A 52,996-nucleotide genomic window follows, 5' to 3' on the forward strand; every position below is an offset into this window, starting at 1 on the left:
ATGCAGTCCTGTCTAATTTTCCAGGTAGGAAGACACCATCCAAGCCCTCCCAACAGACAGCCACCTAGATTTCACTTCATATGCTCCAGAAGGGACTCCACTGGACTCCAAAGCAATCTATATCTCACTACAGTTGAAGGGGTCCCCAAAGGCTATCCAGTCCAACCCTCTTCTGCCACTCAGGAAGACACCATCCAACCCCTCCCAACAGATGGCCATCCAGCCTCTGTTTAAAGACCTCCAAGGAATGAAACACTACCAGGATTTCAAGAGGCTACAGCTCACTAGTTGGAAGGGATTCCCAAAAGGCCATTCAGCCCAACCTTTTTTGACACCATTGAAGCCCTCTCGATAGATGGCCATCCAACTTCTGTTTCAAAATCTCCAGAGAAGGAGACCCTACCAGGATCCCAGTGAGGCTATATTTAGCTAGATAGGGAAATGACTACAAGGACTGTCCAGGCCAGCTCTCTTCTGCCATGCAAGATTACACAATCAAAGTCCTCCTGACAGATGGCCATCCAGCCTCTGTTTAAAGAGAAGGAGACACCACCCAACTCCAAGGCAGCAGCAGATTCCACTGTTGAAGGGGTCCTACATTTGTTTAGGAAATTCTTCCTAATGTTTACGTGGAACCTTTTTCCAGCCATTTGAACCCATGGCTCCATTGTGTCCTTGTCTCAGCCTCCATGGAAAGGAATTTAACCTAGATTCCCTTCTGTTCCTTTCTATAATTGTTTCCTCTGATCTCAGAAGTCAGTCATTCAGGAAGGTATTGCACCGACTGCATGTCTTTGTGCAAATCTTGGAGAGGCTTGAGAGCCATTTGATCCATGTCATTGCATTCTTTGCTTGTTTAAAATTTCTTCTGGTAAACAAGGCATCTGAAGAGGCCTTGAATGAATCCTGGTTTTGGAGGAGGCTGGAGAGCCCTTAACCATCACCTGGACAAAACAAGCACCCCACGGAGAGGCCCAAAGAACAAAGAGCGGATAAGGCTCTTGAAGGAACTTAAAACAATCTTAACCTCTCTTCGGGATCCCTTGGTCTCCTCCACAAGGATGAGATAGATAAAGACTTTGCACCACGGACATGGGAAAGTGCCTGAATTTTAAAAATTGTAAACAGTTGGAGCCGTTTTGAGAGCGGGTTTTGATTATTTCCCTTTTATTAGCTGCGAGGAGGTCTGGCAGAAACTCTGCAAGGGCCCATAAATACATATCTGCCGACATTAGGTTTTCCATCCGCCAAATCAGTTCCTTTGCTTCATTTGTTTCCCAAATGTCTTGTCACAGGGTTTTATTGTCTGCATGTTTATGGGTGGGCAGGTTTGGGAAACTGGGGATTGCATTAACCCCTTTAGAGACTTTGGACTCTCACCCTAAACAAGCCGTGCGTTGTCTCCCATTTAGGGCTGTTGAGAATTGTTTTCACCACCTTTTAAGGCCAAGAAAGAGGCTTCATTTGAAAAGACATTCCCAAGTTGCTCCCGGTTTATCTATTGTTTCAAAAATACCTTTCATAGAGCTAAAATGGCCCATGTAAGGGGCAAATGCAGGCCCAAAATGTGGCAAATGCTGGCCAAATTTTGCCCTCTGCTGCTATAGACTTCCAAGGCAACTCAGCATGAAATAAATATCAACTATCTCTTTAAACTATCTGTATTCAATTGTGATGCAAAACACAATGGGGCTCCAATGTGTAAACCGTGTGCCATGCAAACAGCTTCTTCCAGTGATTGCTTTTGGCTCAATGAGGTGGTAAATTTGCATTGGGTTTTGCACTGAGCTGGGCTTTAGCACAGCAGGTTAAACCGTCAGCTGCAGTAAATCCCAATGCCCAGTGGCACAATGGGTTAAACCCTTATTCCGGCAAGACTGAAGGCTGACAAGTCGGAGTTTCGAATCCGGGGACAACGGATTGAGCTCCCTCTGTCAGCTTCAGCTTCCCCAAGCAGGGACATGAGAAAAGCCTCCCACAAGGATGGTAAAAACATCAAAACATCAGGGCATCCTCTGGGCAACATTCTTGCAGATGGCCAATTCTCTCACACCAGAAGTGACTTGCAGTTTCTCAAGTCACTCCAGAAAAAGAAGAAAAACCTGTTGACTTATAGGGACATGACACATTTTCATTGGGTGTTCTTAGTCAAGGAAGACTTAGAGGTGGTTTTGGCAGTTCCTTCTTCTGAAATGTAACTTACAGTCCCCTGACAGTCATTGCTGGTCTCCCATCCAAATACTAATGGCCAATTCTCTCACACCAGAAGCGACTTGCAGTTTCTCAAGTTGCTCCTGACATGAAAAAAGAAGTAAATCTTGTCAGTCGAAAAGCTGCCAGTTTGAAGCCTGGGTCAGGTTGAGCTCCTGGCTTTTAGCTCAGCTTCTGCTTACCTAGTGATTTGAAAGCAAATGTGAGTAGATAAATAGGTACTGCTTAAAAGCGGGAAGGTATTCTGAGGCACCCAGAAGTAATGCCGGTGATTTGATCAAAAGGAGGAAGTTATGAACAAAGCTCTTCAACACAGAGATGGAGTAACAGCACCCCTTTGTGGTCAGTACCACAAAACCTCCAAGATGCCGAAGATGGGAAAATCGATATACCTCTATCTATGTATAATTATCTGTCTTGTTTGTGTATAAAACACAAGATTGGAATATAAATACTGTAAATATTGGAATATAAATACTGTAAATAAATAAATTAATAGCCCAAACTTTAAAGAAGGTATTGCAGAAGTTGAGCCTGAACTTCCCCACTGAGTTCAGCACCTTGGATGGCACTTTTGAGGCTATGCCCTGGAGTGGATTTTCAACTCACTTGCTTTATTAATCACTTATTAATTATTATCAATGGTCAACTTCTGTTGGACGTTGATTATAAAGTCATGCTGGCGGACCTAAAGATTCCTATGTATTTGTAGGTCTTCCTGTGTGATTTTGTGGTCAAGTTTGGCAAAAGTTGACCATATGGGCTTCCTGGAAAGATATGTTCTCATGCTTTTTGGGGAGAATATAGCATTTTTTCCATTTTTGTGTCTCTGAAAGTTGAAGCATTATGTATTCAGTTTTGTTGACTTTACCCAGTGAATTCTTCCCTTTGGGTTCAGTTTAAGTGAAGCTTACCTTCTTTCTTAGTCTCGTGACTGTCAGGTCTCAGACAATGGGAATATGGAGAGCTTGGGAAAAATATTTTTTTGGACTACAATTCCCCAAACCATGCAGAACCCTGGAGCCATCAGGACCCAATGCTTTGTTGGCTGGGCAATTTTAGGACTTAACAATCCAAAAAAAAAAAAAAAAAAAAAGGCAATTTCCCCAAACTCTCAGTATCTGCAAAAGAACCCACTGAATTGCATCCATCAATGCCTCCTCCGCCTTTTACATTCAAACACATACGCAAACACATTGGATACTCAATATTTGCCAGGTTTATTTGTATCTGGGCTCCCCCTAGTTGGTTTGCACCCACTTTTGTGTTTTTTAAAAAAGGACAACTTAAATATTTTCCCTTTCTCCTCCGCAAAGAGTACATTTCTCCCCTCCTGGCCAGAGATATAAATTAGAAGGAAGAGGAGGGGGTTCATTCTAGACCCAGGAGCCATTTTCCTTGGACTGTGGGCCCTCCAGCACATGATGGATTTTGGGGCGCCGGGTCTGGTTTGGGGCCTGCACAATGGGGCACTCGGCCCACTTCCCCTCAAAGCCTTTCCAATGTGCAAAGAGTCATAGAATTCCTTTATGAACTTCTCCAGCCAACAGCAAGAGGGGATGGAGCCCCAAAGTGCCTTGTCTCCATGAACTGCACAGAAAACTAGAGGGGTAGCTGCCTTTCATTGAATTGTAGAGCTGGAACCCCTTTCTTGCCAGGCAGGAGGACACAATTCAAGACCTCCCCACAGATGGCCATCTAGCCTCTGCTTGGAAACTCCAAGGGCCATCCAATCCAACCTCCTTCTGGCCAGGCAGGAAGGCACAATCTAAGCCAACCTGAGAGTTGGCCATTCAGTCTGTGCTTGGAAACCATAAGGGCCACCCTTTTTTGCCAGAAGGGAAGACACAATCCAAGCCCTCCCTACAGATGGCCACCCAGCCTCTGATTGGATACCTCCAGAGAAGGGGTCCTTCAATCCCACCCAAAATCCTGCCCTGTCATTTGATAGAACTTCAGGTTGAAAGGTCTATAGAAGTCCTGGAGGCGCTGGACGACTTGGGGGTCAATCTTGGGGTGTGGCCGCCCCTTGGATTTCCCTAGGCACCGGGGCCTGCCGCTGCCGCCTTCAGGCTTCTTCAAGCAGGGGAAGCCCTTGGTCTGGTTGAAGTAGAAGTGCTTGTCTGTCACCAGGCGCCGGAGGCCAAGGAAGTCTTGGACGCGCCCCACTTCCCCAGCCGGGTCACTGACTAGCCGCTCACCGCTGACGAAGAGGAAGCTGGAGACAGGAAAGTAGCGCAACCAGTGCTCCAGGTGCTTGGCATAGATCCCAATGCGTAGGGCACTCCAGGAGGTATCAATGAGGCCCGTGCTAAGGTTCTTGAAGGCCAGCGCCTGGAAGCTGGGCAGGCCCGGGCTCTTGGACAGCGTCTGCGTGTAGTCCGAGATGGCCCGTGTGACAGGGTTGCGCACCACCACAATCAGCTTGGTGTCCCTGGACATGCTGTAGATGCGCCGAGGGGCCTCCTTGGTCACAAAGTAGCTGGGGGTCTTCTCCATGGTGATCTGGCCCTCCGAGGTTCTGGGCATCAGGTTTCTGCAAAGGGGCAGAAAGGGCACCGGTGAGACGCTTACCCCACATTGAAAAATAATAGTAGTAATAATAATGATAATAGTAGTCGTAGTAATAATAATAATAGCAATAACAACAGTAATAATAATACCAATAATAGTGATAATAGTAATAGTAATAATAATAATAGCACAAATAATAATGACAACAACAACAACAACAACAACAACAACAACACTATGTAACATGGTTTTTGTTCCTGGGTTACAAATATCATTTCCTAATTGGTTCTATCATGAAAACATGGAAAAGGTTTATTAAACTGCAAAAACTTTGTTGTTGTCTGCATACTGAAAGGTTAAAAACTCAAATCAAGGGAAAGTTTCATGAGAACCACCACTCCTCTTAATGTTCCTCCAGCAACAGCAGGAGTATCCCTCTGGGCAGCTAAACCAGCAAATCCCAACGGAATGCCCCCCACGAGGGTCTTCCTCCAGGGGCAAACCAAGAATGGACAACTTGGAAGTCCCCAAACAGACTCAGGAGTGGATCAAAGGCAACCTGGCAAAATGGCACTACCTAGAAGAATCCTCGGCATTGTGCAACAGTGGAGCAGAACAAACAACTCAGCATCTGTATGCCTGCCCACCATGCCCTGCCCCATGCACAGAGGAAGATTAAAGCTACAGACAATGCAGTCGCTGTTGCCTGTTTTGGGTCTAAAACTATTTAGCTGCTCTTGATCTCTTTATTTTATCAGTTTTAAATGTATTTATTATGCAATGCTTTTGTTACGGAATAAATAGCCATACCATGCAATACGTATACAATTATCTGTCGAATAGTTGTACTATAGCTGATAAATAGTTGTAAAACAGTTGAGCAATAGCTATAAAATAGATGTACAGTGCCATCCAATATCTGTACCATACCATTCAATAGCTTAGCAATACAACATCTGTCTAATAGTTGTGAAACCGCATTGAGTCGCCTAATCGGGCTGAAAAATGCAGTATAGAAATAAAGCAAATAATAAATAATAAAATAAAATAGCTGCCTTCGATCTTTGCAAAGTTATATAACAGCTGTCAAATAGCATTTCAATAGCCAATGGTGAAATAGCTATACAACACAATTACAATACCACGCAATAACTTTGTGAGAGTCATGAAGTACCATAAAAAGACTTATCCCAGGATGTGAAATAACATTTCAATTGCCATTTTGAGAGGGATTTTAGTGGAAAATGGGCTTGCTATGAAGAGGAAGTCATCCATGGAAAGATTTTTCAGATGAAGTCAGGGGTCGCTGTGGGGTTTAGTTTGAATATGTATATAGTGTATGTATTGATTTTAACTTTTTTTAAATGCCCATGATATTTAATTCTAATGTTTATATATTTGTAGATTTTAAATTGTACCAAAATGTTTTTAATATAAATGGCTTTGAGTCTCCTTGTAGAGAGAAAAAGCGGGGCATAAATAAACATAACAACAACAACAGCAATGGAGAGGAATTTGGGTCCCTGATCAAAGTGAAATAGCTTCTCAATACCTAACAGTCAAACAGCTATACAACAGATGTGCAATACCAAGAAATAGCTTTATGATAGTTGTGCAGTACCATGAAATAGCTCATCCCATGATATGAAATAACATTTCCATAGCCATTTTGAGAGGGACCCTAGAGGAAGATGGGTTGGCTGTAGGGAACTGAGATAGGAAACAACCTCATTTCTCTTCTCAATCGGCGAGTCATATTTGGGAGAGGTTGGCGACCCTGGGTTTCATTATGAGTCAGGATCGATTGCGCATCAGGGGCCTTCATTAGGGCCAACGTGGCGCACAGTTCTGCCTATAATAACCTCTAATGGCTCTTTCTAGGAGCAGGTGCCACGGAAGGAGAGCAACAGACCTCCGCCGCCCTTCTCTCTCGCTCCCTTCTTCCCGAGGCGCCCACTGAGATCAAATGGTGTCTTCGACCAGCCACCCCTCGAGGGGACAATTGATCCACAACAGCAAAACGATGGTGGAATTGAGGAAAGACTGGACATTTCAATCCAAACGGAATAATGTCAATGGATTCATCTGGTCCTGGATGTTTTCCTGGGGAAGACGGCACCTGCTTTATACATAGGAAGTGAATTGTCTTGGCAGCCGAATTAATGCCATCACTGGGTGCATCTATACTGCAGTTTGACCACATTTGAACAGCCGCATCTAGTATTTTGGTGGGGTCTCTTCTAGTTGGGAATGATTCAATGACTCATTGGGTTTGCAAGGCCTTTCGGAATTTTTGCCAAAGGTCTTGCAAAACCACAACTGTGTTCACTTTCTTTTGCAGCAGCATCACACACACACACACAGACACACACAGTGTGCCCATAACACTGACGAAAACAATATAGAGGTTATAACAGTACAGCTTAGTAACATAACCATTACTTCTATGTACAAGACCCTATATAAAGAGTTTTGTTTCTCCTCTTCTGAGAACTTGGACAGGCACCAAAGGATGGCAATAATTGGTGCCTTTAACAGCCATAGCAATGTATGGGGTGATGCTCAGGAGGATAAAAATTGAGAGTCTGTCCTCTCCAGGGCTGAATTGCACAAACTATTGCTTATTCATGATAGTAAGCTCCCCCCATCCTATGTATTGATTTTAACGTGGGAAGAGACCTCATGGGCCATCCAGTCCAACCCCCTGCCAAGAAGCAGGAAAGTCGCATTCAAAGCATCCCCGACAGATGGCCATCCAGCCTCTGTTTAAAAGCTTCCAAAGAAGGAGCCTCCACCACACTCTGGGGCAGAGTGTTCCACTGCTGAACAGCTCTCACAGTTAGGAAGTTCTTCCTAATGTTCAGATTGAAGTTTGAAGTCACTGTTCCACATCCTAGTCTCCAGGGCAGCAGAAAACAAGCTTGCTCCCTCCTCCCTGTGGCTTCCTCTCACATATTTATACATGGCTATCATGTCTCCTCTCAGCCTTCTCTTCTTCAGGCTAAACATGCCCAGCTCTTTAAGCCACTCCTCATAGGGTTTGCTCTCCAGACCCTTGACCATTTTAGTCTCCCTCCTCTGGACACATCCCAGCTTGTCAACATCTCCCTTCAATTGTGGTGCCCAGAATTGGACACAATATTCCAGATGGGTTCTTGTGGGTTTTTTCGGGCTATAGAGCCATGTTCTAGAGGCATTTCTCCTGACGTTTCGCCTGCATCTATGGCAAGCATCCTCAGAGGTTGTGAGGTCAATATTCCAGATGTTTTCTATCCAAGACAGAATAGAGTGGTAGAATGAACTTCCCTGAATCTAGACGCTATACTCCTATTGATGCAGGCCAAAATCCCGTTGGCTTTTTTTGCTGCCGCATCACATTGTTGGCTCACATTAACTTGTTGTCCACAAGGACTCCAAGATCTTTTTCACCTCGACCTCCTATTTGTGAGTGACAGCATTGTGCAACAATGGTCTAAACTGGTGGGATGACCAATACCAAACGCACAGCATCGGCTGATAGTATGCCAATTCTTTCCAACTTTAAGACCTCAGGAAGTTCAATTTACACAAATTCAACTTCTGAAAGGCAGATTAGACTAAATTCTCAGATATGTTAGAAGACAAGATCATATTGGTTGCCCCAGTCCCTGAGGAACAAGAGTGCTTTATCGACATAGTAAAAACCTGCTCAGGGGCTTCTATCCCGAGAGTCTTCAGAACACACTACTACCACTATTCACTTTTCTACATAATCACCAGACAATTGGATACATTTCTGCCAACGATTAACAAGTTTTCTGAAACCGTCACGGAAGAAGTTGACACTCTGTTTTCACAACCAGCATCTCACAGTTCTCTCAACATCTTCATCAGAAGCATAATGATGTCCCCGCAGATCTTCTTTCACATCAACACAATCAGCATAAACAGCTTGCATTCTCTGATGAATCTCCTTTGGGGTGACACCTTCTGCTGTCAAGAATTCAATGACTGCATGTTGCTTAAGTCACATTGACCGACCGTCTGCACAGGGTTCCATACTTTGCACAACCGTTCAATCCTAAGGCTTCCTGACAAAATGGAACTGTAGAGGAGACTGAATAAGCCAGTACCTGCCGCATACCAGTACTGCCATCTGTTGAGGAGTTACGAAGGTGGAAGCATTACTTTTCATTCAACCCTTGTATTTAAAAAGCAAACTCTTCAGGCAGCGCAAAGCATTCTGTCCTCCATCTCTAAAGCCAACAAAGAGCAGTGGATAAGCTGCAGGGAGAGGTGAGTAATACATTCATTATTATTATTATTATTATTATTATTATTATTATTACATTAATAATAATAATAATAATAATTGCATTTGATTTTTGTGGCCTCGACTCTTGCTTATGAATCTCATTTTATTTGTCGCAAATTTTCTAACCTCAGTCTCCTTTTTTTAAAAAAAAACAACAACACCAACGCAGATTAACTTCTGCCTCTCCATCCCTCAATTCACACGGTCAGCCTCCATAAAGGCATTTTCAATGAGGTCCGGAGGCGGCTGCTCCCTTTTTCAAAAGGCGGAGGCGTGACAGGCAAAACTCCCCCCGAAAGGCAGATTAAAGGGGACAGACCCTTTCTTGTCCAAAAATGTAAAACAGGCTGGAAAATATTATCAAGGGATCCAGGGCGGAGAGATGGCCGTAGATTTATCCCCTGGTCCCTGGAAAGGCCAAAGCTGGCGGATCTGCATTTCCATTGTTCTCTATCTGCATTTGTCAAATAAAAGGAACAAGGCACCTTTTGTGGGAAAGGGAAGGGAGCCCTCTCCAAAGGATGAGAGGGGAGCTCAAATGTTCTTTTCCAGGCAGCGGTTTGGTTGCAATAAAAACACCGGTACCTCTTTTTCTTTCAATGGGTTCGGTGTTCAGTCTGAACTTTAAAAGGAGCTCTCCTAGAGGTTGGGCTCTGTCCTCCTAATGAAGATGTCCTTAGTGTGGATATACACACACTAATGTCATATGATGCAATTTGGAACTGCAATACAGAGATCCATCCATAGTCCAAGGCAGAGCTTTCCAAACATTTCACGGTGGTGACACACCATTTTCAGGTGTGCATCATCTTGGATGCTAAGCAGGGTCAGCCTAGGTTAGAATTTGGATGGGAATGCTGCCATATACAGTGTTCCCTTGCTACTTCGTGGTTTGCTTTTAGCGAACTCGCTGTTTTGCGGGTTTTTGAAAATATTAATATAAAATATTACATCCAATGGAGGACAGGGACCCCAGAAGTGTGGCGGCCTGCTTCACAGCGGGGAAGGCCTGCTTCCCTGGCCTCCACAGACCCTGGAAGTGCGGTGGCCTGTGGTGCGGTGGAGAAGGCCTGCTTCCTTGGCCTGCTGCTGCCTGGCCTGTCTGCGGAGGCCAAGGAGGCAGGCAGGTGCCCTTGGGATGGTCCGGGAGGCAGGTAAGGAAGCGTGGGTAAGAAAATAATACATAAAATAATGCATAAATATTAAAATTAATATGGCATCCCTACTTCGCAGATTTTCACTTATTGCAGATGGTCCTGGAATGGAACCCCCGTAATAAGTGAGGGAACACTGTAATGCAATTTAGAATTCATTACACAAATCCAGCCATGGTCTAACACAGCAATTTCCAAGTCAATGACACCGCATTTTCCGACGTGTATCATCTTGGATGCTAAGCAGGGTCATCCCGGGTTAGAATTTGGACGGGAACGCTGCCACATAATGCAATTTGGAATTCATTACATAAATCCAGCCATGGTCGAATGCAGCAATTTCCAAGTCAATGATATTGCATTTTCAGATGTGTATCATCTTGGATGCTAAGCAGGGCCAGCCCTGGTTAGGACCTGGATGGGAGACTGCCAATAGATCCCAGTGTTTCGGAGGAAGGAGCTGTTGGAAATCACAACCTTCCAAGCCTCCACTATCTTGTAAATGTGTATAATAGTTATCCTATGACGCAGTGGGTTAAATTGCTGAGCTGCTGAACTTGCTGATCGAAAGGTCGTGGGTTGAATCTGGGGAGCAGGGTGAGCTCCCGCTGTTAGCTCCAGGTTCTGCCATTCTAGCAGTTTGAAAACATGCAAATGCGAGTAGATCAATAAGGAAGGTAATGATGCTTCACGCAGTCATGCCAGCCATATGACTGGAGGTGTCTACGGACAACACCGGCTCTTCAGCTTAGAAATGGAGATGAGCACCAACCCCCAGAGTCAGACACGACTGGACTTAATGTCAGGGGAAACATTTTTAACTTTTATTGTATGTACATTTTGGTTTGCCAGTTTGACTGTATCTCTTTGGTGTAGGAGAGGCTTCATTTTTGTTATATAGTATGTTTTTAGACCTCAATGGAGGTGGATTGCGATTTGCCTCCTTTCAGACTTCAGTGAGTACAGCTATACAGTATGCTTAAAGACATTGGACTAATGGACTGGTATGCTGAATATATACAAGAAGTTTTGTTAGTAAAACTGAGATGTTATTTTTAAAGAAGACTACTTTGTTTTGTCTCTTGAGTGCATGTTTTAAACAAGAGGGCTTCAAGGGAGAGTAGATGGGTAACTTCAACTTCAAAGAAACAACCATCCTCTGCTAATCCAATATATTTTTTATCCGTGGCAGTTTAAAGACATGGCTCTTCAGTTTAACAGTTGAGCTACCTGTGTGCCAGTACATGAATGCTTATGAATATCACTTGTTCAAAGGGTTGACTTCTAACAAGGTCAAGCTTTTCTTGACTTGCAGTTTTCAAAAGGTGGTCTCCACATGTTCATGGAGATTAGCATTTGCCAAATGGATGCGACATCATTTTTACCTGTTCAATAAGGTTATGGTGAACTTATTTCCAATAGGTTATAGAATTTCCAATAGAAACTGGCAAAACCCCCTCTGAGGGCCCTTCCAGACAGGCCCTATATCTTGGGATCTGATTCCAGGTTTTCTGCTTTAAACTGGATTATATGAGTCCGCACTACCAGATAATCTGGGATAAACAGAAAACCTGGGACTGGATCCTGGGATATAGGGCCTGTCTGGAAGGATCCTTAGTCTTCCTTGCTTAAGAGAATCCCAGCAAAATTCACGGGGTCTCCATTTATTGACTTCACAGCACACGTAATTGGGAACAGGGCGGAATATTTCCCTTTATCTGCTGAAATCTGAATTTAATTAGCAGGAAATAACCCCCAAAACAGAAACAGAAGGAAAGCCATTACGTGGGGGCTAAGTGCGAGCAGCATTCTTCTGCTATCCTCTCCAGCCTTATCCTTCGCTAATAGTTAATTAAGGGGTTTTTTTAATGAGTGGAAAATACTCAAAGGACCTTTGTGGCTGCTAGATAACGGGAATTCGGAACAAAACCCATTTGCTTCGGGGGAAAAACAAAGAAAGGAGACAGAGATTTCTAGTTCTTCTACTTCCACATTTGTAAAGTATTTTATATTTATTCCCCTTCCCACCAAAGCACAATCCTTTACATCTCCAGCTCAGATTCAATTTGGATTAAAGTCGTTGCCTGCGGAACTCCCCGACACATGAGTGCAGCTACACTATAGAATTAATACAGTCAGAAGCCCCTTTAAGTGCCATGGCTCAATGTTGTGGAATGATGGGAGTTGCAGTTTCATGAGGTCTTTAGACTTCTTTGCCAAAGAGAGCTGGTGCCTCACTAAAATACATCTCCAGAAGGGACAGAGAGTTTCATTTATGCTGACGATCATGCCATCACTGCTCATGCAAGGAGCTTTGAAATGGTTGAACAGAAGCTCTCCAAAGTTTTAGGTGCTCTTACTACCTATTACAGGGGAAACCAGCTGATTCCTAATCCACCTAAAATGCAGATGTGTGCTTTTCATCTTAAGAGCAGACAATCTTCTCGAGCTCTGAGGATTACCTGGGAAGGAATCCCACTGGAGCATTGCAGCACACCCAAATACCTGGGAGTCACTCTGGACTGTGCTCTCACTTACAAGAAGCAGCTTGAATGTCAAGCAAAAATTGGATGCTAGAAATAATATCATATTAAAGCTGACTAGCACAACCTGAGGATCACAACAAGGCACAGTAAAGACATTTGCCCTTGCGCTTTGCTATTCTGCTGCTGAATAGGCATGCCCAGTGTAGAATACATTTCACCATGCTAAAACAGTGGCTCTTAATGAGATATACCACATTATCACAGGATTTCTACACCCCACATCACCAGAGAAATTTTACCGTTTAGCCAATATTGCACCACATGACGTTAGCCGGGAAGACAGTAATGAAAGGACCAAGGCAGTGACATCTCCGGCCCATCCTCTGTTTGGATCTCAGCCAGCTTGCCAATGCCTTAAATCAAGAAACAGCCTCCTAAAATCAACAGCGATACTTGCAGAAACACCTCAGCAAGCGAGAGTCCAAAAGTGGCATGTGAAAACCCAGTCAGTGGCTGAGTCAGCCACCTCAATCAGTGGCTGAGACCGGATGAGAAATCCCTCCTGGGCACACAGGAGACTGGGTGACTTGGAAGGTGATGAATAGACTGTGCTCTGGCACCACGAGATGCAGAGCCAACCTTAAGAAATGGGGCTACCAAGTGGCGAGTGTGGAGAAGAGCAAACCACAGACCACGTACATTATAACTGTACCCTCAATTTGCTTTGGACAGGATAAATAAATCTCCCAGGATTCCATAATTTTGAGCCATGATGGTTAAAGTGAGACCAAACTACATTCAATCTCCTATGTAGATGCATCCAATGCTTAGTAGGAGCCTGGATGAAGCAGTGATTTTTGTGAGAGAGGGGGAAATTTTTGGAAAAGCAAAGTCATCCGGAGCGGCAATTAAGAAAAGAAATCTATATTAATGCCATGCCTTCATTAGGCAAACTCAAAGGTCAGGAGGAAAGGGGGAGAAGCCTTCAAAACCTGTGCATTTTATGACCTTTGAGGTTCCCCCCAATTAAGGTTTTGCCTTAATCACAAATTCAGAACAGTGCATTTTAAGGAGAAATTCACTCCAAGAAGCATTTGCATGCAGAAAATCCCCACTTCTCAACGCATTTTGTGCAACCTTCCTCCCTATGAGCACCAATACATATAGAAGTAAAATACTACGTATAATCCTACCTTCGTTCTAAAAATGACTAGGTGCAAAACATCAGTTGTGAAGTAGCTATATAATATCTTCATCTGTGAAATAACTTCCTAATAGTTATTCAATAGCTTTGCAACAGCTGTCTAATAGCTGTGAAAAAGCTGTTCGGTATCTATCTAACATAAGAGCGGTAGAATAGCTTTTCAACAGCAGTGTAATAGGTGTGAAATAGCTGTACAGTAGCTGACTAATAGTTGTCCAATAGTTTTGCAATAGCTGCCAAACATCTGTACAATAGATGACTAATAGTTGTACAACAGCTGTACTATAGCTTTCTAACAGCTGTACAATAGCTTTGCAATAGTGGTCAGATAGCTGTGAAATAGATGTATAGTTGCTTTATAGCTGTGAAATAGCTATTTGCAATAGCTGCCTAAGAGCTTTGCAAAAATGTAAAACAGCTTTGAAATAGAATTTCCATAATTAATAGTTGGCCACTGTGAAATAGCTATAAAGTAGATAAAAGGCCGCTAAACAATACCATGTATTAGCCATACAATAGCTAATAGTCTCACAAAAGCTGCCTTAGATCTTTGTAAAACTGTATTACAGCAATGCAATAGCATTTCTATAGCTAACAATTGCCTAATAGTGGTACAATAGATGCTAAATAGCTCTAGAATACATCTACAATACTATCCAATGGCTTTATGATAACTGTACAATGCCGTACAATAGCTGTAAAACAGCTTATCCCAGGAAGTGCAATAGTATTCCATTAGCGAATAGTTGTACAATAGTAATACAATAGTGTCACAATAGCTATAGAATAAAAGTACAAAACCATCAAATAGCTTTATGATAACTGTAAAATACCACGAAAAAGCAATACAATAGCTGTGAAATAGCTCCTCCCAGAATGTGAATAGCATTTCAATAACTAATAGTTGTCCAATAGCAGAGTGATATAATTGATGTGAAGTAGTGATACAATGGATGAACAGTATCATCCAGTAGCTTTATTATAGCTGTACAATGCTATAATAGCTATACAATTTCTGTGAAATGGCTTAGTCCAGGATGTGCAATAGCAGGTGGTTGTTAACAGGCTCCATGTTCCAAAGGGAGCTTGTTTAGTGCTGAAGGAGCCTCCAGACTTTCTGGATTTCTTCTATAGTAAAGCAACATGCACCCATGTGTGCCTATGGGCGGTGCATTTGTGTGTGGGGCTCTCAAAGGAGCTGCGTCTATCCTCAACTCCTTTTGCCGCTAATTGAAGCGAACAGAGTTCAAACAGTTGGAACAGTTGGCGTTCTTGAGTCAACTATTGCTGCGCCAGAGGTCACAACCTGGAAGCCGCTAATCACAACTGTGAACACTCAAGCAACAGGGGAAAAGTAGCCGGCTTATGAGGGTAGCGAGCTGAAATTTATTTTCCTCTTCCGGCTATTTGCTTTAAAGATCTGGAAGGATTTGGAGGGGAAGGAATGCTCCTGCCCTTGACCCAAAGCCAACATGATTTCCAGCTGGAGTTATTTGCATTTGGGCTAAACCATTCAACGACTTGTTATTAATAGGGGATAATAGTGAACCCTATTGTAAGGAAGGGCGCCTGTCCCAAGAGCAACATGGAATAGCACTGAAGGACCTAGAAAATGCTTAGAGAGGACAAATTTTGTCAGACATGGAGGAAGGAAACCATGGATAAGAGCAAATCCTAGGAATTGAAGGGTAATTCGTGGGATGCCTTCTAGAGAAGTTGGTATCCCATGAAACAGATGTTGCACTCCAGGCCTGGAACACACCTATGACCACCGCACCACACAAGTCCAGGAATATACGCAGTTTATTGTAAAACATAAAAGCATATTAAAACATGAATAAGAAAAGGAAGATATATAATCCAAAAAGGTTTTGAAACAGGTGATAACCAAACAACAATCCAAATGTTTCATAAAGTTCCAGAGATGACAAAGTCCAGGAACAGCCAGAAATCACAGACACAGGATCAGTTCACAAGTAAGGTGTAACTAGTAAAATTTGGAGTATATGAACAGGAACATAGAAAACTTCCAGGATATTAAAATCCAAAACAAAAGCTTGATTTGAACCAGGAACAATAGAACTCAGGGTAAGCTTCTCACTCTAGCACAGTGTTGCCTGAACTACCCTTAAAGCAAACAACTTATTGTTTAATAGGCAGGCATCCATGAAAGCATTACGTCTCCCATGACTCTTCTCCATAACTTTCCCACGTAATCTCTCAGACTGACATGATCTATTATTGGCTCTGATTTGTAAACAAAGACTTTTGTTGACCTCTGTAGCTACAGGTGCTTTCTCCTCCTGGAAACCCTCCTTATCACTCAGCTCTTTACTCGATTCCTTGTTGCTCCTTCTGGCTCCTCTGACTGGCCTTGAGGCCCTACACCTTCCAAGCCAGTTTTCTCACAGAGAGAACCATCATTTCCCAGACCTGAATCTCCCAGACTTGAGGCCCCATCACTTTGTGCCACAGGAAAGCCCACAATCCTCTGTAAATCATGTCAAACCATCGGCCTCTGGTTGAGCTACAACAACAGCAGTCTTGAGACTTCTCTGCCCAAGACTGCACTCCCAAACTACAAATCCCAGGATCTCATAGTAATGAGCCAAGTGGAAGGACCCCTGGACTATCGAAAGAAGGGCATAAATCAATGGAATGACAATTTGAGAGAGATAACAATATGTTCTCTTTTAGCCTGCAAACATGGTCATAGAAGGAGAAGAAACAAGATGACTCCAGGGCTCTAGGGAGGTCGGGGGTTCCCCATTAGTGGAAGGAGTTAAAAATGGAGCATCTGTTCACTTACAAAAAGGACAGCTCACAAAAGCGTGGCAACAGGAGGCATCCGGATTGAGCCCTTTCGCAGCAGGAGCCGTAGGACATCAGCTGTCGGTCAAGGGATGATTAATTTTGATTATTCAAGGGGGGGATTTCTTGCAAGAAATCTCTCGCTCGCGGCTTGTCTGCAAACACTCCGAATGAATATGGGATGAAGAAAGCCTGGGATGAATGGCAGCCCGGTCTTCAAATTTGCAGAAATTTCGAGAGAGAGGATTCCCAAAAAAAGTGGGGAAAGACATGAATTTAAAAATAGAAGTACAAACCCATCTGTTTCCTTTAATCCGAGAGAATACTTTTCTATAACTTTTTAGGGTCCCAACTATATTATTACTGTATATGGTGAGCGTCGACACATATCATGCAGTTCAACTCCAGTACCAACCAGTGGCCAACTTCTGGAGGAAACTGACCCTTTTGGACAGCTATTCTGCCTAGTTTAAAAGATCCATTTTGAGATCCATGTTTGTAGACCCAATCCTACAAATGCATTCTCTTGCTAAGGTATTTGGCGCTTTCCAAAGGATGGAGTGTGATGCTTCATAAATGGCACTCCTCCCAAACAATTCATTTAATTAGTCATGCGCTGGGAAGGGAGGGATTGCAAGGGAGTTTTTCCCAGGGCTGGCAGCGGCGGAAGTCGCCCATATCAACAATGGCATTTGCATGCAACAAATTATCCCGGCCGTTCAATTAATGATCCCAGTTGGACCCCAGCCACCAAAAGAGTTTCGTCTGCATTGTCTTGGCTCAAATGCCATGAGAAAGCGAGCAGAAAAATGGATTCCTAAGCGGAGAAGGCTGCTTTCTGGATCAGCACAACACAATGTTGATCTGGGAGTTGGAAGTTAGTGGTTTTCAGCTGCAGACATTTGGCTCCCTACCAAACAAGTCTTATCTATCGAAAAATATGTATGTATGTTTGTTCCACAATGGCTCCTCCGTGGCTTGATGTATCTAGACCACATTTGGCACACAAACCCTTCAAGATCCAACTTAAAATACTGGTGGAGTCTCAACTAAAACATCCTCCCCATTTCAGGGCTAGGACCCCCAAAACAAATAAATATGACAGTATGCAGTGCTGAGATGCAACCACAAGAGGGCAATATATAGATAGAAGGGCTATGTCAGAGGGCAAAATGACAAATGGGAAACAAAGTCAGCAGAGAGACTCTAGGAGGGTAGAGTATTGCCATAGAAACGTTCTATGGATTGCCTTCTCAGAGGTCCAAGCAAGAATGGAATTGAGCTGGAGAAAGGAGTCCGTAAGATGACAAAACTCGGGTCATAATTCAGTTTTTCACAGAATCCTATATTTAGAAAATGCAACGGGCAACTCCAGTTAGCTATAGCTCTTTAATCACTTAGCAATATTACCTAACTATTACTACAAATGAATATTATTAGCAAACTATTTTAGTATATAACATTGGAAAGGTCTAGCAATATAAACACAGCATAATTCCAACCATGACAGGTCCTAAATATAGGATCCTGATACTGCACAATTGCTTTACTCAATGTTTTAGGGGAGCTCAGGAGTATCCTGAGACTTCTACTAACAGAGGCCCCCATCTATACTGATGCAGTGTGAAGCTAGTTTCAGACTGCGGCGGAAAGACAACAAATTCCCACCAAAACATGCCAAAAAAAGCCCTTAATACGCATCAGTGTTCTGTGGTTTGAGTAGTCACTATCCAACAGGTTCCAAAAGGATGAACTATGGAATCATCTGTGCCGGGAGAGCACTTTCTTCAATACCTGTATGGAACCACACTACAGGAAGTCCCCGAGTTACAAACATCTGACTTACGAATGGCAACAGGTAGTGAGAAAAATCTACCCCTTGGAAGGGAAATTAATTCCTGAAAGAGTTATTATCATGGAGAGAAGGTATCTCAACCAAAGCTTTATTAACAATCTCTGTTTCCACAACACACCCAATTTTTGAAAATCCAATAATCACAGGGAAAGTGAGGTGAAATCTCCTGAACAGGGGCTCAGACAGCAAAAGAAACTCCACAAGGGTGTTAACTGTTCCCTGTACTATCCAAAGACAGACAGAGAGACTGGCAGACAGACAGACAGACAGACGATATATGGCTGAGTTACACTTTAAAAAGTACCTGTTAGATATAAATTCAACTTAGAATCATACTCATAGAGTTGGAAGAGACCTCATGGGCCATCCAGTCCAACCCCCTGCCAAGAAGCATCCACCCTCTGTTTAAAAGGCTCCAAAGAAGGAGCCTCCACCACACTCTGGGGCAAAGAGTTCCACTGCTGAGCAGCTCTCTCTCACAGTCAGGAAGTTCTTCCTAAAGTTCAGGTAGAATATCCTTTCCTGTCATTTGAAGCCAGTGTTCCGTGTCTTAGTCTTCAGGGTAGCAGAAAACAAACTTGCTCCCTCCTCCCTATGATTTCCCCTCATATTTTCATACATGACCCTCATCATGTCTCCTCTCAGCCTTCTCTTCTGCAGGCTAAACATGCCCAGCTCTTTAAGCCGGTCTGCATAATGCCTATTCTCCAGACTCTTGATCATTATAGTCACCCTCCTCTGGACACATTTCAGCTTGTCAACATCTCCCTTCAATTGTGGTGTTCAAAATTGGACACAGTGTGATTCCAGGTGTGGTCTGACCAAGGCAGAATAGAGGGATAGCATGACTTCCCTGGATCTAGACACTAGACTCTTATTTATGCAGGCCAAAATCCCATTGGCTTTTGTAGCCGCTGCATGACATTGTTGGCTCATGTTTCACTTGTTGTCCAAGATCTTTTTCACAAACTTAAGAACAAACCTACAGAACCTATCTGGTTCATAACTTGGGGACTGCCTGTAAATGGTTGGTGCAGATGGGGCCACAGTTCACAGTGAGTTGTGCAACTGCTTTGCCAATCAAGATGCATCTTCGGATGCCGATCCAGCAGACAGTCCATTTTTGCAAGCAATTTTGCAAAACAGGATGAGCTTGGCGGCTATTGTTCCCTTTCTGCAGACCCATCCGCTGCGGCGGAAAGCAACCCCGTCTTATTAATTGTGTGCAGCGGAGGCTGACCGTGTCTTCAAAAGGGAAAGAGGGGCCTTTCATTTGAGAAGACACCCTCTCCCCTCTGCTGCTCCCTCCCCATCCACAAGCTGTTTGGGGGCCTGGCCATTAAGGGACAGGGTCATGGGACGATCACAGCCCACGATTGACCGGGTCGCGAGCGTGACACCTGTCACCAGGACAGGACCCCCTCTTCTGTCCCCTTTCCCTCTCCTCCGCTGCACACTCCGCTCAAATCAAAGGGACTCCAGGGAGGAGATATCAATAAAAGGGGGCTTCTAATTGATGCTTTCGCCGACACATTTCATGCTGCGGGGCGGATGGCTTCGAGGCGCACTATTGCTTTCCCAAATTCCCCATGAACATCAGCCACCTTTTCATGGGAAACCTTTTGCAAGGGGGTCATTATCAAAAGGCAAGGACACTGAGATGACCCCTTGCTTTGAGAGCAATGCCGCTCGAGTTGAATAGAAGCCTCAAAAATTGCAGTGTTCCAACTGCCATAAATCCTAGCTTCTCATTCCTCCCGTGTGCATGAAAAATCTACATCTTTGCTTATTGTTTTTAATTTGCATAAATTATTCCAAAAGTTTTCTCTTCTCCAAGGAAGTGACTGATCCTGATAATTTCGTGAGGTGTAATTTTTTAATGAAAATTTTTGCACACACAAAAAATCCCACCTTACTTTGCTGGAAAATGATATTTTTAGGCAGAAATGTGTGTCTTGACACATTATTATTATTATTATTATTATTATTATTATTATTATTATTGGAGTCCCCGGTAGTGCAGTGGGTTAAACCCCTGTGCCGGCAGGACTGAACACCAACAGGTCACAGGTTCGAATGCGGGGAGAGTGAGGGTGAGCTCCCTCTGTCAGCTCCAACTCCCTGTGCGGGGACATGAGAGAAGCCTCCCACAAGGATGGTAACACATCAAAACAACCGGGCATCCTCTGGGCAACGTCCCTGCAGACAGCCAATTCTCTCACACCAGAACTGACTTGCAGTTTCTCAAAGCCGCTCCTGACACGACCAAAAAAAAATCATTATTATTATTGACACAAAAACATAGCCACAGCAAACAAGTTATACAGTATATGCTGGATTTCATATCACAAAATCACAAGTTGAACACTTCCCAAGCATCTAGGATTATGTGATTTATTATTATTATTATTATTATTATTATTATTATTATTTATTAGATACACAACAAGTGTAGTACACAGCAAACAAGATCACTATCCTGGCTTTTGTATTTGATCACGCGTCAGATACTTCTCAAGTGTCTATCATCATCATCATCATCATCATCATCATCATCATCATCATCATTATCACCACCACCACCACCACCATCCCTCACTGGGCACTACAGTAGCCTTGGTTCGGGCAGAGGCTGGTCTACACTCCATAAGTTCCCGCATTCACTTTTCCCTATACAACTACTGGAGAATCATAATAACAACAATAATAAAACAACTTTATTTATACCCCACCACCATCTCCCCAAGGGGACTCGGGGTGGCTTACATGAGGATCCCTCAGCTAGGGTTTTTCCAAAGCTATGCTTTGAACATCTATCAGAATACAAAATCTGGAGCCCAAATATCAGAAATGGCTGGAAGTATACCCTGCCCTGTCTTATAAGCCTTTGATCTTGAACTCAAGAGAGAAGCTGCATGAATACATTTATAATCAATGCATTCAAATAGACAGACAGGCTATAAACAGCTCCAAATTTTCAACATGGATCAAGTTATACAAATCTGAACATGAAAGGGCTACGAACCTAACCAACATTACATTCCCCAAACTCAGACGAGCTTTTACAGCCCTATGATGCCAAAGTATGCCCTCAGTAGTGTTGAATGGTAGATACTCGGGCACTCCTTTGGCTTATCGGTTATGCATTTGCGGGGCCCTAGAAATTGAAGATATGCCCCACTACTAGTTCACCTGCTCCCTATACTCACAATCAAACATGGTTGCAGAAAAATATCTTCTACTTTTCATCCAATTCCAACTCTGCAATCGCTTATCAGGTTTCTCTCTTTACAGGGCAAGACTGATTGTGGATATCGCAGTTGACTGTGCCGGGAATGCTTTTATCTAGCCCGAGTAGTGTTGACTACCCTTAAGGGGTTCTTTCTTTAGTTTTTAACATGACTGATTTTTTAATACTGGCTTCTTACCGGTGAATGTGCAGTTTGTAGTGCAAGTCGCACTTGCGTCACTGCACTTCATGATATATATATATTGCATGTTCTGTTTTATCCTGCTTGCATCCTGCTTTTAACTGCTGGATTTTACAGTGTTTTGTCTAGATGCTTGTTAGATGTTGTTTCTGTCAGTGTAAATGCATATGACCATTGGTCTGACTATTAATAAATTGATTGACTGGATATTATTATTATTACTAGCTGTACCCACCACGCGTTGCTGTGGCCTCCTTCTTTCTCTTCCTCCCTCCCTCCTTCCCTTTTTTCTTTCCTTCTCTCCTTCCTTCCTTCTTTCACTACCTCTTTTCTTCCTTCCCCTCCCTTTTTCTTTCTCTCCTTTCTTCTTTCTCTACCTATTCTTGGACTGCAACTCCCAGCAGTCCTCCTGATTGATCTATCTACCTGCTGTCTATCTCTATCTAATGTATATATCTTATCTATCTGGAGGATTGCTGGGAGTTGAAGTCCAGGAGTAGGACTTCAATAGGAAATATGTATGGATTGGGATGCTCTCAAAGAAATCCAAGAAGAAGCAAGCTTGCAGCTTGGAAGCAGTACATGTGCGGTATCATAATTTAGACTTTTTGGGGTTTTTAAGTCCTTTCCACTGTTTTTTGGGAGGGGGTTATGAGTGATGGTCACTTGTTGGTCTGTTAGGGGTGTAGTGTCCAAATTTTGTATCATCAACCAGTAGTTTTTGAGTTATGTTAATGCCACAAATGAACATTACATTTTTATTTATATGGATTATTATTTATTTATTTATTTATTTATTTATTTTTACCTGCTTCCTCATAGCTCGAGGCAGGTTACAGCACACTCAAAACACACAAAAATTCTATAAACACACAAATTAAAATGTAGTTCTATAAAAGATACATATTAAAATGTATCTCTTTAAAATACATATTAAATGCACATGACAAGAGATGAAAACACAGGACACGAGATTAAAATGCATGATCCTTTTCTGTGCACAAACACTCGGTTAAATTATAATAAGCATGTTCCAACAGGAGCAAAGTTTTTGCCCAAAAGGCCCCAATTGCAGAAAGTCTTGCAAGAGCTTGGTCGTTTTCCTTCAGTAGGTGCATCTCCACTATGGAATGAATGCAGTTTGATACCACTTTAAACTGCAATTGCTCAATGTCATACCATCATGGGAGCTTCATGTATTCCAAATGGACTAGAAGGTACTTAGTCCTAAACTTTTTATAATAGTTTTAAACCACTTCATGGGATGTGTTGCAACAGCAGATTCCCAGATTAGTTTAGTGTTTACACCTTATTTTATTTTTCTGGTTATTTAATATTTAATGTTTATTTTATTAAAGTGACATTTGTCTTTACTGTTCTAATGTAGCACAAAATCTATGTAAAATCATACTATGCCTTTTTGACATTAAAATTGAAATCTGAAATATATACAGAAAATAGGTTTGAAAGGTTTGAAGCCTTCTTTTTGCCCAAGAGTGCTGGGGCCTTAGCAGACTACAATTCCCAGAATTCTATAGCATCGAACTATAGATGTTAAAGAGGTGTCAGGCTGCATTCATTTTACAATGGAGATGCACCCTAAGAAACTGTAGCTTTGCACTACAACTAAACATGGAAAGAAATGTTCATTTGGACCAAAATGCATTTAATTTCATTTGTAGGAGTATTTATGGATTCCACTTTTGGTGAATTTATAGTCAAATGACGACACATTTTAAATCCCGGAAGCCAGGGTTAGTGGCTCCTGCTCCCTGGGTGACTTGATCCCATCCGACATTGATCGGCAGTGAAAACGTTTCCATCTGTTTGGATGGCTGGTCGGGAAAAAAGCACATAGAACGAGCAAATTACAGCTGGTGATTCAGGGATGATGTTTTTGTGGCTTCGACCCAGTTTTTGGGATGGGCTCAATATGAAACATGTCTTCAGACGGACCGCGGAGCCAAAGGGAAGAGCCAAGGAAAAGTCCATTCCGCAGATGGTGCATTTTCGGTACAGCCAAAGTAAAGGACTCCCCCATTAGAGCAGACTTTCCAAAAATAAAGCGAGCAAATCCTTAATTTCTGCAAATCCATCCCTGCCCAGTGATCCGAAATGCCAGTCTGGCAGGACGAGAAGAAAGCATGGCCACGCAGAGATTTGTTTCCCAACATGTGGCAATCTTCTGGGACATTTCCTGTATAGTTACACCCTCCAACGAATGCAGTTTGATACCACTTCAACTGTCAATGGAATAATGGGATTTGTAGTTTTGCAAGGTCTTTAGCCTTCTCTGCCCAAGGTTCGCTACTGCAAATCCCAGGATCCCACAGTGTGCATTCATTTTCCAGTGTAGATGCAGCCAGGAAAAACACACCATAGGATTGACAGGAATGGCCCTAAAGATACCCATCAACACTCACCCTTAAGTGGAAACTGTTTTAAAAATAATTCCAGTCCAATATGCTTTTGCTGTTTAGGAAGATGCAAATAAGGTGGCTTTATATCCAAATGCAAAGTATAAGTCCCTCCTGCATTCTTAGGACCCATCTACATTGACCATTTAATGAAGATGAAACTGAATTATGTGATCAGTATAGACATATATATAACTAGCTGTACCCGCCACGCGTTGCTGTTGGCAACCTTCCCTCCCTCTTTCTCTCCTTCCTTCGCTCCCTCTTTCCTTCCTTCCCTTTTTTTTCTTTCCTTCTCTCTTTCCTTCCTTCTCTACCTCTTTCCTTCCCTTTTCTTTTCCTTCTCCTTTCTTCCTTCTCTACCTCTTCCTCCCTTCGCTTTTTTGCTACCATCCTTCCTCCTCTCTTTTCTTCTTTTCTTCCCTCCTTCTTTCTCCCCTTCTTTCTCTCCTTCCTTCGCTCCCTCATTCTTTCCTTCCCTTTTTTTCTTTCCTTCTCTCCTTCCTTCTCTACCTCTTCCCTTCCTTCCCCCTTTTTCTTTTCCTTCTCTCTTTCTCTTTCTTCCTGCTCTACATCCTTCCTTCCTTCCTTCCTTCCTTCCTTCCTTCCTTCCTTCACTTTTTGCTTCCATCCTTGCTTCTATTTCTCCCCTCCCTCCCTCTCTCCCCCTTTCTTTCTTTCTTTCTTTCTTTCTTTCTTTCTCCTCTTCCTTCCTTTTTTCTGTATCGTCATGTAGATTTTCGTGATTTAGCTTTTTTGGCTTTTTAAGTCCTTTCTGCTGGTTTTTTTTGGGGGGGAGGGTATGAGTGATGGTCACTCATTGGTCTGTCAGGGATATAGTGTCCAAATTTCATGTCAATTCATCCAGTGGTTTTTGAGTTATGTTAACCCCACAAACGAACATTACATTTTTATGTATATAAGATGCAGCTCAGTGCAGTTAAATTGCATTATATGTTCCTATACTGACCAGTTTGATCTGCATTAAAGGGTGAGTGTAGATCCTTAGAGATGAATCATAGCAACATTGAATAATAGAGTTAGATGAGACTACAAGGGCCTTAACTGCGTTGAACTGGCTTATATGAGTTTATACTGACGGTATAATGCAGTTTCTAACTATATCATATGGCAGTGTACATGGAGTCACAGTCACAATGCAACATGTTTACCCTCAACGGCTATGATTTTGGATGGAATTTCCAATTGGGAAATATATAGCCTATGCTTGTGGGTTTTGTTTGCATTGGAATGAAAATCAGTGAGAAATTGTATTTAGATCATAATGCTTAATGACATGAACAGTTGCTCATAGTTGGTCCTGCACAAAATCTGGACCCAGATCAATCCTAAACTAGAAACCCTATCCTTTCCCAATGCCATTTGCCTCCGGTTTTGAGGCTCCAGAGCCCTGAGTTCGAAATCACAGCACTTCCCTTTGGCTTTGCCCATCGGCACGACCGGAGGAAACAAGCTCAAGGAGGCTCGAACCATTTCATAGCGGGGGAAAGAAAATAAGTAAAAAGAAACCCACTGTTCATTGTTAGGCTCTGGAAACAGCTTGCCGATGCAGCCCGGTTCCAGAGGAAAAAAAATACTATTAATAGAAAGCACTTTAAACCCACTTGAGCAATCCCAGAGACACCCAAACAGTGAAAGGTTGCCAAGGATTTCCGAGAAAAGCTTCCTTGGCGTTGAACACCACGATTCGTTCATCGCAGGGACAGAGGCACACATGCCACTAGAAGGGAAACTGAACCCAAATCGAGGACTTGGCTGCTACAGAACGATGGGTTTTCTTCTTAGAATCAAAGAACTGGAAAGGACCCCCAAAGGACATCTAGTCTGATCCCCTCCTGCCAGGCAGGAAGAAACAAAGCCCTCCTGACAGATAGTCATCCAGTATGCTTCCAGACAGCACCAAATCACGGGTTTAATAGGTAGGACAAAAAAAACCAGGACCCGAGAGCAGGTCCACACACAGACCCGTCATTACCGGGATTTGTGCCTGCAACGTCTGGACTTGCTGCTTTGTTCCAGGATTTAGAAGCCCACAAGATGGCCGCCTCAGGACATCCACCAGAAATTCTGGCGGTATTTTTTTTTAATTAATGTGCTGATGTGAATATGTGCATTGCTCATACAAGTTTGTCAAAGTTTGTGGCACACAAACTAAGTTTTTTGCTGTGTAATCAACTTTCCCCATGCAATCCTTCTGCAGTGCCAGAAATACAGCTTAATGGTGTAACATTAGAAAATGTTGACCATTTCTGCTTCCTTGGCAGTCACCTCTCCACCAAAGTCAACATTGACACTGAAATACAACACCGCCTGAGCTCTGCGAGTGCAGCATTTTTCCGAATGAAGCAGAGAGTGTTTGAGGACCGGGACATCTGTAGGGATACTAAGGTGCTTGTTTATAAAGCCATTGTCCTCCCAACCCTGCTATATTGTGCCAAATTTGGTCCAGTAAATTCAAACATATCCTGCATTATCAGATGTTTACATTACAATTCATAACAGTAGCAAAATTACAGTTATGAAGTAACAACGAAAATGTTATTATGGCTGGGGATCACCACAACATGAGGAACTGTATTAAGGGGTTACGGCATTAAAAAGGTTGAGAACCACTGGGTTAAACCTTTTTGCCGACAGGACTGAAGACAGACAGACCACAGGTTTGAATCCAGGGAGAGCGCAGATGAGCTCCTTCTGTCAGCTCCAGCTCCCCTTTCAGGGACATGAGAAAAGCCTCCCACAAGGATAGTAAAACGTCAAAACATCCGGGTGTCCCCTGGGCAGTGGTCAATTCTCCCCACCAGAAGCGACTTGCAGTTTCTCAAGTTGCTCCTGATCCAAGAAATACAAAACTCAATGAGGGCTGCAGACTTGTGCAGTCAGGGATGAAACCCAACAAAATCCTTTAAAAAGCGAATGAAAACTTATTCAAAGCTAAAGCCACAGCACCACTTGACTTTAAAAAAACCTTCTTTAAAACCCTGTCTGAATAGCATTGCATTGAGGTATGGCATCCTGGGAGTTGTAGTTTGGCAAGTAATTCCAAGTAACTAGTTACTTGAACATAGTAGTTCCAAGCTCTGACAGATAGAGAACTCCCAAATTAACACACTTGCAAAGCATTTCAGTAGCTCCAAATAACTCACCCCCAAAGGGTGAGTTATTTGCCCATCTTCCTATCTTCCTTCCCTTCCAGCTTTCTGGTTTTATAGCTAGTCATCAAGGGAAAAAATCCAGCTCTGGCCACAATATTCCTTTTTCTGTCAAGCTTAACAACTTCATCAGGAAGCCACTTGGAGCGTTTCCTTGCATTCCTTCCCAGCAAATGGATATATTCTGGGGTCAGCGGGACCTAGTAGGAGCTCCAGCATTTTTACTCTCTTTTTCTTTCAAAAGAGGAGATTATTATTTGATCCCCACTGTAAACCCAGAAACCCTATCTGGGCGCAAGGGAGGAGGAGAAGGAAAGAAACCCAACCCAAGGACGGGAAGGGATGGGCGGAAACCGTGAGGAGCAAAAGGAATTAATCAGAAACAGCTCCCAGAAAGGTCTAAGTGGCCAAGGTTTGCATTTGTTACCTGCACAAGGCCTCTATCCTCAATTCCCTAGAAACTCATCTTCTTGAATGAAGACATGATGGGGGAAAAGCGGGTCAAATAGCAATCAAATGGACGTAAAAGGATGCAACTGCTGAAAGCATTTGCAAGGAAAGGAGAAAGGTTAAAGGTGCGTCTACACAAGAAATGAGCAAACTTAGGCCCTCTAGGTGTTTTGGATTTCAACTCCCACAATTCCTAACAGCTGATAGGGAGTTTAAGTCCAAAACATCTGGAAGGCCAAAGTTTTCCCATGCCTGGTCTACACTGTAGAATTACTGCAGTTCGATGCCACTTTAACTGCCATGGCTCATTACTATGGAATTGTGTGAATTTGGGAGCAGTTCAATGAAAGGGGATCCTAGTGAGTTTCCAAACTTGGGGTGGCATCATTCATATTGACTTAGGGCCCATCTACATTGTACAGTTAACCCAGTTCAGCGCCACTTTAAGTGCCATGGCTCTATGCCATGAAGTCCTTTAGGGTTGTAGCTTATCAAACTCAAAGAGTGTAAACTACAAACTCCCAAGATTCCAACGAATTGAGTCAGGGAAGTTAAAATGGTGTCCAACTGCATTAATTCCACAGTGCAGATGCAAACCTTTTGCTGAGCAGCAATTTGAACCTTGGTCTTCCTGTTCGCCATCTCAAATTGAAGCATGAGATGTCTATTTAATACTTTAAACAATTTTCTAAGAGTTTGGATTAAGGGAAGGACCAGAAGAAAAAAAAACCCCACAAATTATTTCTAATGGAAACCAAAGGAACAGGGGAAAGTTTGGACCTGAAAATCCCAAACTTGCCATGAGACACTATGGAATTGTATTTCCATGCAGAATGCAAAGCCGAAATGCTTTTTTTCTGGAGACCTACAGCCGCTCAACTAGAAGGGATGCGGTTAGATTTCACAGGCCAAGCGGGAGACACACTACTCGTAACCGGTCCAGGCAAAACTGGCTTCTCTCCAGTGAACATTCACTTGTGCTTAAGAGTCGCAAGAGATTTACTCCTCCAAAAACAAACTTTTCCCATTGACATCCCATGGAGCCATGCCAGGATCCAAGGAATCAAAATGCTTCCCAGCAGAGGTTAGAAGGGAGATACCTCAATAATTTCCACAGTATGTTCTCCAGGTAAATCTCTGCCATGAGAGTTGTGCAGGAAGACTTCTCTAGACATTTGTAGGTCCTTTATAGTCAACTTCCCTGGAGCTGAGCTGGATAACCTAGAATGCATCTACATTGCAGAATTAATGCGGTTTGACACCACTTTCAATGCCATGGCTCAATGTGATTGGGATCCTGGGAGTTCTAGCTTGACACTTTCTTTAGACTTTTCTGCCAGAGTGCCAAACCCTCACCAAACTGCAACTCCTAGGGTGTCAACATATCGAGACACAACAGTTCAAGTGGCTGGTTTTTTTTGTTTTGTTTTTGGGTTTTTGTGTGTGTGTCAGCAGCAACTTGAGAAACTGCAAGTCGCTTCTGGTGTGAGAGAATTGGCTGTCTGCAAGGATGTTGCCCAGGGGATGCCCGGATGTTTTGATGTTTTACCATCCTTGTGGGAGCTTTCTCTCATGTCCCCGCATGAGGAGCTGGAGCTGATAGAGGGAGCTCATCTGCACTCTCCCCAGATTCGAACCTGCAACTTGTCGGTCTTCAGTCCTCACGGCACAGGGGTTTAACCCACTGCACCACCTGGGGCTCTACTTCAAGTGGTGTCAAATTGCATTGATTCTGCAGTGTAGATGCATCCCAGCTTAAGCATTTTAGACCCATATTTTCATATGGGGCCCAATGGGGAATCTTACACAACTGCTTCCCGTCGGTTCATGCCCAAGGTTTTCCCAAGCAGAGACCAGCTGCTCTTTCTCTCTCTTTGGAGCTTAGATCGAGTCACATGCCCTCCAGGGACCGGCTTACATAAGGCCGGCACGCAATAAAGAAAAACCCCAACTTGCCTTTGATCGGCCCATTGACTTGTCCCCATGCCAAAATGCATCCTCTCTCTTTGCCGGTGTGAAACCAGTCACTGCACGACTACCTCAATGCCAAGTCACCCAAATGCCTGAGATGCCCATCCAACATGTGCCTTCTTGGACATAATAATATAGTATTGTGAACTGCTTTGAGTCTCCGTATGAAGAGATACAGTGGGATATAAATAAATAAATAAATAAATAAATAAATAAGATGCCCATCCAACTTCAGTTTCAAGACATCTAGAGAAGGAGAGCTGTCAAACAGCTCTCCCAGTCAAGATGTTCTTCCTAATGCCCATTGAAACACATTATCTCATTCCAAAGATGAGGAAGGGTCTCACCTTTTCCATATGTGCAAGGAAAGTTATTTTCCAGAATCTCCCAGCAGGAAAATCTTTTGACCTTGAGATCTCCTAGCTATAGAGAAAGAGAGTGCGGGGAGAGCATATTAAGACCTTCCGGATCAGCAATTCCAATGGGGTGATTTATGGCACGCTTCAAAGGTCATGCAAAAGAGAGTCTGAACATCTGTGGCTTTCATTTGCAAAACAGACCCAACTTTTAAAGACATTCTTCTTAATGTTTATAGGAATTATTTTTCATTTCAAACCACTGGGTTGCATTCTGTAATCTGGAGCAAAGGGATCCAAGGGTTGCACCACTGTTTGAGGAGCCCTCGGTGGTGCAATGGATTAAACCCTTGTGCCAGCAGGACTAAAGACCAACAGGTTGCAGGTTCAAATCCGGGGAGAGCGCGGATGAGCTCCCTCTGTCAGCTCCAGCTCCCCTTGAGGGGACATGAGAGAAGCCTCCCACAAGGATGGTAAAACATCAAAACATCCGAGCATCCCTGGGCAACATCCTTGCAGACGGTCAATTCTCTCACACTAAAAGCGACTTGAAGTTTCTCAAGTCACTCCTGACATGAAAAAAAACCCCACTGTTTGGACCCCGAGCCCTCCAAGCCTTGCTTGGCTATTGACAATCTCTCAAAGTGTCCTATAGAGTGAGCCATGGCTTTATTGGCATGGGACTGTATTGGCTGCCAATGCCTGCATCTGCGCCAAGCTTCTATTGACAAGGTTCAGTAATGAGGAGGCTGGCACACACTGACACGCCGAGGCATATGCCTCGTCCATGTTCGGATCAATGCTATTTATTGAGCTTTCGCCATATTCTCCTGACGACCCTGTTTCTTAAGAGACAGTAATTGGGGAAATGGGGGCGATTCATGTCATACCCAGTGCTATCGATGTTTCCTCCGTAAAGACATTGCCCAAGACAAGGTGTCGCTCTGAATTATGGGGACAATTAAATGCACAAGGCAAAGTGGGGACCAACTTCAAGCACCAATGTTGCCCACATTTCGCCTTTGGACCCAAAGGACAAAATAGTTTCCTTTTCTCAATTTGGTTGAGTTTGTCCGCACCTCACCGTTATACCCCTTTGGTAACACTGTAGCTCCCTGGGATTTGTAGTTTTTTGGAGGGTACTTAGGCAGGAACTAGACCACTCAATAAGGCAACACAAGCCTTTCCAAATGCCATTAGTAGATTCCAAGTGAATTAAGGGGTTTAATTGCCATCAAGTTGACTCTGACTTATGAATGCAGTTTGAGGCAGCTTGAATTGCTGCTGCTCAATGCTATGGAATCATGGGAGTTGTAGTTTGATGCCTTGCCAAACTACAAATCCCAAGATTCCATAGCACTGGCACACAGCAAATCAAGCCGTGTCAAACTAAAGTAGTCTGCAGTGTGGGTAAAATCACAGAATAATAATTAGAACGAACCACATGGACCATCTAGTCCAACCCTCTGCCATGTAGGAAAAGTACAAGCAAAGCACCCCTGACAGATGGCTATCCAGCCTTTTAAAAACCCTCCACGGAAAGCACTTCTATACTGCCATACAATCCAGATTATCAAAGCAGATACTCCACATTATCTGCTTTGAACTGGATTGTAAGAGTCTACACGGCCATATAATCCAGTTCAAAGCAAATCATCTGGATTTTATATGGCACTGTAGAAGGAGCCTTAGGTGCACTCTTGGAAGTCTCTCATTCGTAGGGTTGCCACAAGGCAAAGTTGGCCTGATGCCAATGGGCAGCACCGAAGAGGTTTATTGGTGTCCAAGTAATATAAACAATAGGTACGTCAATAGATAAAGGTGCTGTCCAAACCACCTTGGCATCATGATACATCCATCTGGTTCGACTCCAGAGCCCTCTTCTGCACAAAGCCATGGGGGTGTTTTGCTAAACCAAAAGCCCTCCATCTTTCCATATACTGGCAAAGGGCCTGAGCTACAGTTGCAAAAAAAAACAAAACTAATTGCTTTGCAAGAGAGCGAGAATGATTGAGAGAGCTGGGAGGCAAAATACTTTGCTTTGATCAAATAAATCCAACCCTTGGGCAGCCGGGTTTGCCCTGCACATGTTCATTTCCAAAAAGCCCCCATGAGAGAAGGTCTTGCGGGGACCGAAGAAAAGAGCAGAAGAGAGTGAATGAGAAAGAGTGAATTAGTGTGTGAGAGAGATGAACTCAAGATTTATCACCACTATTTATTTTGTCAAGTCCAAAAAGACAAACCTGTCCTTAAAGAGCAAAGGAATAACCCCATAAATATGGAGAATGTATTGATTTGTATTTTTTTGCTGGAAAAAATGGGATTCCTAACATAGAGAGCTTATTTTTCACTGAAGATGCTTTTACAATGTACAATTAATGCAGTTTGATATCACTTTAACTGCTATGGAGCACTATTATGGAGTCCTGGGAGATGTAGTCTTACCAAAGTTACAACTCCCACGATCCCATATCAATGAGCGATTGCAAGGTTGTTTAGAGCGGGTCTGTCCTTGCCTTCCTTTGAGGCTGAGAGAGTGTGACTTGCCCAAGATCACTTAAAGGGTTTCAAGGCTGAGCGTGGATTTGAACCTGTTTTGCAGAGTTGTAGTCCAGTGCTCAAACCAATGTGCCACGTGAGTATAAGACACACCATCCTGAATTTGGGTTTCTATATACAAAACTATTGATTTTGCAATTTTTTTTCACAGAAAGGTCCCCAACTGTGGACGATGGCATGGTCGCTGAGCCTTTTTTTTTTTTTTTTTTGTAAGATCTAGATCTGCTGAGACTTCCCTGCTTTACAATGACATCCAAGTCAGCCTTGGCCTAATGCCTTCAGGCCAAACCAAACTCATCACTCATTTGGGACCCTGTCATACTAAGGCAGTGTTTCTCAACCTTCCAAATGCCTTGACCCCTTAATACAGTTCCTCATGTTGTGGTGACCCCCAACCTAGAAATATTTTCATTGCTACTTTATAACTGTAATTCTTCTACTGTTATGAACTGTAATGTAAATATCTGATATTCAGGATCATTTTCATTCACTGGACCAAATTTGGCACAAATATCTGATATGCCCAAATTTGAATACTGGTGGGGTTGGTGGAGAAGATTGATTTTGTAATTTGAGAGTTGTAATTGCTGGGATTTATAGTTCACCTACAAAGAGCAACAATGGGATTGAACCAAACTTGGCACATAGAACTCCCATGACCAACAGAAAATACTGGAAGGGTTTGGTGGGCATTGACCTTGAGTTTTGGAGTTGTAGTTCACCTACATCTAGAGAGCACTGTGGACTCAAACAATGAAAGATCTGTACCAAACTTTGCACAAATACTCAACATGCCCAAATGTGAACACTGCTGGAGTTTGATGAAAACAGACCTTGACATTTTGTAGTTGTCGTTGCTGGGATTTATAGTTCACCTACAATCAAAGAGCATACTGAACCCCGCTAACAATAGAACTGGGCCCACACAGAACCCCCATGTCAGGGACTCGCTGGTGCAAACTTCCCTCCAATCCCGTACGCTCTCCCTTGCCCGCATATGTGCACCACACTGCCACGAGTCAAGCACGCCTGCTCTCCCCTTCCCACTTGGGAGTCTCAGAAACAGCCCTTCCCTTGGCTGAGAGGCTGGCCAATCACAGCAGAAGAGGGCTTTTGGTGGGAGGATTCGCCATCTGTTTCCAAAAAGGAAAGACAAGCGGAGAGATCATCATCCTCTGCCAAAGGGGTTCCTAAGACCATCAGAAATATATGGTCATTGGCGACCTCTCTGAAACCCGCTCACGACCCCGCAGGGGTCCCAACCCCCAGGTTGAGAAATACTGTACTAAGGGATCACCAAAGAAAACATCTATTGCGAATCAAGCACCCAGCAGGACAAGTTAAGCCCCGGTATTTCTTCTTCCTCCAGATGCTAGGGCTGCGTGTACTACGGAGAGGGCATTTATGGGCCTCTTGATAGTAAATCAATCCCGACCGGGTCAGACTTCCCCCATCTGCAAGCATACTTAACAAGGTCAGCTCTGTATGCTTTGCAGATGAATGAGAGGTGATTACAAATATGACCCAAGCGACAAGCCGAGTCTATTAACGTAATTCTCTTCGGCTTGTAATCAATTTGCTCTCGTAAAAAAAAAAAAGAACACTGTATCTATTGGAGAGGCAAGGGGTCAATGTTGTCAGTGCTATGACCATATAATTTTCACACCAAACACTGCTGTGTCCTTCCGAACCATCTCCTTTAGTGCAGTGTTTCTCAACCTTCCTAAAGCAGTTCCTCATGTGATGACCCTCAACCAAAAAAATATTTTCATTGCTACTTCATAACTGTAATTTTGCTACTGTTATGAATCGTAATGTAAATATCTGGTATGCAGGATGTATTTTCATTCACTGGATCAAATTTGGCACAAATACCTGATACGCCCACATTTGAATACTGGTGGGGTTGGGGGTGGTTGATTTTGTAATTTGGGAGTTGTAGTTGCTGGGATATATAGTTCACCTACAATCAAAGAGCATTCTGAACTCCACCAATGATGGAATTGAACAAAACTTGTCGCACAGAACTCCCATGACCAACAGAAAGTATGGGAAGGGTTTTGTGAGCATTGACCTTGAGTTTTGGAGTTGTAGTTCACCTACATCCTGATGGATTTGGACTAGTGTTTCTCAACCTTTCTAATGCTGTGACCCCTTAATACAGTTCCTTATGTTGTTGTGACCCCCAACCATAAAATTATGTTTGTTGCTACTTCACAACTGTCATTTTGCTACTGTTATGAATCATAATGCAAATATTTGATATGCAGGATGTATTCTCATTCACTGGGCCAAATTTGGCTCAAATACCAGATACGCCCAAATTTAAATACTGGTGGGCTTGGTGGTTTGATTTTGTCATTTGGGAGTTGTAGTTGCTGGGATTTATAGTTCACCTACAATCAAGGAGCATTCTGAACTCCAGCAATGATGGAATTGAACCAAACTTGGCACACAGAACTCCCATGAACAACAGAAAATACTGGAAGGGTTTGATGAGCATTGAACTTGAGTTTTGGAGTTGTAGTTCACCTACATCCCTAGAGCACTGTGAACTCAAACAATGATGGATCAGGACCAAACTTGGCATGAATACTAAGTATGCCCAAATGTGAACACTGGTGGAGTTTGGGGGAAATAGAATTTGACATTTGGGAGTTGTATTTGCTGGGATTTATAGTTCACCTACAATCAAAGAGCATTCTGAACCCTACCAATGATAGAATTGGGCCACACAGAACCCCCATGACCTACAGAAAATACTGTGTTTTCTGATGGTCTTTGGCGACCCCCTGACACCCCCTCATGACCCCCCCAGGGGTCCCCACTCCCAGGTTGAGAGACACTGATCTGGACCAAACTTTGCCCAAATACTCAATATGGCCAAATGTGAACACTTTGGAGTTAGGGCAAAATAGACCTTGAGACTTGAAAAGCATTCTGAACTCCACCAATGACAGAATTGGGCCAAATTTCCCACACAGAACCCCCATGACGAACAGAAAATATGGTGTTTTCTGATGGTCTTTGGTGACCCCTCTGATACCCCCTCATGACTCCCGGAGGTCTCGACTCCCAGGTTGAGAAACACTGCCTTAGTACCTTATATACCTCATGTATGAATCTAGAACTGTTTGTTGAAAAATCAACCTATAAAAACTAAATCAACTTATCCACAAGTCAATGTGAGTACTGTACCTTATCTCTTACCAAAAAGCGAGCTTAGTCCATCCAAGAAGAACCCAAAATAAGTGCTAATCCCAAATACTATTTCAACCATTGACTGCTTCCAGTCTTTATGAATGCCCCGAGAGTCGTGCATTCACCCGTCTATACACTAACCCTCAATTTATCCATGGGTCATATCAAATTCTGTAATTTTGGGCCTCGACTTATCCATGAGGTCAACTTATACATAAGTATATACAGCAAGTCGATCCCATTGATTCAGTAGGCCTACTCCGATGGAGATTGGTTCATGTCACTCAATCAATGGCCAATTCGTTAATTTAAGGTAAAGATTTTCCCTTGACATTAACTTTAGTTGAGTCCAACTCTAGGTAGTGGTGCTCATCTCCGTTTCTAAGCAAAAGAGCAGGCATCATCCATAGACACCTCCAAGGTCATGTGGCCAGCATGACTACAAGGAGCACCATTACCTTCCCACCGGAGCAGTACCTATTAATCTACTCACATTTACATTTTTTTGAACTGTTGGTTGGCAGAAGCTGGGGCTAATGACGGGAGCTCACCCCACTCTGTGGATTCGAACCACTGACCTTTTGGTCAGCAAGTTCCACAGCTCAGCAATTTAACCCACTGCACCACTGCTGCCCCAATTGGTAAATCAGTAATTTTGCACAGACGCATGCACAAGTCTAGACTTATACAAGTGTCACATTGTAATCCATAATTGTGACCCCAAGACCTGCCCTCAACATATATGATGTCAACTTGTGTAGATTCAGGGAAGTCACACTACTCCTCTATTCTACCTTAGTTAGACCACACCTAGAATACTGTATCTAATTCTGGGCACCACAGTTGAAGAGAGATATTGACAAGCTGGAATGTATCCAGAGGAGGGCGACTAAAATGATCAAGGGTCTGGAGAACAAGCCCTATGAGGAGCGGCATGTTTACCTGCAGAAGAGAAGGCTGACAGGAGATATGATGGCCATGTATAAATATGTGAGGGGAAGTCATAGGGAGGAGGGAGCAGGCATGTTTTCTGCTGCCCTGGAGATTAGGACGCAATGGAACAATGGCTTCAAACTACAGGAAAGGAGATTCCACCTGAACGTTAGGAAGAACTTCCTGACTGTGAGAGCTGTTCAGCAATGGAACTTTCTGTTCCGGACTGTGGTGGAGGCTCCTTCTTTCGAGGCTTTTAAACAGAGGCTGGATGGCCATCTGTTGGGGGTGCTTTGAATACAATTGTCCTTCTTCTTGGCAGGGGGTTGGACTGGATGGCCACGAGATCTCTTCCAAATCCATGATTCTGCGATTCTATGAATGTATACAGTAAGTTGGCTCCATTGATTCAACAGGTCTAATCATATGGAGACTAACAAGATGGGGATGGTTCAGGCCACAAATACATCCATCCATCTTGCCCTTGGTCATCCATCCATCTTGCCCTTGGTCGGCCCCTCTTCCTTTTACCTTCCACTTTCCCCAGCATAATTGTCTTCTCTAGGCTTTGCTGTCTCCTCATGATGTGGCCAAAGTACTTCAACTTTGTCTCTAGTATCCTTCCCTCCAGTGAGCAGTCGGGCTTTAAAGCATCTCTCTTCCTTCGCTCAGCCTTCCCTAAGGTCCAGCTCTCACTTCCGTAGGTGACTACAGGGAATACCATGGCTTTGACTAGGCGGATCTTTGTTGCCAGTACTCTTCACTATTTTATCGAGACTGGACATTGCTCTCCTCCCAAGAAGTAAGCGTCTTCTGATTTCCTGGCCACAGTCTGCATCTGCAGTAATCTTTGCGCCTAGAAATACAAAGTCTGTCACGGCCTCCACATTTTCTCCCTCTATTTCCCAGTTGTCAATCATTCATGTTGCCATAATCTTGGTTTTTTTGGTGTTTAGCTGCAACCCGGCTTTTGCGCTTTCTTCTTTCACCTTGATTAGAAGGCTCCTCAGCTCCTCCTCGCTTTCGGCCATCAGAGTGGTGTCATCTGCATATCTGAGGTTGTTAATGTTTCTTCCAGCAATTTTCACCCCAGCTTTGCATTCCTCAAGCCCCGCACATCCTCGCATGATGTGTTCTGCATACAAGTTAAAAAGGTTGAGTGAGAGTATGCAGCCTTGCTGTACGCCTTTCCCAATCTTGAACCAGTCTGTTGTTCCATGGTCAGTTCTGACTGTTGCTACTTGGTCCTTGTACAGATTCCTCAGGAGAGAGACAAGGTGGCTTGGGATGCCCATCCCACCAAGAACTTGCCACAATTTATTATGATCCACACAGTCAAAGGCTTTAGAGTAGTCAATGAAGCAGAAATAGATGTTTTTCTGAAACTCCCTGCCTTTCTCCATTATCCAGCGGATATTGGCAATCTGGTTTCTCGTTCCTCTGCCTTTTCTAAACCCAGCTTGAACATCTGGCAGCTCTCGCTCCATGTATTGCTGGAGTCTTCCTTGCAGGATCTTGAGCATTACCTTACTGGCATGAGAAATAAGGGCCACTGTACGGAAGTTTGAGCAGTCTTTCGCATTTCCCTTTTTTGGTATGGGGATATAAGTTGATTTTTTTCCAGTCTGATGGCCATTCTTGTGTTTTCCATATTTGCTGGCATATGGCATGCATCACCTTGACAGCATCATCTTTTAAGATTTTAAACAGTTCAGCTGGAATTCCATAACTTAATATATATACATGTATAAATGGTCTCATGTTCAGTTTTTGGGGGCACCATTATGGATTTTGATATGACCCTTGAATAAATCAAGGGTTATTCCATAAATTACCAGTGTTGACTAATCTGAGATTAGAAAACATGCGTGCTTATGGGGTGGGAATAAAGGAGGCAGGTTGCGAGAGCAGGTAGATTTCTCACAGAGATGCAGTGGAAAGGAAACAGTAATTTGGAGAACATTTATCACTTTTGACACCAAAACCTGACATGCGAGTGTGTGCCAACACTACTGAATATGTATCGGCATGAGGTTATTTTGGTACACCCCGCATCCCAGAGCCGTTTGGATCACAGTTCTTCCCATTAAGAAGCCCAAGTACGGAAATACAGATCTTAGACGGAGATAAAGCCTTTTACGCAAGCCTTTGGAAATCCTCTCCAAAAAGGGGAGTGAAGCAAGATGGTGTAGCAATGCAAAATGCAGGGATAATTCATGTCAGATGTGTCATGGTCTCCTTCTCCTGGGCCAAAGAGTGCTAGTGCTTCGTCAAATGATAACTCCCAAGACTCCATAGTATGGCAAGCTATAACTCGCAGGACTCCACAGCACAACAAACAATAAGTCCCAGGATTACATAGCATGGTAAACTATAGCTCACGGGACCCCATAGCATGGCAAACTATAGCTCCCAGGACTCCATAGCAAGCTATAACTATCAGCACCCCATAGTACAACAAACAAAAAGTCCCAGATTACACAGCATGGTAAATTAACTATAGCTCACGGGACCCCCATAGCATGGCAAACTATAACTCTCAGGACTCCACAGCATGGCAAACGAAAATTCCCAAGGCTCCACAGCACAGCAAACTATAACTCCCAGGAATACATAGCATGTCAAACTATAATCCCCAAAACTCCATAGTATGGCAAACTGTAACTTCCAGAAGCCCACAGCATGGCAAACTATAGCTTCCAAACTATAGCAAGCTATAACTCCCAGGACCCTATAGTACAACAAACGATAAGTCCCAGGATTACATAGCATGGTAAATAAACTATAGCTCACAAGACTCCATAGAATGGCGAACTATAACTTCCAGGACTCCACAGCATGGCAAATTATAACTCCCAGGACTCTGTAGCATGGCAAACAACACCTCCCAAGACTCCACAGGGTGACAAATTATAATTGCCAAGAATACATAGCATGGCAAACTATAGCTCCAAAAACTTCATAGTATGGCAAACTATAACTTCCAGGAATGCATAGCATGGCAAACTATAACTTCCAGGATTCTATAGCATTGAGCTGTGACAATAAAGCAGTGTCAAACTGCATCAATTCTCTAGTATAGATGTAACCCTACTGGAAATCAAACAACTTCCATTTTCAGTAATGCAATTTGACAGCACTTTACCTCACTGGCTCAATGCCATGGAATCATGGGAGTTGTAGTTTTACAAGGCCGTTTGCCTTCTCCACCAAAAAGAGCATCGGTGCCTCCCCAAACAACAACTCCCATTACAAAGCCTTTGGCATCCTTTGCCAAAGAGTGCTGGGATCTCGGCAAAGTATAGCTCCCATGATGCCGTAGCATTGAACCATGGTAGTTAAAGTGGCCTCAAACTGCATCTATTTTACAGTATAGATGCAGAATGAAGAACTCTTTTGGAGAAGGATAGAGTTGGAAAGGGGCTACAAAGAGGATCTAGTCTTCAATCCTGGTACTTTCCTGGCAGCCAAGAGGGAAATGGCAAAATTATTTATTGTTGGCTGCAGGAATGCAATTTAGGAAGATTTACATCGATACCGGAAAGAGAGCGGTAACTGAAGGCGCTGTCGTAACAAGAGAAGGATATGTAACAGTGGAGGTGTTGCAACACAGGAGTAAATATGTTTACCTGAGATCTGGTGATATAAGATTGAGTATAGATCGTTTAACGGGAGAAGAACACAACGCGAGGAATCAATTCATTGACTGCCAAGGAATGCCCTGGCAGCCTCCAACCCTTACGCTTATGCAACCCACCTTGGCTCTCATAGTAGATTTGATACTATTTCAATACTATATCATCACTTGAGATCTATAACACTCATCGCTCTGGGCCAAGTCCATGCATTCACGCCCAGGCGCATAATGAATGGTTTTTAACCTTTGAGAAAAGCCATAAAGATCAAGGTGATTAAGTTTTGGCTTCCATTACAGAGCCGCAATCCTTCATTACTTTGGTTATATCAAAAAGAATATGAGATCCCATCTATACTGCCCTATAGTGAAGCTGGGAAACTGCATTATATGGTTAGTGTAGTTCAGGAATGAGCAAACTTCGTCCCTCCAAGAGTTTTGGACTTCAACTCCCACAATTCCTAACAGCCAGTAGGAATTGTAGGAATTGTGGGAGTTGAAGTTCAAAACACTTGGAGGGCCGAAGTTTTCCCATGCCTGGTGTAGCCTCATATGACTATCTAATGCAGTTCCATCTACATTGACTATCTAATGCAGTAGATGGGGCCAAAGATGGCTTCCTTGCTCTTCCAATACATATCAAGGAACTGAAAATGTTGGACCGATACTATGACCCCATATCTATATTCCTGAACGTACCCCTAAATAATAGCAATCCTTGTTGCAATGAGTGACTTTGGCCAGAAGTTCTCATAGCGTCGCTTTAGAAGACCTAGAACATGGAATGTTCTAGGTCTTCTAGGAAGATGGCAATATGATAGAAGCGTACCACACAAACAACTAGTCCTAGAAAATTCCTAGCTTCTCCAACACGACTCAATGATAACTAATTTCCATTGGTCGCATAGCATAGAGTCACCTGGATGACTTAGAAAGTTCCTAAAAAGGTAAAACTACAACTCCCCAGCTCTCAGAGCATTGGGCAATTAGGGTGTAGCCAAAGTAGATATATTCTAGTGTACATACACTACGACTAGTACCATCTACACCAGTGTTTCTCAACCTGTGGGTCTCCAGGTGTTTTGACCTACAACTCCCAGCAATCCAAGCCAGTTTACCAGTTGTTAGGATTTCTGGGAGTTGAAGGCCAAAACATCTGGGAAGCCACAGGTTGAGAAACACTTATGTACACCATCAAATGAATGCAGTTTGGCACTGCTTTAGCTCTCATGGCTCAATGCTACAGAATCCAAGGAGTTGTAGTTTGGTAAGGCACCAATCGACAAGTCTGCATACCTTGTAAAAATTACAGTCCCCAGGATTCCATAGCACTCATCCATGGTAGTTAAAGCAGTGTCAAACTGCTTTAATTCTACAGTGTAAATGCACCCCAACTTTGACTTGGATCATGGGTTGGAAAAGGAACATTTCCACGAAGTGTCATATTTGCTTCAACAAATACGACAAAGGCCATAGGGCCACGCTTTAGCACAGCAGGTTAACCACCAGCTGCAGTAAATCTTGCCAAACAAAAGATGGACATTTCGAAGGTCAGGGTGAGCTCCTGGCCTTTAGCCCAGCTTCTACCTACCTAGCAGTTTCAAAAACAGCAATGTGAGTAGATAAATATGTACCGCTTAAGTGTATGTGTGTGTGTATCTTTATTTATATATTTATATATTGCCCAATCTCCCCAAGAGGGCTCAGGGAAGTTTCCAACATAGGGCAAAACATTCAATTGCCGAGTGAAAACAGAAACCATACAAAAAATTAAACATTATAAAACATAAACATAAATCTTATTAAAACAATCACAAACATTTAAAACCAGTTTCAGTTTCAGGAAAAATGCCAGTGATTTGATCAAGGAGGAAGTTTATGAATAAAGCTCTTTGGCAGGGAAAGTGGAGTGACAGCACCCCCTGTGGCCAGAATCAAGCACAACCTCCAAGATGTCAAAGATGGGAAATCCTATATATATACCTCTATCTATGTACAATTGTCTGTCTTGTCAGTATATAACGGCATTGAATGTTTGCTGTATATGTGTCCTGTGATCTGCTCTCAGTCCTTTTTGGGGTGAGAATAGTGGAATAGAAATACTGTAAATAAGTAATAATAAATATTTCTTTATGGATGCATCTGCACTATAGAATGAGTTCAGTTCGACATCGCTTTAACTCTCATGGTTGATACTATGTCATTATGGGAGTGATTGTTTAACAACTTTCTCTGCCAAAGAGAGCACATGGCAAGTACCAGGATCCCACAATGTTGAGCCATAGCAGTTCAAACTGCATTTGTTCGGCCGTGTAGACGTGACCTGTGTCATTTCCCTGAAAGGCTCCAACGCATGTGGAAAATACAAAGAGGGTCGCGTTGCAATGCTCGAGTTCATGAGACCTCCAAAAACAAAAGGTTCAGCAGGTGCCGCAGGGGAGCGGAGCAGGTTGGCGACGCAAAGCTTCTGGCACAAGCTGCATGTTTTACGGCTTAGTCAACTATTTCAGAAATATTGACATGGCTTTGAAAGATTCCCAGGAGTGAAGGAGCGCCAACTTTTGTCCTTTTCCAGAGAAACACACGCCCCAGATTTGAATAGCTGCAACACCTGCAATCTGAAAGACACCCGAATGAAGAAACGCATCCATCTCTCTCTGCCAAAAGGAAGGGAGAGAGGGGCCCCATCTACACTGCCATGTAATGCAGTTTCACAATACAGTTTAACCTCACTGAGCTGCATTGGATGAGTCTACACTGCCATGCAATGCAATTCAATGCAGTCACATTGCATTATATGGCAGATTCGATGGGGAAGACACAGGAAAGAGGAAAACACTTTTTGCTTTTTTAACGAAAGAAAGGTTACAGCTTGCTGAAATTGACATTAGGTCCATGAATGCAGTTTGAGATGGCTTTAACTGCTGTAGGCTCAATGATATGGAATACTGGGAATTGTAGTTTTGCAAGGTCTGCCAAAGAGTGCAAACTATGCTTCCCAGTGTTCCATAGCAGTGCAAGTAGGGTCAAACGGCATTCATTCAACAGTGTGGGCTGAATCTGAATTATATTATATTATGAATTATATTATGGGGATTGACGGAGTGGTTTATGAGGATCATTAATACCTCATTGGAGCAGGGACACATATGATCAAGATTTTTAAAAAGCTATTGTAAGACCAATTCTGAAGAAGTCGTCCCTTGACTCCTTGATAATAAGTAACTACTGCCTATTTCTAATCTCCCCTTTTTGGGCAAGGTTCTTGAGTGAGTGGTGGCTTCTCAGCTCCAGGGATTCTTGGATAAAGCCAATTATCTTGATTTTAGGCCTGGTCACAGAACAGAGACAGCTTTGGTTGCCTTGGTGGGTGACCTCTGCAGACAGCTGGACAGGGGGGAGTGTATCCCTGCTGGCTCTCTTGGACATCTCAGCGGCTTTCGATATCATCCATCATGGTATCCTTCTGGATCGGGTCTCCGGAATGGCTTTTGGGGGCACTGCTTTGCAGTGGCTCCGCTCCTTACTGGAGGAACGTTCCCAGATTGTGATGCTGGGGGACACCTGCTTGGACCCCTGGCCATTGACCTATGGGGTTCTGCAGGGTCCCATTCTATCCCCATGCGGTTGGTGGGGACGAGGGAGAGGGGGTCTTCTCGGTGGCAACCCCTCGGCTCTGGAACGTCTTCCAGCAGGGAACTTAGGCAAGCCCTCATACTACAGCACTTTCAGAAAGAGCTAAAAACTTGGTTGTTTCAGCAGGCTTTTGACAATGTTTAAGATAGTTGCCAATCTTATTGCCAATTATGTTAGCACCGTGTATCTTTTAAGGGAACACAACTGAGATGCTGAATTCATTGTATGAATCTTTTAATCATGGCCATAGCCATATTTTACTGTCTCTGTTTAATAGAGGTTGCTTTCATTAATTCTATATGTTGGTTTTATCGAATGTGTTATTGATTTTGTACATTGTTGTATTGCATTTATATGTTGTACGGCACCACTGTGTGTTATCTTGTAAGCTACCCCAAGTCCCTATGGGAGATGGTGGTGGGGTATAAATAAAATATTATTATTATTATTATTATTATTTGAAACACAACAGATTAGTACACAGCAAACAAGATCACTATGTTGGCTGTTGTATTAGATCACACGTCAGACACTTTCCAAAAGTGTGATGTATCGACAAATAATGCATGCAGATCCGAGTAGCGTGGCCTTTTGCAGCTGACAGATGGTAATTTTGTCAGCACCGATTGTGTTTAAGTGCAGACCAAGGTCTGTAGGCACTGCACCCAGTGTGCAGATCATCACTAGGACCACTTTTACTGGCTTGCACCACAGTCTTTACAGTTCAATCTTTAAATCCTTGTATCGTGTCAGCTTTTCCAGCTGTTTCTCTTCGATCCTGCTCTCGCCTGGGATTGCAACATCGATGATCCATATTTTGATTTTTAACACGATTGCGAAGTCTGGAGTATTGTGCTCCAAAACTCTGTCATTCTGAATTCGGAAGTCCCAGAATAGTTTGACATGCTCTGTAACTATTTTCTGTAACTATTATTATTATTATTATTATTATTATTATTATTAGGTTAGTATAGACTCATATCATGCCGTTTTAACTGCATCCAACTGCATTGCACGGGTCTGCACTGACCTGGACCTAAATGCCATTGGAAATGCTGAATGCAAAGAGGACTCTTTCCCATTGAAAAAGCAGTTAAATGTTATGCACATAAACTCAATTGCATTCAGTTGGCACGCAGCCTTAAAAGGGCTTAGTTCTGGCAAAGCGGCAAACACCTGCCTTTTACAGCCGAAAGAATGTCGTTTTAATTAAACGCTGTGCTCATCAAAAAAGCCAAGCCCGTTGCATTTACCTAAAGCTGTTTTTTTCTATTAAAAAAAAACATTTAAAAGAAACCCCTCTTATTTCTGCAAGTCTACAAGCGTGCACACAGCCAAGAGATCAGAAATCATCCTCATTTCCCCTCTTAGAACCTGCTGATAACATTCAGTAATCTGCTAGGAGTCTGAGTAGCCGTACAATATTTTTTCAAAAATATATGTCCAAAATCAAGGCTCAATTGGCTCTAGATTTTCCTCCTAGCCATTGATTCCAAGAATGCAATTCCAGCAGATGTTAGTAAATCCCCATTTGGTTTGAGACAGCCAAAAAATAAATAAATAGAAACAAACAAATCCAAAGAATCCATGCAATATAAAGGAGAAGTGGGGTGTATTGGGAAAATATGTAATCCTGCTAAAAAATTCCACTGTCACTTTAAGAAAAACAGTAACATTCACTTCTGAGTAAATAGGAGACTTTGAATGGATCTACACTGAACTACATTATATGGGTCTACATTGACCCTACAAGGGAGATTCACATTGCATTGTACATCTATCTAACCTCTGTTAGTGCTAAATCTTTGCATTTTTCATTGCTGAAGGCAAGCAGAAATATTTTCGAAAAGTATGGCATGGTTTGCATGAGATTTTCCTTTTGTATTTTTTACTATTTACCAACTGGGGCTTTTGTGTGCATCATCAAATCCACTTAAATGCAACAGAATTGCTTTCTGGTGCAACAAAGCACTACCTCCTGAATGCAAAACCATTGAACACATTGCTACCAAAGGCAAAAAACCCTCCCAAGATATTTGCCAGCTGGCGATGCCTTTGCTAAGATGGAAAAACTGATCAAGTCTTCTTCCAAATTATTGCAAAGCGCAGGACTTGGTTAGCTAACTTCTCTTTCCAGTGGGACTTTTCGTCGTCCCCCAAAAAGACCCATTGGGCAGCAATGGGAATAATTATAAAAAGTGGCTGTTTTTAATTTTCCGCCCCCAAACCCACCCCAAAGACAATACACCGGATACATCCGCCGACTTCTGAGCCCAGATAAATCAACCCCAGGCATTGATCCATAAGGCAAAGGCGTAATATCAAGCAGATGAACAGTAGCGGAAGATCGCCTTCAAAGCCAGACCACCAAAAGAGTTCATTTATCTTAGAAAGGCATTCATATCCCCTGCATCGATTCCTTTGGATCACAACATAATCGAATATAAGACCCCGGTCAAAAGATTTATCGCGGTCTAAATCCGGTCAATGATCCCAATGAGAATAGATCCTCGGGATCAATAAGAATTTAACAATTGAGCGCAGTTCGTTTAGCGAGTCGACTCAAGCTCAGATCATTTGGATCAAAACATCTCTCACCCAAATTTGGACAGTTTGGGAATGCTTTTGTGGAAGTTATGAATTATGGAAAAATTAACACGAGAGAAACACAACTTAGGGTGCATCTACATTGCATAATTCATGCATTTCTTATGGAAAAATTAACTCAACTTAGGGTGCATCTACACTGTAGAATTTATGCAGTTTGATGGAAAAATTAACTTAACTTAGGGTGCATCTACATTGCAGAATTCATGCAGTTTGATTGAAAAATTAAGTCAACTTAGGGTGCATCTACATTGCAGAATTCATGCAGTTTGATACTTATGACTCAAAGGTATGGAATCCTGAGAATTACACTCTGGCAGAGAGTCTAAAGACCTTGCAAAACAACAACTCCCAGGATCCCATCACACTGAGCCATAGCAACTAAAGTGGAGTTAAACTCCACTCATTCTAGTGTAGATGATATACAGATAGCAATAAATAGATACTACACAAGCACATATCAATCAATCCATCCATCTATACGGGCGTATATCTGTATCTGAATCACAAACACACACATCCTTCCATTAATTCCATAGTATAGATGCAGCCTCATACAGGTATGAATGTATCACACACATACTTTGTGTGATAATTTGACATACAGTGGGAACACTATGAAACATATGCAAGCACAAATGATACATTCTCTGCAACACATATGCATGTCTCTTTATGTTGCTTGATCAGATAAGGATGCTGTCATATTTATGGTTTCTAAGAGGAGAAAAGGTCAATTCTCAGACGCTTTAAGGCACATGTTCCGTGGCCCCATCCAATCTATCTTTGCAAGGAAGTAAACCTCAATTTCAGAGAAAGGACTTCCAAAAAAGCATGCTTAAAGTGATACAAAACCTTGAAAACAACTCTATATACCACAAGACGTTATGTTTAATGCAAATCCCATCCTGTGACATCCATTGTCAACACAAGCTTGAAAAGACAGGAAAGTATAGACAATTCAAACATGGGAAAGAGAGAACAGACGTAGGCAGGAAAGAAAGGAATTGATTGGAGATTTTAGCTTTTCTTGGCACACCAATATGACTGATATTTTGTTGAGCAATTTGAAAGTTTGGAAGTCTCTTAAGATGCATTTGAATGAGGAGCAAGAGTCAAAATATCATTATCACAGTAGAGTCTCGCTTATCCAACCTTCGCTTATCCAACGTTCTGTGTTATCCAATGCAATCTGCCTCCCGCCCGGATCTACAACTGTTTCAATACATTGTGATGTTTTGGCGCTAAATTCGTAAATACAGTAATTACTACATAACACTGCCATGTATTATTCTGCTTTTTCTGTCGATTTGTTGTAAAACATGATGTTTTGGTGCTTAATTTATAAAATCATAATATAATTTGATGTTTAAAAGGCTTTTCCTTAACCCCTCCTTATTATCCAACATTTTCACTTATCCAACAGTCTGCCGGTCCATTTATGTTAGGGAAACTATACTCTACTGTATTATTATTATTATTATTATTATTATTATTATTCTATGTATACTCCACTTTACTCCATAAAAGGAGATTCAAAGCAGCTCATGATGAAACAACTCTTTCAAAAGTTTGGAGTCTACTTTCCAGAGTCAAGGCTTTGGAAAATGTAAGGATTGCCATAAGTCAACTAAATCACAATTAATCACTTTTTTTAAAAAGCCTTTTTTTTTTCAATAGCCGCTGGACTTCTGTCCCCTTGTCTTTGGGAAATCTAGATCCCTTTGAAGTCCACAAAAGCAGAGGGTTGGTCTCCGACTTCAAACGGAGGCAGACCTTCCCCTTTGAAGGACAAAGTCATTCATAGTTTGGCCCATAATAGAAAGATTCATCCCAGAAAGAGAAGAAGATCACCGAAGACTTCATCAGATACACAATGGCACATTGCTGCTTTCTTTTTTGCAGGTTCTCAAAAAAAGGAATGGCAGAGAAACCGAAACATTTGGGAAATATTTTCAAGCCTGGCTATGAAAGAAAAGGTTCAGTCAGATTTAATGCAGAGGAGCAGAGATGGCAGGCTTTGAATCAAATCATGCTTTATGTCGGGACGGAGATGCAAATCCAAAACTTCAATAGCCAAAACCAAGTTTCTTTCTACTAGCCCATTAAATGCTTAACTGTCATACCTTGAAGCAGCAACAGAAATTGGGCAGAGTCCAGAAATGAGCCAAAAACATCAATCTGATTATCTTGAGACCTGGCTTCTGCTTTCTACCCAATCCACCAAAGTCTATATTGGATTAAGGGAGACACAGTTTAAAGAGTTAGTCTTTCAAAGCCCCCTTTGTACCTTCCATGCCCTCCTTGTCCCTTCAACGCCCCCAATACTCCACAGCTACTTTCAGGCTCTCCATTGGGGCCCTCCATGGTCCTCTGAACCCCTTTCTGTCCCTTTGATGCCCCCATTCTGCCTTCAGTACTCCCAAAGCTCCGCTGCTGCTTTCACCAGTCTTTTGGAACCTTCAGTATGCTTCCAATAGCCTCAGTGTCCCTTCAATGCCCTTAATGCTCAATTGTTGCCCTCCGTCCTGCATTGGTGTCCTCACTGGCCCTTGGAACCCATTCCTGTGCCCTCAATGCCCTCACTCCTCATTTACTGCCGTTACTGGTCCTTTGAGATCCTCTCTGTCCCTTCAATGTGCCCAGTGTTCAACCATTGCCCACTGGTGCCAGCAATGGTCCTTTGGGCCCATTCCTGTGCCCTTGATGCCTTCTTTTGCTGTCCTCAGTGGCCCTTTGAGACCTTCTTTGGTCCTTTGAGACCTTTTCTATCCTTTGGCTGTATCTACAGCTCAACCACCGCTCACTGGTGCCTTTGATGGCCCTTTGAACCCTTACCCATGCCTTCAGTACCTTCCATCCTCCATTGATACCCTCCTCATCCTTTGAGTCCATTCCCATCTCCTCCATGCCTTCCTTTGCTGCCTTTATCAGTTCTCTGAGACCACTGCTATCTCTTGGATGCAACCAGAGCTCAACCACTGTCTTTGATGGTCCTTTAAGCCCATTTCTGTGCCCTCCATGCTTTCCTTTGCTACCTTTACCAGTCTTTTGAGACCTTCTCTATCCCTTGGATGCAACTGGAGCTCTTTGATGGCCCTTTGAACCCTTTCCCATGCTTTCAGCATCTCAATCCTCCATTGCTACCCTCCTGGTCCTTTGAGCCTATTCCTATGCCCTCCATACCTTCCCCTGCTGCCTTCACCAGTCCTTGAGACCTTCTCTATCCCTTGGATGCAACCAGAACTCAAACACTGCCTTTGATGATTCTTTGAACCTATGCCTTCTTTTGTCCTGGTTGCCTTCCTTTGCCAGTCCTATGCCTTGGATGCCTTCCTTTGCCAGTCCTTTGAGACCTTCGCCATCCCCTGAATGCAACTGAAGCTCAGCTGCTGCCCACCAATGCCTTTGACGGCCCTTTGAACCCTTTCCTGTGCCTTCAGTACTTTTGGTCCTCCATTGATATCCTCCGGGTCCTTTGAGCCCATTCCTATGCCCTCTTTGCCTTCCTTTGCTGCCTTTACCAGTCCTTTGAAACCTTCTCGGTTCCTAGAACTCCACCTCTACCCACTGGTGCCTTTGAAGGTCCTTTGACCATGCCTTCAGTACCTTTGGTCCTCAATTTATGCCTTCTTGGCCCTTTGAACCGATTCCCGTTCCCTGGATGTCTTCCTTTTCTGCCTTTACCAGTCCTTTGAGACCTTCACTATCCCTTGATGCCCACTGGAGCTCAACAACTGCTCACTGGTGCCTCTGACCACCTTTTGAATTCTTTCCCGTGCCTTCAGTACCTTCAGTCCTCCATTGATTCCCCCCTGATCCTTTGAGCCCATTCCCATGCACTCGGTGCCTTCCTTTGCTGCCTTTACCAGTCCTTTGAGACCTTCTCTATCCCTTGGATGTGACCAGAGCTCAACCACTGCCTCTGTCAATTATTTGAACCCATTGCTATGTCCTGGATGCTTTCCTTTGGTGCCTTTACCAGTCCTTTGAGACCTTCTCCGTTGCTTCAACTCAACCTCTGCACACTGGTGCCTTTGAAGGTCTTTTGACCATGTCTTCAATGCCTTTGGTACCTTCAGTCCTCCACTGATGCCCTCCTGGCCCTTTAATTCCATTCCTTTGCCCTGGATGCCTTCCTCTGCTTCCTTTACATGTCCTTTGAGACCTTCACTATCCCTTGGATGCAACTGGAGCTCTTTGACAGCCCTTTGAACCCTTTCCCATGCCTTCAGTACCTTCGGTCCTCCATTTATACCCTCCTGGTTCTTTGAGCAATTCCCATCTCCTCTATGCCTTTCTTTGCTGCCTTCACCAATATTAATGAGACCTTCACTATCCCTTGGATGCAACCAGAGCCCAACCACTGCCTTTGGAGATTCTTTGAACCCATTTCTGGGCGCTCAGTGCCTTCCTCTGCTGCCTTTACCACTTCTTTGAGACTTTTTCTATTCCTTGGTTGCGACCCGAGCTCAACTGCTGCCATTGACAATTCTTTAAACCCATTCCTGGGCCCTTGATGCCTTCCTCTGCTGCCTTTATGAGTCCTTTGAGACCTTTTCTATCCCTTGGATGCGACCAGAGTGCAACCACTGCCTTTGACGATTCTTTGATCCCATTCCTATGCCCTGGATGCTTTCCTTTGCGGCTTTTACCAGTCCTTTGAGACCTTCTCTGTTGCTAGAACTCAACCACTGCTCACTGGTACCTTTGAAGGTCCTTTGACCATACCTTCGGTACCTTTGGTCCGCTTCCTTTACCTGTCCTTTGAGACCTTTGCTATCCCTTGGATGCAACCAGAGCTCACCCATTGCCTTTGACGATTCTTTGAACCCATTCCCTTAACCCTAACCCTTACCCATTCCCATGCCCTACCTCTGAAGGTCCTTTGACCATGCCTTTGGTATCTTCAGTTGTCTACTGATGCCCTCCTGGCCCTTTAAACCCATTCCTATGCCCTGGATGCCTTCCTCTGCTTCCTTTACCAGTCCTTTGGGAGCTTTGCTATCCCTTGGGTGCAACTGAAGCTCAACTGCTGCCCACCGGTGCCTTTGACGGTCCTTGGAAGCCTTTCCTAAGCTTTCAGTACCTTCGGTCCTCCAGGCCCTTTAAACCCATTCCTATGCCCTGGATGCCTTCCTCTGCTGCCTTTACCACTTCTTTGAGACCTTTGCTATCCCTCGGATGCGGCCCGAGCTCACCCGCTGCCTTGGACGGCCCTTTGAGGAGCCCGTGCCCGTGCCCTGGGCGCCTTCCTTGGCCAGTCCTGCGCCCCCCGCCCCTCTCCCGTCCTCACCTGTACCAGGCGAGGCCCTTCCCGTATCCGCGGTCGAAGAAGTGGGGCTCGGCTCCGAGGGCGCGGACGTCGGGGTGGGCGCGGAGGAACTCGAGGAGGGCTCGGGTCCCGCCCTTCTTGACCCCCACGATCAGCGCCTGCGGGAAGCGGCGGGAGGCGGGGGTGTTTAGGCGGGGGGCGCCCTCCCCCCTCTCGCCTTCCTCCTCGCCTTCCTCCCCCTCCTCCTCCTCCTCCTTGTCCTCGGGCGGCACCAGGAGGAAGGGCCGCTCGGGGCCCAGGGCGGGCTCGGCCCTCAGGAGCGGGGGAAGGGGGCTGCGGGGGTCTCCGCAAGGCAAGCGCAGCCCCGCCGCCGCCGCCGCCGCCGCCCCTCGAGGGGAGACGCCCGAGGCCGAGCCCGGCAGGCAGAAGACCACGTAGCCCACCAGGAAGCCCAGCATGGCGAGGAAGAGGAGGGAGGAGAGAGGAGGGAATGGGGGAGACCAAGGCGAGCCCCTGCCCAGCCCCTCCGCGCTCCCTCTCGCTCCCTCTCGCTCCCCTGGACTCGCACCGACGGCTCTGCCTTGGCTTCTCAGGGATCCCACTCCTTCGGCCACGCCCACCTCCCGGTAGCCACGCCCCTTGGAGTGGCCCCTTTCAGACGGGGGAGGGGATGGATCAGAGCGTCTAGGGATGACAGGGCCTCCATCTGTTGAGCCTCCAGAAGAGGAGACGGTGGAGTGGCACTAGAGACAGGCCTGGGCAAACTTGGGCCCTCCAGGTGTTTTGGAAGGCCCAAAAGTGCCCATTCCTAGTCTACCCGCAGA

The 52,996-nt window shown here is 43.7% G+C and overlaps 1 protein-coding gene across 1 annotated transcript; it reads right to left on the minus strand.

Annotated features, from left to right (window-relative positions):
* Positions 1–3,417: 3,417 nt before the first annotated feature.
* On the minus strand, positions 3,418–52,765 carry HS3ST6 (heparan sulfate-glucosamine 3-sulfotransferase 6). Its single transcript, XM_060786557.2, has 2 exons — positions 52,194–52,765; positions 3,418–4,747 (listed from the first exon to the last, which is right to left on the minus strand). The coding sequence occupies exons 1-2, from the start codon at positions 52,628–52,630 to the stop codon at positions 4,126–4,128; spliced, it is 1,059 nt and encodes a 352-aa protein (XP_060642540.2). The 5' UTR covers positions 52,631–52,765; the 3' UTR covers positions 3,418–4,125.
* Positions 52,766–52,996: the final 231 nt, after the last annotated feature.

Source organism: Anolis sagrei, chromosome X (genome assembly GCF_037176765.1).
Source record: "Anolis sagrei isolate rAnoSag1 chromosome X, rAnoSag1.mat, whole genome shotgun sequence".
Taxonomy (NCBI): domain Eukaryota; kingdom Metazoa; phylum Chordata; class Lepidosauria; order Squamata; family Dactyloidae; genus Anolis; species Anolis sagrei.

What these genes read in the sequence shown, in the direction of transcription:
- HS3ST6 (XM_060786557.2), bottom strand. Translation starts at nt 52,630, where the DNA reads ATGCTGGGCTTCCTGGTGGGCTACGTGGTCTTCTGCCTGCCGGGCTCG. An exon ending in AAGGGCCTCGCCTGGTACAG is followed by an intron (nt 4,748 to 52,193) that starts GTGAGGACGGGA and finishes GCCCCTTTGCAG; the next exon opens with AAACCTGATGCCCAGAACCT.